General features: G+C 45.8%; 1 protein-coding gene across 1 annotated transcript; it reads left to right on the top strand.

The window, feature by feature from the left end:
- The first annotated feature begins 28,932 nt into the window (after positions 1-28,932).
- On the top strand, positions 28,933-37,060 carry LOC119403348 (uncharacterized). Its single transcript, XM_037670290.1, has 3 exons — positions 28,933-29,099; positions 33,145-33,306; positions 36,793-37,060. Exons 1-3 carry the CDS (start codon positions 28,933-28,935, stop codon positions 37,058-37,060), a joined length of 597 nt encoding a protein of 198 aa, XP_037526218.1.
- The last annotated feature ends 35,029 nt before the right edge of the window (positions 37,061-72,089 follow it).

Genomic DNA, 72,089 nt, shown 5'->3' with positions numbered 1-72,089 from the left:
AACATGAACTCTGGTATACGGGTATGTGCCACACGTGACTGAGAGAAAGGGTTCCATGACGTACACGGCAGGTATTTTGCATTATTCATGTCACGACAAGTGAATCGTGTTCGTCATACAGTGATCCCCTGCTATGCCAATTTTGGTATATTACAAGTTATGGAGACGACCAGGAGAACGCCCAGACGTAGGCGGCTAGATAGATAGATAGATACGTAGATAGAAACGGCCAAACTGCCTGAGGTTCGCTAAGAAATGCTTCGCATTTAAAACCTAATTTTTATAGGGACATAAAAGAAACTGTGTTCAGTGCAATAAACCAAAACAAATGAGATCAGATAAAATGCGCGTTAAAGAGTGCTGATGATCAAAATTAATCCAAACGGCGCAGTTTACATTTCTGTCGTAGTAATTTCACGCGAAGCCACATCTTTTTTTCTTTACGTTATCTTGAGCGTTTGTGTTGCGTTGTTTAGATTGACGGAAGGCAGCGGACATTATTCCTATGAAAAAACGTACTTTGGTCCCCTGAAATAACCGGACCTTTGTTCCATTACTGTCGTGCAAGTAATCAATAGAAGAAATTTCGGTGCTGTACAGTTACCTTTGTGTACTGTTACTGGAATAAAAACTGTTAAACGTCTCCGTAGCGCTAAAGCGCTGTCAGCCACGTAGCTTTCCTCGATAAATCTAACTGTCCTACATTTCATGGAGAACTGAATAAGAAATGTGAATGAATATTTGAGCAAGCAGTGCGCAAAGTGCTATATTTCAACTCATCGTGCAGGAATACGGGCTTTCTTTTTGTTGAGGGGCATCGAAATGAACAAGATGTAAATAGTTAATTCAGTCGCGCTATAATACAGCAGTGCGTAGTAGGTGGAACACAAGCTAAACATGTACAAATAAAAGAACAAGAAAACGTCACCCATTGCGAAAACGCCGACTGCCGCCGAAGGCGAGTAACCTGTTCGTTGGCAGAATGCGCTTCTCTCACAAGTAATTGTAACGTTCGGCGCGCTTCGTGCATTAATTCGGGAACGAAGAGCGCACATATTACCACAAAGCTGCAGTCAACGCATATTGTTTGCCGCAAATCGCGTCACATCGCTCACAACGAAGCGCTGTTGTGCACGTTTGTATACGCGCCGACAACCGCCTATCCACACTAGCGCGGCGACGGTGCTGCCACCTGTAGCCCGATCTCGCGGCGAATAGCTGCCAGATATCAATATACATTGTGCAAACTCTCTTATATCAGTTACAGTGAACATTCAGTTACTTCTATAAGGGCACGTTTTACTTTCGTATTATTCCGATTCCTATGACGGAGGGATCAACCATGTTTTTTTTTTTTTTTCACGGCCACGAAGAACTCGTCTTTCACTTGATCCGGCATCCCACGTTCGCGATATGCGCGAGTAGAGCTTAGGTAGCATATACAGTAACTCTATGCGCGAGCAAAGCGATGGGCCGTGCAGGCTCGCGCGCGATTAGTACCTGGGTGTGTCCATATAAGATCGAACACGCTGTCCTGGTCACCATTCCCGATTTTGATGAAATTTACTGTAGGTATAGGCAGTACACCCAGTACAATGGTTTTGAAGTTAGTTTTTCGGAAAAAATTTTGTTTGCCTGAAAAAAAATGTACAAATTTTGGCCACAAAAAACACTTTTCAGCCAATTTCGCGATTTCTGAATTTTGAGCGCACCTAGGGAAAAAACGGTGCGCTTCTTCGTCGCAATATTTATTCCCCTTAAAGAACAAGTGAAACACTATCTTAAGAGTCTATTATTTCCCTTGCTTGTAGAAGCACTTTTGAAGAAAAAAATCACAAACTTGGCAAATTGCACAAAATACCTGTACTTCAGGAATTTATTGTTGCAAGCAAATTAAAGTGAGAAGAATCAGCCGCTTGACAAACCCGCAGCATTCCTTTTCTCGTTCGTCCTCTGAGTGTAGTTTGGCGCGCAAACGGAGCTCATCCGCAGTCGAAGAGGCACTCATGTGTTGTGAGTGCCCGCAGCATCGAGCGGCCGCTGCTGCGGGTTTGTCAAGCGGTGGATCGCAAGACAAAGCTTGCTGAACCATGACACCTGGCTGCGCATTTGTTGGTGTGGAGCTACTGATTTGTGATTATGTCACGTACATGTATTTTGAACAAATTATATCCGAGTTTCAGCACATAACACCCACCTACATATGCAGCCACTTTGGCGTAATGTTTACAACGATGTTTACACAGCGCTCACCCATCGCACAACAGAGAATACAACACAGCAGCACTGGCAGCACAACCAGACGAGACCTTCGAAGCTTCAAACGTGCCAGCACGGCGTGCAGAAAAAAAATAGCGTACGAAAAAGCACAGGACTACGGGGTTGTCGACGACGAACGCAAGTGAAAGCAGGCGTTCTCTTATTATTTCGACGTTTCTTAACCTAATTGAGCTGTTTCTTGTTTATGTTCTTTCTTTTTTTAGTGAGCTGTACGCAGAATCGCATGCGCGAAAGATTTTGAAAGCGATTCCTGCGAAGCGTGTGACTCAGCATCGCGGCATGCTCAGTGGCTGGGACCCATGTAGAAGTTTTTGCGATTTGCGTAAAATGTAGTAATAATTTGCTCTTCAGAACCAACTGTTCCTGTTCTTTTCTGTCAATCCATCAATCCACAGAACACATTCACGACCTAAAAATAATGATAATGAAAATTATTGCTGCATGCTCGCTCAACGTTGTGGTCACTCAGTTTACGTCAATTTGGCGACTTTTCGTGCTTCATAACTCGTACGTCACAAAAGTAATGCAACATGTTTTTACAGATTAAGTTAGAACACATGCTTGGCTTTAATCGTGAAAAGTTTAAAGAAAATCGAAGATGGTGTTTTTTTTAAAATGATCTTCGAAATATTGCATTTTTAGAGATTTGTCCTCACTTGAACATTTCTAGTTAACGTTTGAAGTCACTCTCAGCAATTTCGTTCAATAAATTTGTTAACCTAACATATCGCAATGTTCTCAAAACTTTTGGAAGTCTGGCGGTTATACACGCGGAGAAAAAAAATCTTAAATTCGAGCATTATTGAACTTTGTGCCGGTTTTAAATGCGAAGCATTTCTTAGCGAACTTCTGCGACTTTGAGGCGTATCTATCTATCTATCTATCTTATCTATTCTATCTATCTATCTATCTATCTATCTATCTATCTATCTATCTATCTATCTATCTATCTATCTATCTATCTATCTATCTATCTATCTATCTATCTATCTATCTATCTATCTATCTATCTATCTATCTATCTATCTATCTATCTATCTATCTATCTATCTATCTATCTATCTATCTATCTATCTATCTATCTATCTATCTATCTATCTATCTATCTATCTATCTATCTATCTATCTATCTATCTATCTATCTATCTATCTATCTATCTATCATCTATCTATCTATCTATCTATCTATCTATCTATCTATCTATCTATCTATCTATCTATCTATCTATCTATCTATCTATCTATCTATCTATCTATCTATCTATCTATCTATCTATCTATCTATCTATCTATCTATCTATCTATCTATCTATCTATCTATCTATCTATCTATCTATCTATCTATCTATCTATCTATCTATCTATCTATCTATCTATCTAGCCGCTTACGACTTTGTGCTCTCCAGGAGAGGTCGCTTGGTTAATCGAATGTACCCCAAAATTGGTATGGCGTAACATGACTGTATGACGAACATAAATGACAAGTCATAACATCAAAAAATCTTGACACGCATGTCATGTCCAGCATGATTTACATGCCACGCTCATGGTGCGCTGGCGGCCGCTTCGCTAGCTTGATATACACCAAAATTGGTATCTTGCGACGTGACTGTGTAACGAACATAAATGACACGAGTTAACATAAAAATCCTGACACGCATGTCATGTACAGCATGACTTACGTGCCACGCTCATGGTGCGCTGACGGCCGTTTCTCTAGGTTTATATACACCAAAATTGGTATCTTGCGACGTGACTGTAACGAACATAAATAACACGAGTTAATATGAAAATCACACGCATGTCATGTACAGCATGACGTACGTGCCACGCTCATGGGGCGCTGGCGGCCGTTTTGCTAGCTTGATCTACCCCGAAGTTGGTATCGCGCGACGTTACTGTGTGACGAACATAAATAATAGGAGTTAACATGAAAACCATGACACGCATTTTCCTTAGTGACATACAAGACGATGTATGCAGCTCTTTGCTGGCTGCTTCGCATTACATCGATTCCCACAATGCGTGGGATCTGCCGGCTTTTTTTCTTCTTAAAATCACAGCATCAAAACTGCGAAGTAATAATGTTTTGTCGACGCAAACTATCCGTAGTATCTGGAGACAATTTGTCAGACCTACAGCTACATAGTTTTTTTGTAGCATACCATCGAAATCCCATTTCCGCGAAATTCGAAAGAGGCGGTTTACTTTTGCCTACCAGCGCTTTGTGCAAATAAACAAAAGAATTCTTTAAACAGCAAACGTTATGCTACTTCTCTGGCTGAGTGTCCCCTCGTCAGTCAGCAGATAATACATACTGCAACGTTTAATTTTACCTTTGGTACCTCTTGGAAGTGCCATGCTTAGTAGATCAAAATATTACGTTGTAGATGAACAGCAACTAGTGGTTTAAAGAGCTTTAGCATCGGCGAGTCACCAGATGCGTACGGGGAGATGATGTGCATATAGCGGTTGTAGGCATTCGCGCTAAGATTCACTATCAAGGGCATCCAAGGGGAGGGTGGTTGGGGGGTTCAATCCCCCCCCCCCCCCGAAAATTTTCAATTTTGCTCGCGCATATATACACGCACATATACAAACGCACGCACGAACATACATAAAGCACGGGTGAACATCCCCCCCCCCCCCCGAAAAAAATTTCTGGCTACGCCCCTGTTGACTATATGTGGCGTTTTTTTCCCTAAAATAGCCAAGCGCACTTTAACTGAAACTGAGAAAAAAACGCACTTTTCTGCTACTGCCAATATGGTCGGGCCTGCTGCGCGCTAGGGCGCGTCCCGCAGGACCTCAATAAAGTTATTTCACCTGTCATCTGCTCCAACAATTTTTTGCCAGTGTGTTCCTGTCCCCTAAATACCTCAAGTCTATATTGCGACTAAAATCTACATAACCCACTATCGCCGATATTCAAAAGTAAACTTTGCACTTGGCTCTTATAGATTAGAAAATTTCATTTGGGCTTGAATTAGCTAGTAAAAGAAGTCTAAAACGATTCGAATGTACGGTATAGCAATATTTTGCGATAAAATAAACACCGTCCTTGTGCCTCCGTCGGTGCTGTCCTCCGTCGCATGCGCGTAATGGCGATGAGTAGACCTGAAGAGCGAGTGGTCGTTCCTGGCAAAAGGCGCACTATTCTGGATTGTCGGCAGCGTTTTCTTGTTCTTGGCATCTATTGAAGGCCTAGAAAAGTGCTATAGGGTTATTCCACGTAAAATCGAACAAACGATGGCTGGTCGACCTCTCAAATTGATTTCAAAATTTCATATATTATTGCCTGATGAGTGGAAAGAAGAGATCCGCAATTTGTTTTGCCGCCAAAAATTTTTTCGAACCACAGGAAATCATGACGAAGAGGTGGAGTGGAGCGCTCATCCGCTCTGCTGTTTTGGCCAACTTTCGTTATGAATTGCACAAAATATATTAAAGTTAGGTAGCTGAAATTTATTTACCCTAATATATGCATGTTTTTGCTCCTGCTCAGGTATTTTTAGTTTTTATGTGTAGTGTATATGTTTTTATAAAAAACCTCAAAATGGCCCAATCGGCAAAATTTCCTTACTTTGAAGGTCTTTATCTCAAAAAAGCCTTGTAGCAGAGGTACAAAAATTCCGCATTACGTTCTTCGCATGTTTATCTACCAAACTGCCAAATCTTGTATTTATATAACTTTTCAGTAAAGAGATATCATCGGGCTAAGTTCAAGAAAACACCGAACAATGAAAACTTCTGACGACAATTAAAAAAAAAACCCATTTTTTAAATTTCTTAAACTTTGTCCACTTATTCTCCTCCACATCGACTTTCGCAATCATTAAAAACATGTTGCATAATGTCGTTGCACTAATAGTTACGGCCCCTCCAATGAGACCCTTAGGCAAGGATGGGCAATTCCGACTTCTTGCCCAGCAAGTGTATAAAATGCAGGCAGGATTGAATTTCTTTTTATTGAAAGGTCAGCAGGTACCTAAAAAGGTGTCGCCGGCACTGAAGACGTTAATTTTGAAATTATTTGGTCACTGCAGCGGCCACGAGCGCGGAGCTACCGAGTAGGCGCGCGCGCACCCGAGATGCTCGTTGTAAGAGACGGCGCAGTGAGAGCTCGTTTTCGCGTCCTCAGACCGATTGAGTTCGAAACAGCAGCACCTCTCGGGTGTCTTGAACGCACGTGCACCGGTAGTCGCAGTGATCTGGTTAATTGCGTCGCTTTCTTTTTCAGGGGCATAAGAATGTCATCGTTAAAATGTGCGTTCCGTGAAGATCTTTCATTGCAGTGGTAGCAAAAGCACGCGTAGCACAAGTAGTCCGTCTCACTGACAGTCACTGATCTTTCGGGCGTTAAACGTTCCTTCAAAGCATTTATGTCTAGGTCGGTAACTCTCCGAAATTTTGGCTTCTTTGCAATATTTAAAGGAGTACTGACACGATTTTGAGACATCGCAAAAGGGACATTTTTTGCTTCGTTGGTATGCAGTGTCCACGCTCTCCACACACTGGAGTCGGAGAACACCTATAAAATAATTTTATTTGACTTTGAAGTTTTCGTCGCTGAGCATTTGCAAGCCAGCCACACTGCAAGGACATTATCCCGACAAGTCAAGACAGTTCCTCCGAGTTCGCGAATTCTGCGTCCTGCATGCAGCCTAAATCGTAGAAATCACTGTCAGGGTCACTGGACGACAATTCACTCATCGTTGTCTGTTGCACCACGAGCAGATGACGGATTTCCCGCTAGTACGTCGCGAATTTCTGTATCTCCGTGACGTCACACTGCTATGAAACGACACTGAGAAGCCACCCCCTCGATGTCGAAACCGAAAGTGTCTTTTTAAGGTGGCGCTAATTAAAATATATAGGATGCATTCCCAGGCACCACAATAGTCGTTTTAGGTTTCTCGGCACCAGTATTTTTATTTAGAGCAACAATCCGAATTTTTTAAAAATTCGTGTCAGTACTCCTTTAAGCTTCTTGTGCTTCGAAAGGTAGTCTCTACAATAGACTCATTCAGAGTATACTTTCTCGTCATGAGACGCACAGGAGGAGTAGAGTAAGAGCAAAGCACAAGAACTATCCGCGCCGAATGAAGTGTGAACAGCGCACCGAACGCGCGGCCAGTTCACGCCGTCTGCTGCCGACATCTAATATAGACAAGCGCATCCGGTTACCGATAGTTTTGCTTTTCTTTCCTTTGACAATCCATATTTTTCTTTGCCATTGGAGCGCCACGTTCATGCTTTCCACTGATCGCAATTGGCGCAGCCCAGTTTCTGTGGCAGCAGCGTGCGTGAAGCGAGCGCTCATAGCTCCCTGATAGAGTTTTCATCTTGCTTCCATCTCCGCCGTGTTATCAGCGCCTAGCTAAGATGCGAACAGAGGGCGGATAGAATAGCGAAGCTCCAGTGCACGTGCGTTCAAGTCACCCTAGAGGTGTTACTGTTTCGAACTCAATCGGTCTGAGGACGCGAGAACGAGCTCTCACTGCGCCGTCTCTGACAACGAGCATCTCGGGTGCGCGCGCGCCTACTCGGTAGCTCCGCGCTCGTGGCCGCTGCAGTGACCAAATAATTTCAAAATTAACGTCTTCAGTGCAGGCGACACCTTTTTAGGCACTTGCTGACCTTTTAATAAAAAGAAATTCAATCCTGCCTGCATTTTATACACTTGCTAGGCAAGAAGTCGGAATTGCCTATACTTGCCTAAGAGTCTCATTGGAGGGCCGTAACTATTAGTGCAACGACATTATGCAACATGTTTTTAATGATTGTGAAAGCTGATGTAGAGGAGAATAAGTGGACAAAGTTTAAGAAATTTAAGAAATGGGTTTTTTTTTTAATTGTCGTCAGAAGTTTTCATTGTTCGGTGTTTTCTTGAACTTAGCCCGATGATATCTCTTTACTGAAAAGTTATATAAATACAAGATTTGGCAGTTTGGTAGATAAACATGCGAAGAACGTAATGCGGAATTTTTGTACCTCTGCTACAAGGCTTTTTTGAGATAAAGACCTTCAAAGTAAGGAAAATTTTGCCGATTGGGCCATTTTTGAGGTTTTTTATAAAAACATATACACTACACATAAAAACTAAAAATACCTGAGCAGGAGCAAAAACATGCATATATTAGGGTAAATAAATTTCAGCTACCTAACTTTAATATATTTTGTGCAATTCATAACGAAAGTTGGCCAAAACAGCAGAGCGGATGAGCGCTCCACTCCACCTCTTCGTCATTATTGATTTCCTGTGGTTCGAAAAAATTTTTGTGGCAAAACAAATTGCGGATCTCTTCTTTCCACTCATCAGGCAATAATATATAAAATTTTGAAATAAATTTGAGAGGTCGACCAGCCATCGTTTGTTCGATCTTACGTGGAATCACCCTATAGCTCTTCTTCTGAGCTCGTTTTATGCCGTACCGCTTTGGATCACTTCTTCTTCAAAGAATGGATAGGTGCCCAATGTCTTGATTTCATGTCTTTTATTTCTAATATACCGTCTTAGAGCAAAAGAAGGACATAACACTGTAGCGCTAAACTCGAAAATAAACACCAAGAGGCAAAAAGAAGTAGGAAAGTCGACCTCTTTTATATTCGAGTTCTGACCTACAACATCATGTACTTCAGTAAGTGCCAACTCGCCCTAGAAAAACTGATTGTGGAACATAAACACGATAGCAAAGCAACAAAGACACAAATTAAACATATTAGATGACACTATGTTGGTTACTGTGGTAACGATTGTTGACGCAGCGCTGGTTTAATGAATGTGGCTCAGTTTGATTGAAACAGTTCCACCATTTGCTCATTTTTTATTAGAAACTGCCTTTTCGAGTTCACGTTACAATCAGCAATTATCCCATTTTGATTCCAACTGCTTTAGAAGTTAAAGATACTTAGGCGCGCTTTACGCTCCCGCGAAATTTAGCACAGTTTCAGTTTCTGCATTTGGCTCTTTTAGAGAGAGAGGTAATAAAACGAGAGAAAGGCAGGGAGGTTAACCAGAATTGTAGCATCCGGTTTGCTACCCTACACTAAGGGGAGGGGGAAAGGGAAAGAAAGATGGAAAGGACAGCGGAGAGAAGAGCAGGCGCGCGGTAAAAAAAAAGAAATAAAAACAACGCCGCATATATAGCTTGAGGAGCTGTAGATATGTAATTTTTGTTACATTGATATCAACGCGTATAGCCTGCACAGCCACCCGACTTGCCGTTGTCTTGATAGGAAGCTTGTATATGGATTTTTTCCGGAACAGTTTGAAGCACTGGCATGGATCTTTGGTAGAATACTTGAATGCCACGCAGAATGCCTGGGTTCGATTCCGGCTCGAGTGGTAATTTGTATTCTTTGCTTCGGACCTTCGGGATATTTAACCCATGGACAACATCGCCGACCCTCGCTCCACATTTTCGTTTACACGTGCTCCGCCACACTATCGGGTTACCAAAGTCTGATCACCTGTGGCGCGTACTCGCATACCATGGGCAGCGGTTTACGGGTATGTGCCGTGCGTGAATGGTGGAAAGGATTCCACGACGTACGCGACAGGGAACATCCGTTATTCATGTCATGACCTGCAAATCGTGTTCGTCAATTTTAGATAGATAGATAGATAGATAGATAGATAGATAGATAGATAGATAGATAGATAGATAGATAGATAGATAGATAGATAGATAGATAGATAGATAGATAGATAGATAGACAAACAGACAGACAGACAGACAGACAAACGATCAAAGTGCCTTTGGTTCGCTAAGAAATGCTTCGCATTTAAAATCTACCCACTACTGGGCCATTCCCCTGTATTGGTTATGAGCCATCATACTGAGGTCAAGAAGATGATTTCACTCCCGTCTTCGAAGTTTAGCTCATGGCTATTGTCATGGCGCTGCGAAAACTCCCGTCGGGCGAACACAGTGCGCCCATACTAACAGATTCCCTTTCTGTATGCACAACTCTTACAGCTTCACATAACTCACGAGCCCTAGAGACGTCATGCTCGTAAGTTCCGCCTCAGATTAAGTACCTAAAATTATTGTGGATTCCTCGTCACTGTGGGCTAAAATTAAATGAAATGGCCGATTCCTTAGCGTGAGCACCGCTGGATGGCCCAATACTTAACGTATACTTCCAGTAGTAGAACACATAGCAGCAACCAGAATATAGGAAACTAGCAATTCGCACAGATAGGATGGAATCAATAACAACGTGGACAGAATATAAGCACCTAAAATTCCCATGGAAGTCTCAATGGAGTCAATCTCGACAATCAGAAATTACGATCACCAGATTTCGATGCCGTGTCCCCCCAAAACCTATATTTACACACGGCTGGTTTGACAATATCGCCCCTCTGTCAATTCTGCCAAGAGATAGAAAATATTGAACGTCGTTTTTTGTCATGTCGTAGATATTGAATTATTAGAAACAGACTTCTCATTAATCCGCTTTCAAAGATAGGCTGAAACTTAACTGCAGAAAATAAGCTTCGGTGCCTCCGGGTTAGGATATTGCCACAGGGATGCTTTTAATACTGTGTGTAATTTCATCCAAGCTACTAGACGTACACCGTTTTAATCGTGACTTCGACAACTATTCGTAAAGTACATAAAACTGTGGTAAAATCTTACAGATTTATTCGAAATTTTTCTGATCAGATTCATATACCGCAGTCTGGTCTACTGAAATCGCATAGTAATTGCTGTTTTTATTTGATATATATTACCTAATATTTCCTTTTAATTGACTTTTTATGATTCATTGTTCACATTACCTTGTAAATTTTAAACTACGATTTCTTGGTCAATCCCCCAGAGTGGGTATGTGCCATAGTGTCGAAGGAAAAACAAACAAACATACCTTGCGCGTTACAAAAGCCGAGCAGAAGAAGAAGAGCTCTCCTAGAAGGCGGTCACGCGAAACGTTGTCTCCGACAAGAATGAATCCCTCTCTCTCGGATTCGGGAACGCCGTCTCACCCGGCGAGCAGAGACAGTCCCAAGGGAGCACACGCGACCATGGGTGTGCAGCGAGATCCAGTGCTCTCCGCTACTGCGGCCTTTTCGAGCAGCGATTCGAGCGAGAGCGAGTCATCGCCCGACGCGGCACCGGCAGCACCGGTTGTCCGAGAGACCTCGGCGGCCCCGGCTGAGACACACGAAGTCGTCGTGGCACCTTCTTCCGCAAGGCCGACGGGTCTCCTGGTACCGGAAGTCCCTGTCGAAGAACCCGGAGAGAATGAGACACCCCAGGACGACCGGTACTGTATCGCGATCTGGGTGACTGGCGCTGCCCTGACGTTTCCTCTCGTGGTTGCCGTGTGGCTTTTGCTGGTCCCGTTCATGGTCCACACCAACATGACCATCGCGCCCATGCAACCAGATCCCACGGTGGCCCTAGTCCGAACCACTGCCATAGATCCGTGGAAGAACACGCCGCCCAAGTGTCTCGTACCTGCCGCGCTACCATCAGTGGAGCCGCCGCTGAGTGTTGGCCCGCCGTACGCTCCGAACACGACGGACCTTTTCCCGAGGCCCATCTTCTGCCTCTTCAACAACACTCGCGTCAACCCGAACTCCTCCTACCACAATCCACGGTGGCACTACGTGTTCGAAGCGCTGCCTTTCGACTTGTGCACCAACGTAGTCTACTGGTCGGTGGGCATCGAAAACGGGGATCTGACGAGTCGGCTGCCCGCGTTCGACGTTCAGTACGGATTGTACAAGTTGAGGAACGTCACAAACGCTCTCAACTACCCCGACACCAAGATCCTGCTGACGCTGGGAGGTTACGCCCAGGACGCGCCGCACTTCTCGAGGTTGGGTCGGGACAAGGACGTCTTGGACGATTTGATAAAGAACGTGATGAGCGCCGCGGTGAGGTACGGCCTCAACGGTGTCACCGTGCACTGGACCGAGCCGAGCGCCGATTGTAGAGGGCCCGAAGACAGGCGCGTGCTGGAGATGCTGCTGCGCAGACTCCGCGCGTCGATGGACTCCCGCCTGCCCGGCAGCCTGGTCACGGTAATACTGGAGCCGGGAGTTGCCAACGAGCGTTTCGCCCATGATGCGGCCGACGCCGTGGACCACTTCTTCCTCGCGACGCAGCACGTCCTTCCCACCGACCACACCAACCTGAGAGTGTTCTGCGAGAGCGTCACGCTAGGAATGCACGACGCGCTCCGGCGACTCGCCGACGCCGTCGTACCGCCGAAGCTACGTAGATCTCAGCTATGCTTAACCGACAGCGTCCTTCCCTTCCTCCTCAAGGGCAGCCTCGACGTGCGCTTGAGGTTCACGGTCTCGCCGAATACCGATGTCGCTCGCGTGCCCGTCTACTGGGGATGCAATAGGGCCGGCGTGTGCAGGAATGACGCTCTCGGATACTCCTGCTTTATGCACGTCATACCGAACGTCACGACTGGTGCCTTTGACGATTGGGTTTTCATGACGAGCCAAGTGAACGAGCTTCAGCGACGTCTCAGCTGGACCAAAATCGGCCTGCCCCATGTTCCGGCGGCGCCGGACGATCCTCCGCACGCCTGCGTCCTGCTCTTGGACTTTGACGGAGACAACTTCGTGGACCAGTGCCACAGTAGCTTTTCCCGCTACGCTTTCGCGAACCACTTTTACTTCGGCAGTCTCGGACATCCCTTGTTCAATGGATCCTTGTTAGACGCGTTTGCCAGGTGTTGATGACAGCGGTATATACTCGTTAGGTGGTGCGAATAAACGATGTTATAGATCACGAAGTCAATGAAAAGTTGCTCATCGTTTGCTGAGGGGCAGCGCGACCCGTACTGAGGACTGAGAGACACGTACACAAACAAGCGCTGACTGACAACTAATTTATTTCATCACACATGCAGTAAATAAGTACACACAAAAAAATGATCACGTGGCGCGTGTCTGTCGTGATAGGGATTCATTTGATTACATGTTTCAAAAACTGCACTTCTTTATTATGCAGAGCAACCGAAGTTTGGCTGACGCATGCGCTCTGATTTTATATGTATGTGGTATGCTTCCACAATTTCGCGAAAGGTTTGGTTAAAATTTCTGTATATTACCCGTGTTTCATAAAGCATTGGCTCACAATGGCACGTTCTACAATGTATAGCTAAGTTCGTGCTGGCGTGATTTTTGACGGCTGTGTGGTGCTCCCTGAGACGAACACTAATGCACCGTCCCGTCTGCCCAAAATACTTCTTTCCACATGACAGTGTGATTGCATAAACCACCCCCATCGTGCATGGCACGAACTGCATTTTGTGCTTCATAGTGCATGCATCTTTGCCCGCCGATCTAGGTTTATTTACTAGATTACACGTCTTATTCAACGAGTTGTTTGCGGAAAAGACCACCCGCACGCCGTATCGCCCTGCTGCCTTTTTTATCCCATGGGCGACCTGATGAACGTAGGGGATTACTGCAAACTTATTTTCTGTTTGATTCTGTGGCTGATGAATTACTACTTTCTTAATCTTTTTTACAAGCTGCTCGCAAACGATGGTCAACTACCAACTCGCCCAACTTGCCGTTTTGAAAAGTTGCTCCTACGTTTAGTGCAGCGACACAGAAAACGGCAGTGCACCCAGAGCCAGCCCATATTGTGCATGAAAGCAAGTGGCTGATCTCTGGTTGCTCACGATACTCCCTTCCGACAAAGTCGAGCGCGCACCTACCCACTGAACCGATTCGCATATTTAGGGTACTATATATTTACCGCTGCTGATGATTATGCGGATTTGCACGTTCTGCGAAAGTACAAGCGCTTAATACATTGTTTAAAGCTTTCTATACAAAATTGTTTTTGAAGAGGCTTCTGGAGGAGGTATTTAAGTAGAATTTACTTGCGTATAGCATATAGAGGTTATCGAGCAAGAAATGTTCTTAGTAAAAGTAGGTCTGCAGCCATCCCTACTTTCATCATCGTCATCATCATCATCATAATCAATTCCATCCTATTTAGGTCCTTTGCAGCACAGACGCCTCTACCAGTGATCTACCAGTCTGTGCTGTCCTGTACGAGCTGTTTCCACTTCATCCCTGCGAACTTCCTAACTTCGTCACTCCATATAACTCGCTGACTCTATCGGCTTGCGTTTCCCATCTCTTGGTTACAAATTCTGTTGCTCTTACTGTCCAAATTTTGTCATGCCCTACGCAATTACGTGCCCAGCCCCGGTCCATTTCTTTCGCTTGTCAGCTAGAATATACTCTACGCTTGTTCGTTCCCTGACCCCTTCTGCGTATTCCGATCTCTTAAGGTTACTCCTATCATTTAACGGTTACTCCTATCATGCTTAACCTTTTCTTTAGTTTCTTTGTTATGCTGCATCTTTGACCTGGCAGTAGCAGTGATGATATACTCTCCGCTTTAATGACAAAGGCAGATTTCTTGTTGTTTGGGAGCGCCTGCCGAATGCAGCGCAGCCCATTCTTATTCTTCAATGAACTTCCTTTCCGTGATTAGGCTGTCCTGTTAGTCATTGTGATAAGTATACACTTTCTTGCATGCACTCCAATGCATGGTGTCCAATCCTGAACTTTCTCCCTTTCGGACATGTTATCGAACGTTATCTTTGTCTTCAACATATTGAATTTAAGCTTACTCTAGTTCTTGTGTGGTTTAATACCTCGATCATTTCTGCAAACCATTGTCATCGTTAACCCTTTCCCTATCGTGAAAAAAAAGAAGAAATTGTACCAAATTTACCGGAATTTTTCTTCGCTCAATTTGTGGAGACTTTCTTTCTGAAAGAAACGGTACCATTATTTCAATTCAATGTGGTTCCTTTGTTCGCTAATGCGTAAAAATTGGGGAACGCTTAAGCTTCAGCCTTTAAGAGTTGAACACGATAGCGAACATCCTGCCCCAAGTGCCGTACTTGGACCCCACTACGTGTACTCGTGTACGGATATGAGCGCACTAAGTTGTGTGCCTGATGTAATGGGTAGCATGCCTTAAACAAGAGCAATATGCGCGGCGAAACTTTTTCCCACTACGTGGTCTTAAGGGAATACAGGCAGTAATGTGTGTTCCTTTTGTAATGGGTGGCCAGCTTTAAACCACCCACTCGTTATGCAGTTCACATGGTGTGACGCCGATGGCAATATGCGCTTGTACCCCGTTTTACTGTGATATTACATCTCGCACTGTAACACCTGTACACAGGACGCGTATGTTTGTGAAGTATTAAAGTTAATTTCAGTGCAATTCCAAGCAATGGAGTGGCTCTGTGGTAGAACCATAGGCGTGCGCAGGGGGGGGGGGGGGGCAAGGGGGCGAGAAGGGGGCGCAAAGTCAGCCCTATACATTGTAGGGGGGGGGCGAGAAGAGGGGCGCAAAGGCAGCCGCATACATTGACATAATAGGGAGGGGCGCTGCGACGAACCTTCGCCCCCCCTGAAGGGGAACCCTGCGCACGTATGGGTAGAACACCTGCTTGACTCGCAGACGGCCTGGGTTCGATTCTCACTCGAACCTAAGATTTTTTTATTATTTATTTTATACAAGATGATGATTTTTCGCTCACAACCGCCGACGCCGACACCGGCATTTCTGCGGAACGAGCTCTTTAACGCTATCGCGTTAACAACACAAACATCTCGAGGTTCAGTTTTGGTGTCAGGGGTCCACTAAGGGGTTGCTCACCCAAGAATTTTGGTTTGATGTTGATTTGATGATATATCTTGCGGGTGCCTATTACTCATAGCATGGCACATATCTTGTTGCAGCGCACGATAGACAATTAATTCAAATCTGTTTGTTAACGACAGTCTCAGTTCGGTTTGGGAGGGAATCGAGAACTACAAGTCGCCGTGTGCAATTAACGCCATCTAGCGTCTGACGCGGCACACACAGCTGTGACGCACTTCCGCGCGGCCGGCATCGTCTGCTGGCGTTCTTTCACCTGCCGCATGTGCTGCGCCGTCATCGCCGTCTGGTGGCAACGACCTTCTTGAGGCTTCCACACTTCCCGCACGTTCGCCGCAAGTACGGACTTGCGAACAGCCGTCGAATAGTGGCCTGCTGGCGCATGCGCGGCAAAAGCGCAATGATTACTATGACGTCATCATAGTAGCTGCACCGGTCGCAGTGGGCGCTTCTCGGATGCTGAGAATCAACTTCAAGTTACCTTAGATGATGTCAATGTCGCGAGGTGCGGCGCATAGCGCTGTATCGAGCACGCGAACTTCAAAATTCATAAATTACCTTCCATGCTATATAAGCTGTTGAGATTTTGTAGGCGTCATAGCATGTTCACGGGAATAGATCCTGCAGGTAGTCTCGGCCACGAAATTTGTGTCAATAGCCCTTTAAAGGCCAACTCCGGCGATTTTTGGCCATGTCAAAGTAATAGTGCTTTTATGTTCCTGAGACGCTCCTGTTACGGGCCCGATAGCAGAAATACTCAGCAAATTGGAGAATAATTTTAAATAAGCAAAAAAGCGCACACCGAAACCGAAACCCAACCGAGTGTACTGTCTACGCATGATGTAGACGCTGTTACGAACGAACCGGAAGTCGTGCAATGCATGCCGGTCACGCCGGCGCGGAGTATGAAGACTGTGACATCTGAGACGAGCAGGCGCACAGGGGAGAGGTGAGCACGCCGCGCATCAGCTGTAATGTCTGCGATGACAGTGCCGCGTGTGATAATGACAGTGTCTCGGCCAGTACAGCAGACGCTCGCTGTAGCGGTCGAAGTTAGCGGTGCCCGGCTGCGTCACTGCCGCCGCCTTCCCAATACTGACGTGTCTTTCTCAAAGATCAACTGCTTTGCTTAGCACCGTGCACGTGTACGCCTTCATCCCTATCTCCCATCGAGAGAAGGGAAGGAGGAGGAGAAGAGAGCAAGCGGGAAAAAAAGAGCGGGGATGGGAAAGAATGTACAGCAGGGGTCTCTTAAAGGGGCCGTTCAACACTTTTCTAAGTAATCGTCGAATAGCTGCATAAAAGAGCTTATTGCCTCATGAATCGGCTGCAGCCAATTTTTATATTTAGTATCCGTCAAGTACGAGTGGAGTTACAGGGATTTGTCGCACGCTTCAAGTGCTTTCTCTCCTTTCGTACCAGCGAGCGCGCTGAAAGCTACGCAGGGAGGGGGATGACAATGGGGCAAAAGTATGCGTGCCTTCGTAAGCGCGCGTCATCGCCTTCAGCACTTTCTTTTCTTTCTTCTTCCAAAGCGCGGCTTACGTTCAGTGTGATCGCGAGCGCGCGTGCGGGGACGTGGCGGCATCCCGCGGCGGCCGCAGTAACTATGCAGCTCACGATGCTAAAATCAGCCAATGACTGTGGACTACGGGTTTATGGCGCGGTCATTTGGGTTTATGTTATCATTTGTAGAGAAAATAGGGAACGATTTCTAGCTGGCTTTGAGAATTATTTGTAAACCGCAGGCCGCGTGCTGCGCTATAATGTGTGGCTCGTGTGTTTTCAGGAGGCTCGACTACCGATAAGCAGTGTTTCTTGACCATGCTGAAAAAGTGTTGCAGGGCTCCTTTAAGATAGCCTGGCGTGTGAAATCAGGTGAGTAAGCAGGAAAAAAATCCTAAATAAAATAAAGCAAGCAGGACGGGGCGTGGGGAGAGAGAAAAGTACCGGGAATGTATCGGTTTTGGTTCTCGTGGACGGAGTGGGTTGGGGGGGGGGGCTTCCGCTGAGTCATATATAGGCTGGGACCAAGAAAATTGCGCTATTATATTGTACTCACAAAGTATACATAACATGTGAGCAACAACTGAGCGTGAAATTTACCTGGTCACAACGGCTAACAATTCATTATTTTTATTTAATGCATACTGTGGACACCAAGTTCATGCAAGGTGGGTAGAATCGTTACGTCATCAAAAGTAAAAACCCTTGTAAGTTGAACGATACAGTTTGAGCACAAAAGTGGAAAAACTGCACGACACGTCTTTAAACAATGCAAGTCTAAAAAGTAAACTAGAACGCTCACAGAGATAAGTTGTTCCAATCATTCATGGTGCACGAAAAAAAGGAGTATTTGAAAAGGTTAGTTCGGGCCAATGGGGGTTTAAAGCATTCAGGTGATGTTGGCGTGTAGGCCTCGACATTACTGGACTTAGATACACTGCCGGGTCGAGTGCGAGCTTGTTAATAAGACAATTATAATAAGTAGGACTTAAGTATGACTGGTTGTCGCTGTGAAGCTGCTATATCGGATGGATTCGAGAGCGCCCTTTGAAACGGTTATTCATATTGGCTGGGATGCATTAAACTTGTGAATAAGGTACGACTTTAAGTATATTGTCACTCTCTCGAGGACCCGAGGTTTAACTGAAGTATATAAAGTTTGAGTTCGTCAAAGTTGTGACCTTCCACATTGAAATGCTGTCACTGCTTTAAGTAAGTTCTTCGCTCTGTCTGCACCAGGATGGCCTTTCATTGTAACGTTGATTGGTTGTTCTGTTTCGCAATTTATCGCAAGAATCACCCTGAAGCCTTTAAAGGAGTACTGACACAAATTCTAGAAGTTTTCGTGTTGGTTCTTCTAAAAAAGGTACTGGTGTCAAAACACTAAAAAATGTGTCGTAGTTGCTCAGAACGTATGAAACATATTTTTCAAACCGCTTCCTTAAAAAAACACTTTCGGTTTCAATACCGAAGTTTGGTGTCACAGTGACGTGTAAGCACAGTATGACTTAGGTCTCGTTCTTGCAGCACTCCGTAGTTTGCTGTAGCTGTACGGGTTGCACGTAAACATCGAAGGGTGAACTGACATCCAGCGACTCCGACAGCAATATCGGCCACATCCAGGACGCAGAGTTAACAAATCCAGCGAACTCTCTTGACTCGTCATGATAAAGTCCATTGCGGTGGGGTTGTCTTACAGATGCTGGGCGACGAAAACCTTAAAATCAAACTAAAATATGCTATATGCGTTTCCCGGCTCCGGTGTGTGGAGAGCCTTCTTGAAGATGAATATTCGGTGACGAAATAAGAAAAAGTAGTGCACCGCTTCGTGCAATCCACGTATCGAGCACAGAGGGGAAGCCCTCCGCAGGATAATAAAGGATCCTCGCTATACGAACTAGCTCAGGCTAGCAGTAAGTTTTTGCAGCTAACAGGACCTTAAAACATAGACGTTTAGGGCTTTCACCTCAAAACAATTCATGTGCATGGATACAAGATAAGCTGATGGCTTGGGCAGATTGCGACAAGGGCAATCTGCCCAAGTCATCAGCTCATGCATGACCAAGCGACTGTGTGACGTCATCATGTGATGCCATTAGACGTCATGATGACGTAACAAAGTTTGTTGATACGCGACGTCATGATGACGTCATAGGGTGATGCCACAACATGATCACTTTTTGCATCACTCGTGCGGACGCCGACTTCACTTTTTTGTGTTTGATGAGTCATCTAAGGCTTTTGTCTTAAAACTGGGAAAACAATTCCTATGCCCTCCCAAATCCATCGCGCGCTCCGTTGCCGTTGACGTGGTGAAAGCCGGTTTCGCAGCATCAGCCTTTTTTATTACATTTGTGTTCGTCATTGACGGGCTCCAAGATCGTCAAGTGCCGCTCCATCGCCATTTTTCACTCCCTGCGCTTGCTTATTTATTTATTTTATTTTCGAGATGCTGTTAACCTTTTGCAAGGTTTTTACAGGAGTGGGAGCAAAAGAAAACAAAAAGAAACACAAAAAAATTTACATCAGCAGCCAAAATAAAATTTGGCTGGACCAGCTTTGCTGAACAAGTGCAAATTAAGAAAGAGACTACATACACGAAATAAAATGGTAATGGACGCATTCATAATATTATACAAGCGTAAAAAAATCTTGACGCTTTCACGTCAGCTCTCTCTAGATTGATATTCCAGGTAGAGGTAGAGTTAGTGTATATGCTATCTTTAGGCAGCATATACAGCTACCTGTAGGTAATGTATGCTACCGGCACGTAGCGTATACAGTATACTTATAATTCCACGTAGAATTACTGTGTACGCTGCCTTAAAGGGACACTAAAGAGAAATAATGAATTGGTTTAGATTGATAAAGTCTGCTCGGAGAACTCTTGTGTAGTTTATTTCACCACCATAGGTTTATTATTAGAGGAGAAAACCAAGTTCAAAGTTTCATTTTTCAATTTCGCTCCGAATTTTGTCATTCGTGACGTAAAAGACTTTAAAGAGCATTTAACGTATTTTGACGCCACTGGCTCGACGAAATTTCCAGAAACTCGTTATGTGAAGTCTCTGGCCCTCTCAGAGGACAATGTACTTCGATTTAACCGATAGGAACTACGTAGGCCCAGCAGGCGCCGTCAAAAATATGTGACGTCACGGCAAATGGCGCGGGAATTCCAAGGTGGCGTCGCCACCTGTATTTTCTTTTTGCGCGTTTTCTCGCTTATTAAGCGTCTTCGCGCAGGAAAGCGTGGTGTTTTTGGTATCGTGGAAGACTACTTTACTAATGCGAGAAAAATCGCTTTGCTCTTTAGTGTCCCTTTAAGGTAGCATATACAGTAACTATAGTTCCATGGAACACGAAGCGACACCCAGAGTGTTAAAGCCAAACGCATACTCAAATTATGAAGGCACACACGATAGATGGAGCAAGCAGTACACACGCTGGTCAGAGGGAACGCGTGTTGAAAATTAATGGCGCAGATATCCTCCGTGCGTGAACTGTCTAGAGTTGATCTCGTACCACGCTCATCGGGGATCAATGCCGTATTCAATAGTTGACAAAGACACGCCGAAGTATGCACTACTGTGAGTTCAGAACGTTCGTTAACAACGCCAGCGACATTAGAAAACCAGAAAAGGACATTACGATTTACCAGAAAAACTTGCACCACTATAACTACAACTATGACTATAAAACGTAAAGCACTGTAGATATCCTGAAATACAGAGAGGCTCAAGCACCATTTATTTATTTATTTATTTTTGGAAACTGAGAGGTCATCAAGATTATGTGTTCGAGATATAGTATCAGCAAATCTGGCCATGCGCGCATGATTGCTGAAGAAAGTTTTGTTTTTATCCTCAGAGTTCCATATATATACTTGAAGAGACGAAAGAAGAGGAATTTTAAGGGCTCCTTTTTTTCTTTTCGCTAGAAACAACATTAATTAGAACTAATAGACAGAAAATCCAAGGAAAGTATAGGGGATGTTATTTGTAGTAATTATGATGTAAATCTCAAGAAAGCAAAGTGGACGAAAAGATAACTTGCCGCCGGTCCCTGCCGGCGGCAAGTTGTCTTGAAATTTACATCATAACTGCTACTAATAACTTCCTCTATACATTCCTTGGCTGTCTTGTCTGTTAGTTCTAATAAATATGTTATACTTGAAGAGACGTTGCACATGGTAAATAAAAATAATAAAACACAGGACGGCAGGGGGGGGGGGCACTGGGGGGCGCCCCCCCTCTGAAGACTGGTGCAACCCATTTAGGTTTGCAACAGTTTGCACATGGTATAATTCAATGCCATAAAGCCGCAGCTAAGTGTTTATTATCAGTCTTTAGATTTGAATACCGGGATAATTTTTTTTTTCATTTGTCAGTCATGAATAAGGCGAGTTGTTACTATTGCATTCAAAACTGAAAGTTTAGGAAGGAAGCCTTTTGGTGATTTACGAAATGATGCATCGTTGGAAGGATTGTTATGTAATGCAACTATATTCGAGACTTGCTTCTTGCTTAGTGCGGAAGACTCAAGCATGCCGGATTCAGATAACGGTCACCATACTTCCACATACATACATACATACATACATACATACATACATACATACATACATACATACATACATACATACATACATACATACATACATACATACATACATACATACATACATACATACATACATACATACATACATACATACATACATACATACATACATACATACATACATAAAGTGGTACATTTGGTGTGAGCGAGCGGAAGTACTGGGCGACATTATTTAAAATTTAGTGTGCTTACCTTACTTTTGTACTAATTGTTTTTACGTGCCACGGTGGTCTATTGGTTATGGTGCCTGAGTGCTGATCCGAAGGACACGTGATCGAATTCCCGTTGCGGTGGCCGCATTTCGATGGAGGCGAAATGCTAGAGACCTGTGTACTTAGATTTAGGTAACCACAGGTGGTTGAAAGTTTCGGAGACCTCTACTACGGCGTGTTTCAAAGCCATATGGTAGTTTTGGGACGTAAAACATCAACATGTTTTACTATTGTACTAACATTACGAATTTTAATAGGGCGCGGCACCCATACTTTAATTAAAAATACCTGAGAATGCAAGGATGTCATCGCTCAATTCCAATCCAACGATTGAGGCGTCTTCCAAGGTTCTTGTGTATTGCTTTAACGGATCACGAAGAAGCGCACCGGCAATTCCGAATCCCAGAGGTGGTAGTCGCTTCCAAACAAATGGAGACAAACGTCGACACTTTTCATTTTTAGTCCTGTCGGTTTTTATCTCGGCGCTGCAACAAATCACGGCAGAACTTCCACTCTGGAACCCGGAAGAGGCGGCCATCCATCGACGTGCTTCTCTTCGGATGGGACGTGCTCCCCCTGGATTTCGTTCTTTACCTTTGTCTTTGATTACGCTAGGAGAAGTTCGACTGTTTATTCATTTCCCTTTACTATATTTTTTGTTAGAAACGCAGGGAAGTGTTCCCGTCTAAAAATGCGCGGCAACACAAGAAGAAAAATTTATTTTGAACACCGAATGTCCGTCGTGATTTCCTGCATGAATTGCCCTGCCCGTACGTTCCTTGCAGTATTTTGCTTAAAAAACTTGAGTAGGAGAAGGATGTTTTCGGTTGCCGGCGGATCTAGCCTTGTCGGAAAACTAGTCTTCTATTTGAATTCCCGTTTCCATGCCGCAACGAGGGGTTACTTTGGCCAAATGAGAGAAACGATACGTATACATCGAACAGGAATAAATGGATACTGTAGGGACATTTTGCCAACAGTTGGTACACAACGTGCTCTTCACAAGAGGACGACTTTACAATACTAATTAGAATAAATAAATGCAGCATCCGATTTTCCTGAAATAGATTGGGCATGCGGACCACAGATACGTGCCTTCGTGTACTTTGGCCAAATGAGAGAAACGATAAATATACATCGAGCAAGAATAAATGGATACTGTAGGGACATTTTACCAACAGTTGGTGCACAACGTGCTCTTTACAAGAAGACGACTTTACAATGATAGTTACAATAAATACATGCAGCATCCGATATTCTAGAAATAGATTGGGCATGCGGACTACAGGTGCGCGCCTTCGTAGAGCGTCGCATCATAGTACACTATCAATTAACCTGCTGTTTTACAGCCAAAGCTCTTATGAGATCATAACAACTGCCGATTTCGGTGACTAGTTTCGGCAACCAGCGCCGCAGCCGGTGTCCGTAACCGCTATCGCACACTGTGAGATAAAGATATCCAGGATCGAGCGGGATTTGAACCCAGGCTCTCTGCTTGGCGGTAGAGTATTCTACCTCAGAGCCACGCTTGTGCTTGAATCTTCTTCGCAGAAAGGCCCTATACATGTGTCATGTCGGGCAAGAAATCACGTTAACAGATGCAATAGCGTGGTAGAAGAGTAAAATATAAAAGGCGTGACACAACCCGAATATCGTATACGAGTGTGCAGTTTGAAGCTTCCCACCAATTACAAAGGGCTCAACCATAATTATTCATCGTGATCGGCCACAGCATCAACAAAGTGCACATGATACGTTGTAGATTTGTAGCCCGTGCCTCGCTTCCTAGCAGAATGATGAATGGCATAGTGGATACCTGCCTATATCGCAAAAATTAGGATGATTTATGGGGTACGTGGTGCCTTTCAACTGTACTTGTAGTAGTCGACCCAAGAGAGTTTAGAACGGGCTCTAGAAAGGGCAGCTCCTCTAGGTTTCGCAGTGACTGTGCTGCGCATCCTGCGCAGGAGGCGTTTTTCTATATATTTTTAAATTTTGTATTACTCATACTGTACGCGGAGGCTGACAGTGACTCCCACAGGTTGTTCATAAAAAAATAATTTCAGCTGAAAAAACTAAACACGCTTTCGGTAAAGCAAGTTATGTATTTCTGTTTGAATATTCTGTGCCAGAGGTGATATTGAAGTCTCTGGAACAACACTCGGGTATTACGAGCGCGGAGGAAAAATGGCACTTGCCGCATTTCCTTTCATCAGCGCATTAATAATCACTAACAAGTTAGCTGAGATGACGGTGCGCACATCTCACTTCTGAAACGAAAATCCAAAAGCAAGCAACACATAAACGAACATTCAAAATGCATAGGGATACTGTGTATGGGTGGCGCGCATATAGTTCTCTCATTGGGCTTGCCTCGCCGAACAGCTTTGAACGTATTCTCGAGAAATTTTAGATTTGCAATGCAAATGTTGAACAATGCGATCTGGCCTATCGACTTGGTCTAAATCAGAATTCCTAAGAAGCTTGGCTCGCATTACAAGTCCGGTGTTTGGCGGTGCGCGCATGCAGGGAGTGGAAATTTTTATTCGTTTAGAGGTCCTTTTGTGAGACACTCGCGTTCCTGGGTCCGGTATCGAAGTTACCATTGCTTGTCTCGAAATAAGACGTTATAGCGTCGGAACTGGAACTCGAATACTGCCGCAGAGAGCGTGAAGAATTGTGCTTTTTTTTAACGCTAACGTCTGGCGATCGCAAGTTTATTAGCGCTTTTCAAAAAAAGGGACACCGACTTCCAGCGATGTTATGGAAGGATAATGCTTCTTTCTTAATCATTTATTTAATATTCTCGAAAGAAGGAACCAGAATCCTAGACAGCGACCATCCATGGATGTGTGAACACATGAGTAGATATGTAGAGTAGCGACAGGTTGTATAGGTCATGTGTATTAACGGTGCTGGTGCGATACGGCTGTCCTGAGACGCCTGGAAGGCGAAGGCTATCTCCCTTTTATTCTCAGTCGATTGTATTGGTACCCATCTTCCGCCCGAAAGCGTTCCGCACCCGACGTGGTTTTGCACTGCCTCTGGGATCGAAGTAATTGGCAGCTCTCCACAGCTCAGATGGTTTTGCAGTGCCTCCGTGATCGGCCCAGCTTTGACAAGGCGACGATGTCATGTGATGGCGTCATAGTGACGTCACAAATTTTGGTGACCTGTGACCTCATGAAGACGTCATACGATGACGTCATCACATGCTGATCTTGTGCATCAAGGCGGTGATGCTGGCTAGTCGGTTTGAGTCACTTCTAATCATATTCGTAACGCAAGAAACCAGACGCAGACACAAGTAAGGGGAACATGTGTTTGTGTTCCTTACTTGCACCTGCGTCTGGTTTTTCGCGCTACGAATATGATTACTTATGCATCACTCGTGTGGACACCGCCCACGGTCACTTTTCGCGTTTTATGAAGCATCTAAGGCTTTGGCCTTAATATTATTACTTTTTGAACGTTCGAGGTATTCGGAGTGTGTAAAACGAGTAAAAAAGGTTGGTGCAGCCAATGCTCTTAGAAACCTGAAAGCACTGAGTAAAGTTAGCCCGTCCTGCAAAGTTTGATGTTGTGTGCCTGCAAGAATGAAATTTCTTTTCTCTTTCCGACGGGCTGCCTTTAAACGAAAGTTTTATCTGGATAGTTATTTTTCTTTCGCTACATGTCGAGGTACAAAATTAGGCGTTATACTTAATCAGTCCTCACTGAGATATCATCAAGTTCCTTACGACGGGGGGGGGGGGGGGGGCATGGTGGATTTAGACTTCAACTTTTCGTTAGACTAGGAATACTGTGCGTGTATGGGCGAGCGTAGGACACATAATTTCATATCATTGAGGAGAAAGCCTCAAGTGTCTATGCTTTTTTTATAGCCCTCGATGTTTGTCTTCTCCATGGTCGTCATGCCGTTCTAACTGATGACGTTAACTGTGTGTTAGATACACGAAACGATGTGCGAGGTGGCGGCTGGAATCGGCTTGCTTGGAATTCACGTGGTCGTGCGTCGCCTAGTTCTGAAAGTTGCGTTATTGGATGCGCACGATAGAGGTTTTTGGCTTGTCCGGTATTCCGGTATACACAAAGATGTTTATGGAACACAGGGTGTCTAGACGACAGCACCGACAGCCTCTGACGCTTCGTGCAACCACAATTGCAGACACGTTTGTTTGTTTTTGCCTATAGTGTCCTCGAGGAAAACAAGTTTCACATGGCAAATCATTCGGTATTAGGTCGCTGCCGAGGATTTACACCAGCAGAGAAGCAGAGTGTACTAGGCTACTCCAGTAACATTTATTTCCTTGCCTGGTTCATCTCGGCCGTGCCAGATGGCACCCCTATCCGGCCTTTCACGTTTACTCCTACGGTATATCTAGTATAACGCTGACGCAAAAAGGATTCCGGACAATCTAAAACTCTCTAAAGCCGTCCAAGGGAACATCTCAGTTTGGACATGGCGACGCGGACTGTCCTCAAGCAGGTTCTGCCGTGCTCATGCTACGCGTGCATGAGTTCCGCTTTTAGCTTTTTTAACGTTTGAAACAGTGCATTGATGTAAAAGGAGGCCATCTGCCTGGTGTAGCTTTCAAAAAATAACAATCTAATCAGAAATTACTATATATTGCATACTTGGTCGTACTTCCTGTTATTTTTCTTATGTTTTCCTCCTTCCTCATATAATATACGAGTAGTTGAACAATATCAGTTGGCTCGGCTTAACCCTGTATTTACGCTGCTACCGCTATTAGGGGCGAAGCTCCTTAAGGCGGCACCCGTTCGTCCCTCGTAGTCGTAGTCGTAGTGCGTAACCAGTCTTATGCTTTGACCTCCAAGGTGGTGCCGGTGGGAGATTTTTCCTGTGCGTTGTTGAACAATAAAAAATTCGCAGCGTTAGCTAAAAGCCGACTTCTTCTGTCTCTCATTCCCATTAGCAGCCATTCTTTACCTCCAAGGTAGTGCCTGGTGAGATTTCTCCTGTGCGTGATTAAACAATAAAAATTTTCTTCAAAACGCCGTTGATTGATGAAATAAACCAACGAAAGACGCCAGATGTTTTGTAAAAGCAAAACGAAAGAACGCCAGATGTTTCTAAAGCAAAACGAAAAGACGCCAGCTGCTTAACGAAAGACGCCAGATGTTTTCTAAAGCAATGGTTTTCTAAACAATGAAAATTCACACCGTACATGTAAAATTAAAGTGAGCTGCAAGTCGTCATAACTCATCGAACCTTTAGTATAAACGCGCCCGATCTCACGTCGGTGATGATGTACTGGGCAGAATTCATTCACGGTTTGCCGATGAACCTCCGCAGCTTCGCGCACTCATCATCATTCACTCCGTGGATATGCTGTAATTTTTTCTATATCATAGAGGACGCACTAGCGAAAGGTGTGTGCACGTACATCATATTTACGTTGCACGGCGATATATTTTCTATGAGATATATTTTGTGCATTATAGGTTTTGTACAAAATGTATTTAGATATACTAAGATATCTTTTTGTATATTTACGCATTGTCGATGGAAATACCAGGTCGCCAACAGAGGCGACACGGATTTGTAGCAGGTATATTTTATGGGAAAACGCGCTCGCCCTGACCAGGACGATGTCCTCTGCTGTTACCTGCTCCGCATCTCCTGCATCGCTGAGCAGGCGCTGCCGTTTCGGCGCGTTGCAGCTACGAAAAGAGCGCTCAGTCACGCGGATCTCAAAGGGGTACTGACACAAAATTTCGCGGCCGAGATAGCCTGCGGGATCGATTCCCGTGAACATTCGTATATCATATCCAAAATATCAAAAGCGAATATAGCTTGGAAGGTAGGGTATTGTAAATGAATTTTGAAGTTTGTGTGAGCGATCGACACCCTCGCTCTACACCCTCAAAGGTAACCCTCGGTGACCCCCTACTTCCCTCACGTGACCACGCTGCAACAAGTTATGATGACGTCATAGCCGCCATTTTTTTTTTGCCGCGTTCGCTCCAGCAGCCTACTTCGGCGGCTGCTCACGAACCGTGCGGAAATGCGTCACAGTTGCGTGTGCTGTAGTGATCGAGCGCTGCACCCGGATGTTTGTCGTTTTTGAAACCGAAACTGACTCTGGTCGGTGATGAGGAGCCTGTGATTAATTATCTGTCGCGCGCTGCAGCAAACGATGTGCCGTGTTATGACTAGCAGGCCTCCAGCAACACAATGCAGCAGCAAAAAAAAAAAAAAAAAAAAAAACGCTTCGCCAAAATTTTTGTGTCAGTACCCCTTTGAAACGCATCGCGCAGCATGAAACCCGCGAATACACGTGCAGAGCGCGTGCAGCGTGCGTGCAAAGCAACGGGAACTCAAGTCGGCGTGAAGGGGAGAGGGGAGAGGCGTACACTTGCGTTACGAGTTCTTTCGCCACGTTCAGCGGCAGCGCCGCCACACCAGCGCTGGCACGCCGGCTCACGTTTCTCCACCGACGCCAGCGCTTGCCACTCCCCTAGTGGAGAAAGCGAGCTGAATCGATGTGTAGAGGCGCGACCGGTTCGCACTCCGCGCTTCCCGACCGCGCTCTCGTTGCACGCAACGGCTTTTTGTTTTCCATGTGCAGCTGGCGAAGCTTGCGTTGCTCGTGAAACGTGTCTTGTTTGCGATGGCGCCTCTGCGGAAGACTGGTAGTTACTGCTGCGTTGTTGACTGCCATAACAGCACTGTGAACACGAAGGGCTTGATTCCGACAGTGAAATTCTATCGATTCCCGAAAAGATGGCACGAAAGAGACAGGCGGCAGGCGTGGATTACTGCAGTGCGTCGAAGAAAGTAAGTGAACTCCTGTTGCATGCATTAGCAGTTGTCTGAGATCACGCGTGTAAAGAGAATCAGTATATGAACGATGCATCAAACATAATCGTTGTTGATTCCTGCGTCACTACTGCACTGAGCAATCGAGTTACTGGGAGATGCACGTTCGCGTCTTGGTCGCACCGGCATTGCCCTCAGAAATTAGCATAATGTCTGCAACTTCCGCATTTTGTCCACTGTTAATAAAGTTACGAGTTGATACATTCACGCTACTGCCGTTTTCTTTTATACTGTAATGGACGTAATAGTTAAAGGTTCACTCAAGAGAAAAACGTTTTCTGCTGTGGTCGGTTGCAATATTCTAAAAGACAGGAACAAACTCAAGCTAACAGCACCATAATATTGCCAGACGCGCTCATTTCTTTCTATGTTTTGCGTTACCGCCCCCTTACACGTGTTACTACTGCCTTGCGCAAGCCGCACCAGAATGTCTGGGAACGCTCCAGATTGTAGTAGATCATTCTGTTAAGATTACGTACATGATGCGAAGAGTCTAGATTATTCCAGAGCTTGCGCGACCACCAGTGATAAGAGTGGAAAGTTCGATGCGTGATGTGCAAAAGACGGCGCGTCCCAGCCATGAGCAGTTTTATCGACGGCCGACGCCCAATTCGCCGCTACAAGTGTACAGCGTGTATTGCTGTAGTTTGAGTTTTCATTTCCCGGCCACAAGTTTAGCCAAATAAGGAGTTTCATCTTGAACACACCGGCTGTTGTCTTCGTCGACGTCACGACCACGTGGCAATGTGCTTACTTCGACATTTCACTATTCGTGAACGCAGAGTAGAGTTGTTGAAGTATGTCTTTATATTTTATTATTGTCATAAAATTGCTCATTTCAAAAGAAACAGTTATTGACATCATCAGGTCAAATGCCATTAAATTTAGAAGTGTGGCAGCTTGGCCAAAAGAAATGCCGGCCATGCAGGCCAGGCTCACATCACAACCACCACCACAACCACCACCACCGCCAAAAACGCTTTTCTCGTGTTAGTAAATTCCTATTTCACGATACCAAAAGGACTACGCTTTCTGCGAGAAGACGTTCTTTAAGCGAGCAAACGCACAAAAAAGAAAATGCAGGTGGCGACGCCACCTTGAAGTTCCCGCACCAGTCGCCGTGACGTCACATATTTTGTCGGCGTCTACTAGGGCCTACGTAGTTCCCAATCGGTAAAAACGAAATACATTGTCTTTTGAGGTAGCCAGCGACTTAACATACGAAGTTTCGGGGATCTTTATTGAGCCAACAAGGAAAAAATAACGAAGAAACCCTTTGAATTAAGGACGGGCTTTTTCAGTGCTCGTTTCTTTGTTTGACACAACCTTAATGAAAACGAGCAGATAATGAAACCAACGAAGGCACGGGGGACGTGGATTCTACTGTTTTAAAGACGATAGTTTTTCTTGGGGTATTTAACGCAGAAATTATGGTCTTTCTGTCTGTTTTTCCCTTTGTCTGTCTGTCACCTGATTCAGCCGCGCGGCCAAAGTTGAACCACTTGCCGAAAGCCATCTTGAACTGGTGGATAGGTTCATACTTGTGTACATTGTTGATCAAAAAGCAAACATTACGCATATCTGAGGCGCAACATCACTACGTAAGTATGAGGTGGTGTGTTCCTTTACTAGTAAATACATAGATACGTAATTCTAAATACCCTAGTTTCTCAAAGGAGTACTGGCACCTTTTTTCGAAGGCGAGTTTACTCTGCCATACAAATCTCCTGTATGCAGAGACGGCTCTGAGCAAATGTGAAGCTCAGCAAATGCTGATAAGATATTTTAATTTGATATTAAAGTCAATTTTTCTACGGCGCACCCACTGACATCGACACTAGCTTGACGTCAGGCTACAGTACAAATTCTGGTGACTTCATGCAGCAGTCTGGCTAGTTGTGATGATGTTAGGTACCAAAACTTCCAAGATGGCCGCTTGTGCGTCATCAAAACTTCCAAAATGGCCGCTTGTGCGTCACCAACCACAGTCACCAACGGTGACCAACGGAGCCACGGTGTGGAGCGGCCATTGAAACGTCACTATATATTGTGCGACCACGTGACGAGAAGCTCATACCGTGTTGTGACGTCAAGGTACAGTAGGAACCCAAACTAACTTTTGAAAACATACTGTAATTACGTTTTCAGGGCGCACTCGCGCTTAGCACTACCTTTTCTAGGCTCTTGAGGGCTTGACCTTTTGACGCAAAAAAATGACAACTGAAGATATTCGTGTCAGTACCCCTTTAAGCTGCGCTGAAAATGCGGCTGCGCTGAAAATGACACGCTATGCACGCCGACGAACGCCCTCTGCCACGGAGGAAGGAAAGAACTTTTCTTCCTCCGTGCCCTCTTCACAAACTCACGTTTCCCGACGTTTTGCCAGATGGCGTCCATATCTTACGCAGCGTATCCTCTATCGACTTTCGACGACATTTGCAGCGAAGCACGCAGATAAGCGGTCAATTTTTTATGTGCACTGTAGTAATTCTTATATAGGCGGCAAGAAAATAAAGTGGAGGAAAAGACAACTTGCCGCCAGCAGGCACCGAACCTGCAACCTGCGGTTTTTGTCTCCGAAAGCAACCTTCGAAAGCAATCGTCAACGCCACCTGTCGTCTTTGATGCATCTCTCTGTGTCAACTGGAGTCCGCCGAAGAGAGGCGACATTGCTTTATCGCTTATGGCTAGGGATTGCATTTACGAAATCCTATTCATTTCGCATTGGAATGGCCGACAACGCTCTTTACGTTGCCTGTCATTGAGATGAGACGCTACACTACATCATGTGCGACTGTCCGGTATATAATGTTCAGAGACAGTCACTGGCATCCGTTCTACACCTTGACAGTAGACAAATGTCTATTGAAACTATTCTTGCATGTCGTCAACAGAAGACATCGCACTTGAAGGCGACGAAAGCACTGCTGACGTTTTTAACACAAACGGACTTGGACTAGCGGCTGTGACAGTAATGTCGCGTACCACGCAAGAGTGATCGGCTGTGGCTGAGTGTGTGTGTGCTGTGTCATGTGCTATCTTTCTCTCTCTCTTTCGTCTCCATCTTTAAATCTCCCCGCCCTGTTCCCATGTGTAGGGTAGCAAACCGGTTTTCCTAAACTGGTTAACCTTACTGCCTTTTCTTCTCTACTATTTCTTCTTGCCTTTTCGTTCACTTTACTTTCTTCAGCTGTATATCACATTTAGTACAACAAACTTGAAAGAGTAGAATTAACGACCCCTATATCTTTCTTGGCTTCATTTTCTGCTGGTTTCCACTGGGGTTGTGTCGAAGAAAGAAACGAGCCCTGAAAATTCCCTTCCTTCATTCATTCATAGCGAGGGTCTCGTTTGGGCAAACTTGATGCATTCAGGCAGTACGCGAGGGCTTATTGGCCAGCTGTCCGCTCGTTAAAGGTTCACGTGCTACGACGCCACCTGGCAAAAAGAAACAGCGTTCCACACGCAGTCATGGCTATACAAGTGGTGCTGAGTGATACTCCCGGGTTTGCGTGCACATAAATACCCGATAAGTGGACGGGGCGACGACCGCCGCTGTAGCTCAATTCGTAAGAGCATCGGGCGCGTAATTTGAAGGTTGCTGGTTCGGTTCATGCCGGCGTCAAGCTGTCTTTTCGTCCACATTACTTTCTTCATATATATATATATCACAATTGATACAATACACTTAAAACAGTACACTGAACGACCCATAGACCTTCCTTGGCTTCATTATGTGCTGGTTTTCGTTCAAGAAACCCTTTGAAATTCGTGACGTCACCATCGGTAATTTCAGCGGGAAATTTAAAAGAAACTTTTTGCATGGGTTTTCTTATTAGTAAAAAATATCTATGATAATGAAAATAACGACGCTAGAGTTTTCAAAGTATAATTTATCAGTCGAAACTTATCTATTGTTTGATTACTTTAGTGTCTCTTGAAAGTAGTGTACGCATGTCATATTTGTGCTGTGTGTTGATATATTTCGTGTATATTTGCGCAGTGCCGATGGAAGCGCGTGGTACCCAGCAGATTCGGCGCTGATTTGCAGCAGACACTTTGTGGGTAACTGCAAAAATGACTCTAGTAAGCATCCGTCGTACCTGCCGACGATTTTTCCGGCGGTGTACAACAAGCGGCCACCTGACGCAGAAGCGACACACAGGTATGGTGACCTTGCAGTGAGGACGTTTAAAAGTATTATGCAAAGAGTGATCATTTCTGCTTCCACGCTCAGCGAGAATTGGTTCCGTCGCCCTCTCCGTATAGCTAAGTAAATCAATGATATACGGCAGTTTATCACAACAAACAGTTTAACAACTTCGCGTTTTAAGGCTAAGATCGAATCCCTAGTGGGAACAAACGAATTGCTCTTCTTTGCACACTTTTTATTCAAGTAAAAGTGATTCCAGCAACAGACCAAGAAAAATGTGTCCGCAATAAATATTCGTACGCAGGGTGTCACTGCCGGATTCTTTCACAGAATGTGTCTGTACACACTACATGACCACAGTAACTACCACGCTTTTCTAACGACGCCTTTTCTCATCCTCCATGGTTAGAGTTCGCTTTCGTGTCTAATGATTGTTTTGTTTCGTGAAGGCAACGGCCTTACCAAGGAGGTTTAAATAAAACTTGCTGGAGTGGAGGCCGCCTATACTTACCAATGGGCCGCAGTGAAGCCGCGGCGGCCATCTCGCCATAGGCAAGAAACGGGAGCCAAAGCGCGTCCGCCGCGCTGATCGCGTCTCTCCGCCGTGGTTTTAACGGTTATGGCGAGCATTAAGGGAGAAGTTTTCAAGAATAAGAAGTCAAATGGCCGATAAGAATGCAGTCAGTTTTATTCTGATTCTTTTGGCATTTTCCTTGCAAGCACACCGATGAAGGGTCTGTATCATTGGTTTTTAAAAATAATCATCCTCGTAAGAGCACACCTCACTTCTCGGCACTCATTTTGCTGTTTATTTTATTCGTCATGTGACGGAGTCTTACGCATATGTGTAGTTCGGCCACTTTCTTTGAGCGGTATATAAATGTGGGTGTCCAAAGCTCCACACTCAAGGATATGCTCATTGAGAAGGATATGCTCCTCAAGGCTTGAAAGCCATTTATGTTCTCAAGACAAGCTCATAACCTCTAAAACCAATAGTTTTGAGTTTGCATGGACGTTTTTCAAATATGGGCATTCAGCTTGCAGTCGACACTGTTTCATTAGATAGCTTTCCGATACTATTTCGTTGGATAGGCTCTCTGTTATCCTGTCAATGAATCAATTAAAAACGCCCAAGTGGCATCCTATGTCATAAGTTTAAGCCAACGAGCAGTCTGTCATCATGCATTGCAGTCCTAAAGTCCTCATATCTAACCACTTAGTCGCCCAGAATCACAACATGTTTCCTTATTTGGCATCAACAATCAAAGTACAGTAGAGTTTTTGTGCTGCATTGGGCTAGCTTTTTCGAGACATTGACTCATCTGTGAAGGCAGCATTTCCTTTGATGGCATTCTGTGTACCGTTCTCGTAAGTGCGCCCTGCTACAGTGCTCGATTAAACTTCGAATGTACATACTCATAAGCTGATGGGGAAAAGAAATGCAGCGTTAACGCAAACGCCCGCAGCTCGGATGGATATGTGCCTTTCTGGTCTTTACGTGCCCTGTGAAGGGGTTGCTGTATGTATGGGGGAAGATCGCAGTGAACACCCCCCTGTCCTACTCAGACATGAGCTTTTGGTCTTTGATCTCGTTTATTATCGCTTGAGCATGGAACCTCGCTCTCTTTGATCAGCCTGCAATTTTTCTGCTGCAAAATTTTCATCTTGAACTGTTTATCTTCCCTTAGGAAACATGAATCGTTTCTTCGTAATGCTGCCGTGTAGGTGATGCAACTGTCACATCTTCAACTTTTTTCAGTTTGAACACATATAACGGCCGGAGTACCCCGGGGCCTCGGTTAGGTCGCTTTATTTGCAGCTGGAACGAGCATTGCACAGTTTAGACGTACTGGTTTTACTCGCCGCACTGCATAAAGCAAATATAAATAACAAAAGAAAAGGCACGAATGTAAGAAAAAACAGGTCCTTGTGTACTGCCCAAATGACGTTACTTAACCGCGTAGTTGTGAGCTACCATAACACCACAGGGCAACCGATAACGAAATCTAGGGAGTCGCCTATTTATATAATTTCAACGAATAGCAAACGGTGCGTCCTTTTCCTATTTGCGCTCCGCACCAGTGGTATCAACAAGCACAAAAATGTGTGTCACTAAGGTAGGCAAGTGTTTCACAGATGCGTCAAGCACAGTCGGACAACTCCCGGGTCGCAGGTTAGTCCGGTCGAAACAATTGGGCGAGAAGTGCCTCTAGCACATGTGATCGCCGTCTTTTGTCTTCTAGACTTCCCGTCAAACAGCCAGCCCCGACGTGCTTAGAACATTGTGCTCCTTAAGAAACCGGCTAGGAAAAAAAATGACCGTCATTGTGATATTAGAGACAGATTGCGAGCTGTCAACATATGTTCCGGCATATAGAGAAGTTTTGATCAAGCTCGAAATGTTCTGCTTACAACTGAAACTTCATCCCAGAGTACCTTTTCGCTCGATTTATATAGCCGTACGCAACGCACGATGTACCCAACAACGTCCGGACGCCACCACGCCAGAGAACACCTGGGACATCTATGCGGCCGCTGCAGAATGCGTCGCGGAAGGCGCGCCTTCTGCCTATGGCAATATGGCGGTGCGTGGCTTCAGCTGAGGGGCGCCTCCTCCACTCCAGCAAATTTTATTTTAACCTCCTTGGGCCTTACCTAGGGATTACGGGACACTCTTAAGGGTGTAATTATCTGTAGACTTCATGTACCTTCTCTAAGTGGATGTCGTACCACAATTTTTAGATGCGAAGAATCTTTTAGCGGAGCTCAAACCGGTGGTGGTGTGCAGCGGGACCACCCTTACTGCGCATGCGCAAACCTTCTCCACATACCTCCTCTCACTTCCCCTCTCTTCTCCCCCTCTACCCTTCTTCACTCCCACTCTGAAACGCGGGCTCGACATGCCGAAACGCTGCTTCGCATCGCCCCTCTCCTGCGCAACGCCGCGATGAGCGCCAGCGCATGCGCGTCCGCTCCCCCTCTGTCTTCTCTCCTACGCTCCCCCCCCCCCCCCCCCCGTCGCACGCCTGACGACCGCGTTCCCCGCTCGCCCTGTGAGAATTAACGGCAAGGCTAGAGGGAAGACAGGACGCGCGTAGCGTTCCTCTTCGCGTTCCACGACGCGAGGTTGGTAGCATGCTCAACGAAAGCCAACGGAACGCGATCGTGCAAGTGCTCCGGCTTCGCATCGCTTCATGGTACCATTTAGCGGTAGATGGTGTAACTTTTTTCCACAGTGCCGAAGAAAAACAAGACATAAAAGCAGCTTCTTGTAAACGCGTAGCCGGGTATTTTCTCGAGGATAAAATGCTTGCTTTGCACGTAACCACGAACCTCCCCCCGGCCGCTTTTCTTGTCTGCATGGTCTATATGCTATAATATTGTCTGCATGCTATACATGGTAAAAGTTGATTACCATAATTTTTAAAGAACAGATATCATATGAACCTTGTAGTGCATGGCTTGATGTAATCACTGGCACATCCTTGTTTTTTACAGGTGCAAACTGCATGCTTGGACGGCAGCTTGTTCAGCGCAAAATTCCGTGGAGCAGGCGGTTCCCCAGAGTATTCAAGTTGACCCAGCAATGCAAGATCAAGATACCCCTGTTTGCCTGAGCTTCCACGGCACTCTTTCAAACGATGCGGAAATACTAGGGCTGCCTCTCGCTACAATCAGAAATGACGACCCTCAACCTTCGGCAGCACTCTGTGAAACAATACGACCGGCTTTTTCAGCTACACAGGCTGATGCTGTAAGCGTGTGATTTTCAGATGTGGAATCCGTGTTCATTTTTAGCCGTGATTTCACTCGGAATGGCAAATAGATCGTTGCATTACTTTTATTGCGGCCTGCGCTCATTTTTTAAAAACCCTACAGGCCTGCCAAACAGAACCAGGATGCCAAGGAAATCTCATCGTCCTCCTGTCAGCAACAAATGGGTCCCAGGCATCCACCCAAGTTTCTCACACTGAACAGTGCGGCAAGGTACAGTAATCGCTGCACCTTTCTTGCACTCATCTAACTTTTACAATGGTCCTGGCTTTCCCCATAATGGTCGTAGCAGTGATTTATAGGTAGGTCTCGTATACGTACTATAAAGCATGCGTTCCCAGCAATGAAAAAAAAAATCAAATCGCTATCATAGTAAATAAAGACTACCATTTCGGCGCCTGATGCAAGCTCGTATTTCATAACACTGAGCATAGTGCAGTGCTTTCATATGGTATGTCACATCTCTGTACTTCTTGTAATCGTTTGTTTGAATTTCTACATGTGCTGACACGCGTCATTTATCGCCAGTGCGACAAAGTTTTCACCCACGGGAGAGGAGTATTTGAAATGATTTCTTTTGGTTCTTTAGGTCACCGGGACTGATGAAAACTGGAAGAGGAAACGTGAATTGTTTGGGTTTAAGACACCGAAGCAAACCTGGACTTAAAGACCCAAACTGAGGCTAAGAAATTGACATCACTCAGATGTCAATTAACCTCTTAGAAAGGAAGACTAGGTTTCTGGATGGCACTTAGGTTTGACGTGAAATATGCCGGTCTTGCTCTTATTATGCATACCTCATTTCAAGATGTTTCTTCCATATACATACATTGTATCACGTGGTTCCTTTCCTTTCGGTGTATATGTTGTTGTGTTTACTAAAAAAATCAGATGATATAAGCGCTCGTGTCGCCAGTTCTTTCCTATGTCTTCGTGTGTGCGCGCTTTTTGAAGATGATGTTTAGCGAGATACTTTCGAAGCCACCCTAAAGGCCTTTAGTTGCTCGATACTGTGCCACAGCCCAGCTACTGAAGCACCAGCACGACTAGCGAGAAAAAGTCGAAACCAGGTGGCCAGAGAATTGTTGGAGGCTTTTTGCATAAATAAGAAGGGTGCCCAATGTGTTAGTGTGCCTTCCTTGAACTTATATCGCAACGAATTGCACTTTTTAGACAAGTTTTGATAACTCAAATTAGGTTGTCATTCTGTTACTGTGATTGTCAATGTGACTCGCGCATGCGCGTGAAGCTACCTGGAATGCAATGTTCTTTCCAATAAAACAGTTGTTAGTTTGGCACCAGTCCTGTCATTTCTTGTTCTTGTTCCTTTGTGCCTCCAAATTTTTGTCAGACCATGCACCAACTAGCCCAAGAACGCGTTTTAGTCGACTAGCGAGGACAAGCTTTTTCTTTTTTTGACCAAGCTTAAGCTTTGGGTAAGTGTCAATGCTTTAGCTGCGATTGTTTGGAGTGGAGGCGTCGACTTCATCAAGTGCATCTATGAAAACGCTAGGCATACTTAGCGCGGCGTTGAAGGACTGGAAATTTGTGAAAGCTAAGGGTTTCACAAAGTAGTGCATGCCACAGCCATTCAAGGAGCATTATCGAGACAGCACATTTCTTATCGACTGCACAAAAGTTAGAGCTGAAATGTCACCAAAGCCTGACTGCCAGAGCATACACTACTCTTATTACAAAGGTAGCAATACATTCAATGTCCTTGTTGTTTTAATCCCAAATGGAATGATCGCCTTCATGAAATGGGTATATGGTGGTCGACAAACTGATTACTTTATTAACCAGGACTCTGGTTTTCTGGTAATTGTACAAGAAGGCTGTGTTATATTGAGCGATAACGTTTTTCCACGCATCAGAACAAATGTGGAGGTGGTGTAATTTTGATGCCTCTCTTCGATTCAGGAGGCGGTCGACCTTCCTAAGGAGACATGGATACAACATATAAAATTGCAATCCAGTAGTGATGCAGAACTATCGGTAAATTGACTATCGATAGTATCGATAGTTCTTTTGAAACTATCGATAGTGTAAACAAACTATCGATAGTGCTACTATCGACAAACTATCGATAGTGCAATCGGTAGTACCATCGTTAATATTACTATAGCGATATTACTGCCACGCGTGTTTATTGCTTTGTTTTGACGTATTCAGGTTTCACCCACAAAGACTGTTAGCAACGTTTGACGCAGACCGCGCCGTAATGTTTGAGAAGCTTCACAATTGTTTGAGATCATTCTGTTAAGATTACGCGCCGGACGCGAATAGTCAAAGTTATTCGAGAGCTTACGCGAGCACCAGCGATAATGCGGGACGGTTTGATGACTGATGTATAAAGGACGACGCGCTCCAACGATGATCAAATTACTCAACGGCTGACGACTGCTCCCGGCGCTATCAGTGCGTACCATGTATCGCTTGTATTTTGAGTTTTGATTTTCTGGGCACAATTTCGCCGAAATAAAGAGCTCCGTATTTCCCAGTCTTGCTGCAGCATTCTTCACCGTCACAACCACGTGACAATACTATCGATAGCGGTGTGAACAATGATGCGGTTGCTGGCCGGCCATATTGTCAAAATATTTGCGATAGCCTACTACCATTCGCTTAATTTATGACCAATTTTTGGCCGAGAAATTATTTCCGCAGTGAAAATGGCGGACTATATCCATCAATAAATTCGTATCCAAAAGCAGCAAGTTACAGCTTACAATTAACTTCTTGATATTTTGTTATTTTGAAATCATAAAATGCAATATCAATTTGAAGCCGCGCAGCCCCACCACATGTAAAGGCTTCCATTCCGCTACAGCTGAAAAGTGTCACTTTATGATAATGTGTCAGCAAAGCACTGGTGAATTCTGGTGAAAAACACAATCATGTCAACTTTCTTGCCCTTGAGCCTGCTCCTCCGGCTCCACTATGTACCACGCGCGCGGAGAACCCAGTTTATACTGCAGTGAGTCGGCAATGTTGTTCTTATACTATCGATAGTACCATCGAATTTCTTACTATCGGTAGCCCTATGGATAGTATTTTTGACTATCGATAGCTCGATAGTGACTCAGCTATCGTTAGTATCGATAGTGCCATCAATAGTTCTGCATCACTAGTGTACAGTCGAACGGTTTATTGGCAGACTGAAAGCATGCATGTTCTTTGGCAACACATTTCGCTTTAACATTGCTGCTGTTTATACATAAAATGTTCTTGGTCATTATACAGTCACAGATGATTAGAAAAAAGTTACGAGTTCATTGCCTGTGGCGCTTTGCAAGTGAGTTTTGGGCGCAAATTCTTCTGTGCGAACATAATTCTTGAGGAGAACTTAGAACACATAAATCAATATTTCCAGTGTTATTTTGTCTTGCACAAATGCCAGTGGAGTGCGCAGTTACTAATGTGGCTACATAATGTGACATCATGATTCCCCGGCACATATCTCCGCAAAAGAAAAGCAAGGATCGCCTTCGTATGTAAGTAAATACCTAACCATTACTATTTCTCCTTATAGCATGTTTGTCGCACTTTCTTGAAGTAACAAATTGGCTATTATTTCCCTTATCCTGGAAAGTTTGCTATAGGAGGTTGTTGCTAGAATTTATCGCTTTCAATTCATGACTATAATTTCATGACATTTTTTTCGTATATTTTCGAGTTGCACACGTTTTCATTTTACACAAAGTGGCGTATATTTTCACGCATTTAGACGGTGTGTCGTCTTTAGTTTCACTGTGTGCCTTTTATTTTTGTATTCTGGCGTTTTGCCCTAGCTTTTCTACAACTTTGTGAATTACACTTGAATTCTGTAATTCGAATCTCAAATCCTCTTTTAACTATTAAAACATTGCCTTGATAATTTCATAGCTACATAAGGTTCCATGGAATGCAATAAGACTCGCTACTAATGTTAACATGTACAGAAAAAAAGAGTGAATAACAGCTTGAACAGTCACTTGGTACATCATTTCTAAACTTGTCGTTACATAGTCTTAACAGTCATAGTCAACGAAATCATAGCGTACCGCTATTTAACTGGCGAGTGTGCGAGAAAAGCGAAGTATTTTACGCTGCCGGGGTTCTCACGTGCTATGCATGAAAGCTTGCGCAAATAATGTCTTAATCACAAGGAGAAAAGCATAATTCTTTTTGAAGAGATGTATTCGAATATTTGCATATCGAATTGGTATGGCCTGCGAACGGGCATTAGACGTTCTACGCTCTTGCTGCAAGAAGCGTTATTATCTCAAAAGCTGCGACATTTCCCTTGCAAATTTTCCTAAAGCATGAAGGAAATTTCCCAACGCCAATCTTAATATGAAAAGAATAAATTATTATGTTGGCCTGTTCCTACGGTTACAAGTCCTCGTAGGCTGAATAAATGCAGCGAGCTTATGCTATTATGCCTGCGGAATCCTTGATCTATTTCACATTATTTTTATAACAGACGCGCTCTTCAGGTAAGAAGTACTTCTTTTCGTCAAGCATGTGAATCAAAGAAACAAGAAAAATATTTTACAACAGTCATAAGAAGATCCCTGCCCATGGCTCCGATTTTGCGAATTCCCAATCTAGCGAAAAAACATTGCCCGGCAGGTAGCCATACAGTTGAATCTTGTCCTCAACTGGAAATAACGAAGCTATCATGGAAATAAACACGACTTAGCGAAGATTTTCCAAAATAAATGAGCAAAAATTACAGTGATCTCTTTCTAATTTCGATACAGTCGAGTTTTTCTTCCAGCACGTGCTGTAACACCATCGCATTAAAACTCCTGGTCACCTTAGTCACGACCCTAGTTTTATTTTGACCAGCGTGCGCGTCGCGTCCCTGCCCGGCAGCACGTACTTAACAGTGGGCGGTGCTTTTACGTACAGAATGGCGCTGGTGGTGGTTTGTTGCCCCTGTAAATGCTCCCACGGAAGAAGGATGGTTCCTTTCGTTATTTAATGGCTTATGCGATAGATGCCACTGATTGTCTCCTCGCAATTTGCTTACACTGCCTGCTCGCACAATCGCTGCATTCGTTCTCCCCGTGTTCGCATCTTGGCAGCTTGTCATATCTTCACGTGACAGTCTACCTTGCCTGCACCGCCCTACGATGGAGGCTTCATGTCCGGGTTGCCCTCGCGGATTTTTACACGCGCAGGCGTGTGTTAGTGGCAAGTAAAATACCGCGGTATATCTATAGCTTTCGGCTCTCGCTACGTTACAATTTTAGATATCGAGAGTGCGAAAAATTTCTTTCTCGATTTTACAAACTCCCCGATTTAACGAAGCAGTTCCCGTGCGTTGATAAGGTTTTCAATTGTATTTGATTGCTATATAACTATACATCTATTCAGGCGACCCCGTCAGGTTCTCTTCATCGAGATATAACTTTCTTGCCGGAATATACGAATGTTACGGTGATGCGGGAAGCATCTGTTCAGTGCTTTTACATCACTGTATGGCAGATCAAATTGTATATCTGTATAACTATAAAATATATATATGAGCCATCACTATATGGCTCATGAAATTGGCACCATTTCGCAGCATCATTGTTTTCTTCGTAAAGCCTCTTCCTTAATCACTTCGTAATAAGAATAACCATTCCTCTAGTAATCCATGTAGCGCTGAATTCCCATACATCGAAGGCTATTACAGCTACCTCATTCGACAACATTGTCGTCGTACCGCTAACTCCGAAACCATTTCCGGATTGAAAATTTTCGTCGAATTCGCGCACATATATTATTTCTGGGGCTTAAGGTATAGTAGAGTCCATGTACACTCGGAAAGTCGGTTAGGAGATGAGCTATGGTCAATTTAGGGTCATTACTCTGGGCTTTATTATTCAGGGATAATGGCACGCTGGCCGAGTACACAAAGGCATCCCCTGTATTATCAGAAACCATAATGGCCGCGGAATACGAGGCCCACATAATGGAAGGCGTAATGGACGCTCCTAGGTGTTGCTAACGGGGCAATAAATTCTGGCCACTGTAACCCACGGGAAGAATTCCTGTAGGCGTGGCCCGTAATTTGCCTCCCGCTATAGAGTGCGAGCTAGAGTAGTGGTGTACTTCGCGATTCACCCATCCATGGTAAACCTTCGTCACGATGGGGAGCGTGCAGTGTTAGGCGAGGTGCCGAAACCGTTAATGCATGGTTTTAACTATAACGACAAGACGCATAATAAGGAAACATCAAGCTTCAACAAATGGTTAGCCTGAACACTGTTTCGGCTATCCGGTCATCACAGCGCAAATAACCGGCCACGTTACCTTACCGGCTAAGGTTTCGCGCTGCTAAGCTCCATGACGTGGGTTTCAATTCGCGGACATCGCGGCCGCATTTGTTGAGTGCGAAAGGCAGAAACACTCGTCCACTTGTAGTTGGGTGCACGTTGAAAAACCCCTGACGGTCGAGTTTATTCAGGAGGTTCCCACACCAGTGTGCTTCGTTATGACATCATGTTTTTGACACCCGAAACCCTGAGATTTTATTAGGGTTGAATGGGCCGAATAATACTGTAAATTCCTAGGGTAACCACTGTTTATGCTGCTTGGCTGCTTATCCGAAGGTAGCGGGATCCTTCGACAGACTTTCACCAGCGTACGTCTGACAATCCTAGAATACAGTATTGTCGGCTATAACATTCGGAACACAGTAGCCATGCCCTGTGGGAAGAGGTTCGCTCGCGTCATAGTTACCCCCAAAATATAGGAGTAACTTCAGCATTGGTGTATATTTTTGGACAAAGGTGACCGAGTCAGCATTATTTTTAGTATTTTTCTTCAACCTTTCTGTTTGAGCATCCGAAAAAAACAGCCATGTCTACCATCTTTGAAATTAAAAGGCAAAAATACCAGCTTACGCTGATGACCTAGCCCTGTACTGTACTGATCACAAGCCATAGTGGTCTAGTGGTTGAGGTGCTTAACTTCTGACCCGAAGGTCGCGGGGTCAAATCCCGGCAGCAGTGGCCCTATTTCGATGGAGGCAAAATGCTGGAGGCCCTTTTGCTTTTATTTAGGTTGTAGCGAAGCGTTGGAAGTCTGTAATGGGTCATCCTCTCGAGCGCTTTCTAGTGGGTCGTCCCCTTCGGATCTTCTCTGACAGCACGCTCCTCGCGCTCAGAGTCCGCGCTCTGTCTTTTACTGTCGCCGTTGTGCTTCGTCGACTAGTGCCGTCAATAAAGGCCTTTATAATTTGGTGGAGGTGCGGGGTATCGATCCCCGTACCTCTCGCATTATAAGGTTCACGCTAAAGTACCCCAGGTAGTCGAAATTTCCGGAGACTTCCACTACGGCATGTCTAATAATCATAGCATAGTTTTTGTTACATGAACATTTTTGCAGAAATCGACTGCCCACGATACCGTTGAGAGACAGTGGCTTTGCAACGTGCTTGATAAATGTAACCAGACCGCACATAATTACGTAACAAGACCGCACATAATAAACAGACGACGCTCTTCATGTCGCCATTTCTAACTTCTTTTTTTATTCTCCCCCAGTCCCCCTGGCCTGAATTCTGTCGTCTTCTTCCTCAACTGCTTGAGCTTGCTTCACTCCCCCCACCCTTGTTTTCATCCCTCCTGGGATGATATTTGAAAACATTAGCTATAGACGCCGATTCGACGGTTCCATTGGGACCTATATACCAGATCGTCTTTAAATGTCCCTGCTGGCTTGCTGTCTTGACAACAGAAAATGGCCCTGTGTGATTCGCACCCGAGTTCGGCAATCCTTTTCTCACCAGTACGAAGTCTCCCACCTCTATTCCTGGGTCCATTGCATTCTGTTTTTTGTCGAAGTTCCTTTTCATCCTCTCCCGGTACTTCACTTCGCTCTCTTCAGTTCTTCTCTCTTCTGTCAGGCGGATCATCGCTTCAACTCCTAAGGTCGTGTCAGCTGGCAAATACGTTGGTTTTCCCGTAGCAGCAAACAGCGGTGTGCATCCCAGAGCTGTTGTATAGGACCGGTTATGATGCGCTACTGCAGCTTCAAGGCAGCATTTCCATCCACCTGGGAAGTCCGGATACATACTTAGGTACTGTTTGATATCTCGAATAGCTCGCTCCGCTAGCCCATTAGCTGCTGGATGATACGGCGCAGTAAACCTGAGCGTAACTCCTCGCCGCTTTGCCCATTCATTGAGTTGGTGACTCCGGAAGGCTGGTCCATTGTCTGTTACCAATACCTTCACGTTTTCAAACATCTTGCGGTTTAGAAAGGAGATCACACTGTTGGTGTCCTGCTTTCCAGCTTTTGCTGCCACCATCCTTGTGCACTCATCGACGCACAACAGGAAGGCTCGAGTTTTTTTCACACTCTCAGATTTTTTTCGAAGTTCGGCGAAGTCCATGTGAATCACCTCAAACGGTGTAGTAGAGTGCCTTGGTAATACCATCTGTTGAGTCGGCTGTTTAAACTTTACTTTGTTGATCTGGCATTCGTGACATGATTGCACATATCTTTTTGTGTCTTCTTTCATGCCGGGCCATGTGAACCGTTTGGTCAGCTTCATGTAGGTCCGCCAGAAACCATCGTGACCCCCTGAATGACAACTTGTGTGATAAAGGTCCAGAATTTTCGGAATTAGTGTAGGAGGCACTGCGATTCTTCCGGTTTGTGTGAGTTGTAAAGCCTCAGTCCCTTCCCAAAGTTTGGCTGCACTTATTGTTTGCCATTGTACATCAACAAGCCTGATGACCCCCAGCCTGGACATTGCATCGGCGTCTTTCATTGAAGCTCCCGGGCGATGGTTCACCTCAAAGTCGAACTGTTGTAGCTCGCTTACCCACCGTGCGACTTTTCCTTTGAGCTCTGCCATTTTCAAAAGGTGGGTAAGTGCCTCGTGGTCAGTGTATAACTTGAATTTTCGACTTTCCAAGTAAGAGCGGAAGTACCGAACAGCCTTTAGAACGGCCAGTGCTTCTTTCTCCGTTGTTGTGTAGTTCACTTCCGCTTTGTTAAAAGTGTAGCTGTGGTAGCCAATCACGCGGAGTTGACGATTACTTGGCTGGCGTTCATCTCGCTGGTAAAGTATTGCTCCTGTTCCGTAATGTGATGCATCCGTGTTGAGCTCGAACGGAAGATCAAAGTCTGGTAGTGTGAGGACTGGATCAGACGATATAACTCGTACCAGCTCTTTGTAGGCCGTTTCGCAGTCATCTGTCCAACAGAATGGTACATCTTTTTGCATCAGTCTTGTCAAACACCTCGTTTTAAGGGCATAATCTTGGATAAATGCCCTAAAATGACCGGCTAGCCCCAAAAACACACGCAATGAGTGGACATCAAAGGGCTTCGCCAGTTTTGCGATGCGTGCCACTGATTCCTCCTTGGTGTTTTTCGTAGCGCCGTCCAGCACTCGACCCAAAAAAGTCACCTTGGTTTTAAAAAATTCGCTCTTCTTAAAGTTGACTTTGAGGTCGGCTTCTGACAAAGCTGTGAGGACCTGTGCCACATGCTGTTGATGGAGAACTTCGCTTTTAGAATAAACGATGATATCATCCACGTAGACATTGCAAAAGCTTCCAATGAAAGGGTGTAGAACCGTATTCATCATTTTCTGGAACCAGCTAGGCGAGTTCTTCCATCCGAAAGGCAGCCGGTTGTACTCATAAATGTCGAATGGCGTTATAAAAGCGGTGTACTGCTTGGTATCCTCTTGAAGAGGTACTTGCCAGAAGCCTTTACAGAGGTCTATCCTGGAAAACCAGGAACATCCGCCTGTCTCGTCTATAATTCCATCTATTCTGGGCATAGGAAAGGGAATAAGATGCGTCTGGCTGTTAATGGCTCTGTAATCCGTGCAAAGTCGAAGGTTCCCATCCTCCTTGGGCGCTATAGTTATCGGCGATGCATATGGTGATACGGACTGACGGATAATGCCTGCATCCAGCATCTTCCCAAGCTCTTCCTTCAGCCATGCTTTCTTTTCCCTGGTGAGGTTGTATGGTTTCCTCCGTACAATCGTTGTGTCATGCAGTTTGAATGGAACTTCAAACTTTGTTGTACCTGGAGGATAGCCTCCTCTGCAGAATAATTCTGGATATATTGTAGGGATGTCATCGGATTTTGTCACAATGCGAATTTTGTCTCTCTGTCTCACTGGTTGCACATCTTGGCTCACTGACACAGTGTCATCCCAGTGAATGTTAAGCTTCAGCAATTTCATGTCTGGACGAGAGAGTAGAAAGTCATACTCGATGCCTTCTATCACCAGTGCCAGTATTTCTACAGATTGTGACTGGTATTTCAGACGTATCCTTACCCATTCGCAGTGTTCTTTTTCACGGCCGTCATAGCCCCGTACAATGACAGTTCTGCCTCTGAATATGTCCTCGGGTTTTGCTTTGCTTCTTTTCATAACTGAAACTGAAGCTCCGCTGTCTACAAGTGCTCGCATAGCTCGACCGTTCACTTCAAGTTGTATGTGCAGTAAACTCGATGACACAAGTTGGACGGTCTCATGCGTTGTATGTATGAGTTTAGAATTATTTTGCTCTCCAACGTTGCATTCATCTTTCGAGGCCCTATTCTTCTGTACGAGAGAGGCGCTTCCACTAAAGTCAGAGGTGACGCCTCTAAACTCCGACGGGTACTTTTCACCCAAGTGGCTAACGCTTGTCGTCTCTGAAATATTTTGTTTACTTTGGAAGCCTCTTTCAGCCCAGGGACGCGATAATAGCTTGAGTAGTTGGAGAAGCGCTTCGGGCGTTTTCGGACAGTGTATTAAAACCTGTCGTTGCAAATCTATAGGTAAGCCGTGAATGATAAGTGCAATAAGTGACGATGTTGACAATCCAGGTTCAGCGATGCGAAGAAGTCGCTGTTTTTCAAGAAAATACTCGAGTGGCATTCCGGACTCAAAACGGCAGAATATTGCCTCATGCCACCGCTCAAAGGGATTCCTGTTGAAAGTTGCAAGGAAACTTTCTTTCCATTTACACCAAGGTTCAGGCTCCTGTTTGCAAAATCTCCACTCGTGCCACTTTCTCGGTATCCCGTGAAGGAACTGTCGCATATTCATCACCAAGTCTTCATCAGACAGCCATCCATTGCTCCTGGCAGCTTGTTCATAGAAAGCTATCCACGCTTCTGGATTGTCGGACGCGTCGTCGAATATGTCTGGCTGGATTAGTCGCGATGATAGCTTTGCCCGCTTCGTCAAGTCTGCGGCGAGAGTCTCAATGACAACGTTTTGCTGCACAATTTTCTGCTGTTGACATGCAATGGCTCTCCGTACTGTCGTTAACTCGTCATACGGCGCTGGACAGGTCGTGAAATTCCTCTCTAGTGGTGTTAGCACCAGCTCGTTGAACCTTCTTAGAGGAATGTTGATTTTCACGAAATCTCGCTTCAAAAGTTCCTCTGAAGACAGGGAGGCTTCGGTCAAAATGAGGTTTAGAAGCTCACCTGTAGTCACATATTCGGGAAGCTCCACGGCCACGTCGTCCTCGACTTGATATTTCTTGAATACCGCAGAGTCGCTGCGGTTGTCCACAAAGAAAGTCACCCACATGATGTCTCCTGTCGTCGGCTGCGCCAAATTATGTAACCAGACCGCACATAATTACGTAACAAGACCGCACATAATAAACAGACGACGCTCTTCATGTCGCCATTTCTAACTTCTTCTTTATTCTCCCCCAGTCCCCCTGGCCTGAATTCTGTCGTCTTCTTCCTCAACTGCGTGAGCTTGCTTCAATAAATTGAACGACCGACCTTTGTCAGAAGCAAGAGCAGTCGTGCGCCATCGACCGGACTAAACGTCACAGAAAACTGTCCAAGCGTTACCGCGCTTTCTGCTTTCCACCTGTCTATCAGAACGACTTTGACTGGAACGCCCTGCCTGTGTGTGCATGTGTGAATTTTTTTTTTTCGTTTTCGTTTATCTCTCCCTGTCTTCTTTCCGACGCCTATTTCTCCGCCCCTGCGCAGGGTATAATAAACCGGTTACTAGGAACAGATTTACCTTCCTGCCTTTCCTTTTCATCTATTTCTCTTGCTCTGTCTACCCGAATGTGCAAGCGTTGTAGATAAACCCTATATTGTTACGCGTGCGCGCATTATTACTTATCCTCTCGTTGCATCTTCCTTAGTAAAGTATATTCTCCCTTCTTCATCTGTGTAGGGTAGCAAACCAGGTGCAATCTGGTTACCTCCAAGCCGTTCTTCCCTACTCTGAGCGTTTCAACTTTCTTTTTCTTAGGACGAACATATTGTAACTTAGGATGAGTAGGCGGAGTGACAACGATAGCAGACTAACGACGGGGTAGCAACTAGAATGGTACACGAGTAGACGCCACGAATCCGGCTTCGTGCTGGTGATTGCTGTCACAGGAAATGTTGGTGTCCACACTTCTTGATTTCAGCGCGGCGCACACGTGGTAGGCAGTGCCGCTTAGTAAACAAAACGCCAGAGAAAGCGGTAGTAGATAACGAAAGAGAAAGTGCAGAACTGATTGGTTACGTTGTCAGCTACGTACATCAGTTTTTGCCGTCGAAGTGCTGGGAATCTGGCTCCTTCTGTTTTTGTACTGGCTGTACGAAAACGGTGAACGCTCAGTGGTGTTTTATACAAAAAAAATATTTTGTTAGCCTATTTAGTCTTAAGACCAGCTGCAGCATCTTTACCTCACGTTTTTCTATTGCCTTAATTCTTTTTCTTGGTGGCTACTACCTTGGTTATACTAGAAGAGAAGAATGTCAGCAAACGGGGAATAAAAAAGAAAAAAAAAAGAATTGGTACAGCTCTGTTAGCACCAACAACTCTCCTGCTCTAGCAGCAGCGTTGTTAGAATGAGCAAACGACATACTTGTTACGACTTACAACTCTCTGTCAGTCCTAGCAACTCTGTTTTTAACAGCCCTCACAGGGCCAAGGGCTACTCCTCCGGACACAAACCCAGAAAACGACGGCGAAAGCGGCAAACTATAGTCGAATGCAACTTTAGAAGTCCGCGGCATTTTCTCCTCAAAGGCGGATGCACACGAGCCTGCACCAATGAGCGCGCTCCGGAGTGACGTCATGAGCCGGACTGCCGCTGACCCCCGCCGTCGGAGAAGCTTGCCGAGTACATGAGCGGCACTATTTCTTTAGTCACAGAGGCGATCGGCTGTCACGCTTCGGCTGTCTGGGCGGGGCCTCTCCGGACTTCTTGAGTTGTATCCGACTGTAAAAGAAAGTGTCACGTGATTCCGCCAGCCTCAGCAAGCACACCTCCCGTGACGTCCTTCGACTAGTGCACGGTGCCTCCTGGATAGGATTGGAGCCCCGCAGTGCCCGCAGCAAACGCAACAAAAACGAGCCGACCAATAGCAGCGCTTGCATACCACGTGACAAGCGCCTATTTCGCCCATAAACTTTTTATTGAGTATAGGTTTCGAGACTATCACGTGACGCTGCGACGTTTACACGCACAGAAATACCCAGTAAAGTTGACGTGAGAGCGACCGCCACCATTGCTCAATTGGTAGAGCATAGGACGCGTCATCCGAAGGTTGGTATGGTCCCTGCCGGCAGGAAAGTTGCTTTTTAGTCCAATTTAATTAATTTACATTGATGTAACAATTAGTACAATGCAGTAAAAGAGTACACATAATGACCCATATACTTTTAGTGGCTTCAGCGTCTGTTGGTTTCATTCCGTTGTGCCTATCAATGAACAGTTCGTCATTCTAAGCTTATTTCCTGTTTCGCCCATGTGTCCGTTTGAGAAAAAAAATAATGGCTATAATGGAATGTACCATAGTGCAAATCAAATATTTCGGGCGACTTCACCTCATACTGCATTACCTATGCGCTGCTCCCAGCCGCAGCTTTCGAATTCACAACAGCAGGCCCTTCACAAAACTCTCACGATGTTCCAATTCCGAGCTGTTTCGAGTTTCACAGTGTGCGAAGCCCGACGCACGTTTAATTATGGACTCGCCGCGCCTTGGCGGGCCTCTTGCATTCTCTAGCGTTTCAGGTGCGCGGTTTCCCGCACTATACCGCCCTAATTGCTCGCCGTAAACGAAGTGCCGTCGACATTTGTGGCGTAGGAAACATCACGTAGTTTTATCATATTGTTCCGGTCAGCTCGGCTAATTGAGGTGAAGAATGGGGACAAGAAAGATAGGAGCAGGCTTTGTGGTGTGCAGCCGCGATTGCTGAAACGCGATTAGGGAATCGGCAGGCCCGTCGGGAATTGCAGCACGTACTTTGTCAGTAGGGATTCGAGGGCCTCTTCCATTCTGTAGCGTTTCAGGTACACGGTTTCCGGCACTACGCCGCCCTAATTGCTGGAGGCAAACGAAGTGCCGTCGACATTTAGGTTGTAGGAAACAGCGCGTAATATGATCAGATTGTTCCGATCGGCTCGGCTAATTGAGATGAAGTAATGGGGCAATAAAAGATAGGAGGAGGCCTTATGGTGCGCAAAGCTGATTGGTGGAATGTGATTAGGGAATCAGCTGGCCCGTAGGGAATTGGGGCTCTTACTTTGTCAGGAGGGCCCCGAGGCAACCGCTGGCCGTTTAAGAGCATTGAAGGGTCCCCTAAACCACCCAGAGGTCGAAATTTAGTTGTGGTGTTGCAGTTGTGCTCAAGTCTACAACGAACACGTAGCTGTGAGAATTTTTGGAAATGGTGCCGTAATAGCGGAGTTACACGCTTTTGATGATAAAAAGACGCCCTCACTCGTTTCGCTTTTTAGATGCGAAGCATCTCTTGCTTGGGGGTATGTCCCGCGGCCTGGTAGTCCGCACTCACACTACGCATGCGCAACTCTCCTCTTTCCCTCTCTCCAACAGCTGCGCGTTACTCTCTCCACTTCTCTACCAGCATCTGCTTGCGCTTCTCATTCGTTCTCGCTTCTGCTCTCGCGGCGCATGCGCTACTCTCCTTTTCTAGTCTCCTCTCCTTCAAGTGGTAGAGCGCTGCGCGCGTTCAGTCCAGCGCTTGCTTCGGTTCACTCCTCCGAAATGCGGGCTCGACATGCCGAAATTCTCTCCTGCGCAGCCGCGATGAGCACCAGCGCATGCGCGTCCTCTCCCCCTCTCTCTCCTCTCCTACGCTGCCTCCCTCTCACGCGCCTGTCGACCGCGTTCTCCGCTCGCCCTGTGAGAATTAACGGCCAGGCTAGAGGGAACACACGACGCACGTAGTGTTCCTCTTCGCGTTCCACGACGCGAGGTTGGTAGCATGCCCAACGAACGCCAACGGAACGCGATCGTGCAAGTGCTCCGGCTCCGCATCGCCTCATGGTCCCCTTTAGCGGGAGATGGTGTATTTTTCTTTCGCTCGTAGGCTCGTCTCTCCTCCTGGCCGAGCGCTCCTCCTCGCATGGCGAGAAGGAAGAGTAACAAGCGCGCTCTTCAACAAGCGGAAAAAGAGCTGTTGAAGATGAAGAGCAGATGACATGTTAACGTCACGGCGAACGCGGAGGCGATGCAGAATGCCGAAGGCATGGAGAGTATAAGGGACTGTCCTTTTTGGAAATTGTGGAGCGCCCGCAACTCGTAGCGCTGCTGCGTTCGGCATTGTTGGTCGTGACGGCATTCTGACTCGATACGCGTGTTTACGTGAGAAAAATAATCCTAGTTGGCTTAGGGGCGCTTTAGAGGGGTCATGAACCACTCCTCGGGCTTGGCGTGAAAAACACTCTGGAATGAGTGGGACCCTTCCCAGAAATATATAGCCGAAAGAATTTTTCGAAAAGCTATAGAAGGACTGGAGATATAGCTATCGGAATATTTACCCTCTCAACTCCCTCTCAACTCGCTTCATTCCGGAGGGGAGGACAGCGCCGTTCGAGGAGCCCCGCCCAGTGCCTTACGTCACCTCGCTTCAATGTTGCGTGGTTTTCTTTCCGCGTAACTTGGCGTAGTTGACGGCTGCTGCTGGAAACTAATAGTTCCGGTCGGCTGCTTCTCGCGGCGCGGCGCGGTCTATCGCGTCTGAGTTGTAAGCGCTGACGCGATCTATTTGCATTGATACCTTCGTTACTTCGCTTATGTCGCATTGATATCGATACTTCGCATTGGTACTGTCGTTACTTCGCTTATGTCGCAATGATATTGATACTTCCCATTGGTACTGTCGTTACTTCGCTCCGTGACTTCGCTTATGTCGTTTTTCCATCAAATCAAAATTAAACTGAAAGGAAAAGCCGGCGAGCCTTCGATGCAGCCGATTGGCACGGCATGTACACTCAGTGTACGCTTTTAGATAACGAACTGTCCAAGGCGGCCTGCCTCAACGCACGGAATAAAATCCCGTGCGGAGAAAACGCGACGCAAAAGCAAAAAAACATGGATGATCCTTCTGTCATAGGAATCGGTATAATACGAAAGTGAAACGTGTCTTCACAGACGTAGTTGAGCGCTTTCGCCTCAAGGGCGATGGAATGGATGCTACAGCAACAAACTGTAATGTCACGCGAAGAACGGCAAGCAGCTCGAAACTTGCAACGCGCTGCTCAAGCAGAAAGGACGCACGGAACGTACACAGGATGAGAGCGAAATAACTGTCGCATTTGTAACGTATTTCTGCGTGAGCACCGCGCTCCTTTCGCAAAAGCAGCCGCTGCTGTGGGCCAAGGACCTTCGTGCTCTCAACGCGAGACGTACAAATCACCGCGATTACGAGATAGGCGCCCGCACAAGCGACCACGCCCTGGAGACGCGGTCGCTCGTCGCAGCGGCGACGACCTTTCGAGAGCGCGCTTCTACGCTCTTCGAGCCCGTCGCGCCATCTCGCCAGTGATAACGAAAACACTGTAACACAGATCTCTGAGTACAGGCGACCACGCCCTGTAGACGCGGGCGCTCGTAGCAACAGCGACGACCTTTCAAGCGCGCTCTTCTACGCTTTCCTAGAGTCACTGTATAGCATATACAGTAACTCTACGCTTTCCGAGCCCGTCGCGCCATCTCGCTAGTGATAACGAAAACACACTGTAATACACATATCTGAGTACAACCACCCGCAAATGGTGTATATAAATAGCTCGCCGTTAGCATTGCGAAGAAGGTGCCGTCCGTGGCCGAATCGTTTCGCGCTGCACGCTGCGGAACGAGCGGGCGTGTGTTCGATGCCCGGTGACGGAACTTTTTTTTCTTTGCCCACTGTTAGTCTTTATATTTTACAACATCATATCCGTGACGGAAATATGTCAGCGGAGCCGTGGTGGACCCCGGCATAAAACACTTTCGTGTTAAAAAACAAAAAATCACAGCATATCCACGGAGTGAATGATGATGAGTGGGCGAAGCTGCGGAGGTTCATCGGTAAACCGTGAATCTTCCGTGAATTCTGCCCAGTACATCATCACCGACGTGAGATCGGGCACGTTTATACTAAAGGTTCGATGAGAGTTATGACGACTTGCAGCTCACTTTAATTTTACATGTACGCTGTGAATTTTCATTGTTTAGAAAACCATTGCTTTAGAAAACATCTGGCGTCTTTCGTTAAACAGCTGGCGTCTTTTCGTTTTGCTTTAGAAACATCTGGCGTCTTTTCGTTTTGCTTTTAGAAAACATCTGGCGTCTTTCGTTGGTTTATTTCATCAATCAACGGCGTTTTGAACAAAATTTTTATTGTTTAATCACGCACAGGAGAAATCTCACCAGGCACTACCTTGGAGGTAAACAATGGCTGCTAATGGGAATGAGAGACAGAAGAAGTCGGCTTTTAGCTAACACTTACACTTCTACTTCTACTAACGTTTCCTACTGGAACATGCCAATGGCTGCTAATGGGGAATGAGAGACAGAAGAATTCGGCTTTTAGTTAAGGCGCACGCTGCGAATTTTTTATTGTTCAACAACGCACAGGAGAAATCTCCCACCGCACCACCTTGGAGGTCAAGATCTGGTACTAGCGTTACGACTGGTTACGCACTACGAGGGACGAACGGGTGCCGCTTTAAGGAGCTTCGCCCCTAAAAAACGCGATTGTTTTTGAGCGGCCGCTGTGAACGGGAGGAAACGAGATAAAATGCCCTTCGACCTTCGGACGGCTGCAGCCCGCCAGACCGTGGGCGAGAGTGAGGAAATCAGACAATCAGACGCGTCGGAATACAAGCGAGGTTTGAAAAAGCGTCACGACGTATGCGCGCGCGAAGGGCGAAAGAAAGCAAAAAAGAAAGAAACGCGAGAAGAGAGTCGTTTTAGGCTGGCCCCAGCAGCGTGCGGGATGCCCAAGCAAAGCCGTCGCGGGATTACCTTGGCCTTGTGAACGCCGCTTCTGAACTGCCCAGCTGTGTCGGCCGTGCGCGCGCGTTTTGTGCCTGCTCTTTGCCGCTGGACGTGAAATACGTCGTTGACGACAGTGCAATATGATTTACTGCGGGTCTTACTGCGGGTGGAATATGGTGTGACACTGTTCCGGCGACTCAAGCGAGCCTGCCGCTGTGTATATTAATAAGCAGATGATGGGCACGCTGCGTTCGCGGTACCGTCGGGAACACAATGGTAAGTAATACTAATGTTTTCTCTGTTCGCGCGTCCTTATCGTCGCTCGGGCAGCTGAAGGTATTCTCCTGTACATTGCGTCGAGTGAAAAGTGCAACGAAAAATCGAAAAAGAAGAAAGAACAGTCATTAAGCTCACATAGGGACGATGTGTAATGCGTGTTTAGAAACTCCTGTGAATATAGCACATGCTTCGCACGGCCAGCTAATCGATGCGCGAGTGCGCCTTGAAAAAAAGATGTTTGTGCAGCATAATTTCCTTCCTTGCGATAAAGCATAAATGAAGCAGAGTGCTTTCAAGGAGTATACACGAAAGCAAAAAAAAAAAAAAAAAGCCGCTATTATCACGCTGTTTTGTGATGAAATGTGCATTGAGTCCAACTTTGTTTTCTGTTTATGCTGTTTTCATGCTTGATTTGCTTGTTTTGATCATCCTCCGTCTCGATGTCAATTTGTGCGGGTTGACATGTGGCATGTGGAAGAGAAATAGGTGACAGGCAGTTAGGCAACAAGTCATCACTGTGTTCTAACGCAGGTTGGGTGATATTTAATTAATCGTAGCATAATTGAAGGTGCCTGTTGTACAACTGAACTTCAACATAATGTGCAGGTGGACGAGGGAGTGCACATATGACCGAGGTTTTCCAGTTTTGTCTCTATTTGCTATAAACCTCTTGTTTCTGTGTTATGTCTGTGACATTCTGAATTGTGAACAAGCCAACTTGTCTACTGCTGTGAATGTAGTATACTAGCAATTCAAGCGAACCATTATTTTCTGGAGAACAGCTATTTCATTGAGGAGCACTGTAATACATATTTTTTAAAGACAATAGTCTTTCTTGGGGAACTTAAACGCAGAAATTTTGGTCTGTCTTTCTGTCTGTCTGTCTTTCTGTTTGTCGGCACGTCCCTCGATTCAGCCACTCGGCCAAAGTTGAACCACTTGCCCAAAGGCCAGCCGTCTTGAACTGGTACGACTGTTCATACTTGTGAACGTTGTCGATCAAAAAGTAAATATCATGCATATCTGAGGTGCAACATCACTAGGTAAGTATTAGGTGGCGTGTTCCTTTAATAGAAACTGCATACATACGTAATTTTAAGGACCCTAGTTTCTTAAGCTGCGCTGAAAATGCATAAGAATGGAAGCTTGAGCGAGTTGGTACGCGTTCATCTTTGTTGAAACAGCGCTCACTAGACGACGACGAAGTAAAAGAAGGCACAGGACAGGCGCTGCCTGTCCTGTGCCTTCTTTTACTTCGTCGTCGTCTAGTGAGCGCTGTTTCAACAAAGCTGAAAATGCGACTGCGCTGAAATTTGCCTTCCTCCGTGCCCTTCGCACGAGCTCATTGTTGTGTTTTCGGTTTCGGTTCTGTATTGCCCTGTACGAATGCCATGGGTTGGTGTTGAAAAACTTTAGTTTGAGAAGGCCAAGAAGGTGAAAAAAAAATATTTAAAAAATGAAAAAGCAGCGTTGTGGGCGGCCTTCAGGCTGCCGGTTGTGGGCGCCGCTCTGGCGTTCCTGTTTAACCCGGCGACGTGTAAATAAAAGAGTCTGTGGAGAGTACTCGTTGAGTGCGGACGTTTCTCTGCTTCAGCGCTTCGCGCCAAACTGCGTTTTCGGGCTGGCTGGCGTCCCCGCCGGTCGCGTTGGTCACCGCCGGTCTTCGCCTGCTGCTGCGCCGGGACTACCAGCACGCAACACAGCACTCATGTTTCCCGACGTATTGCCAGATGGCGTCCATATCTCACACAGCGCCTCTTCTATCGTCTTTACACGACATTTGCAGCGAAGCACGCAGATACGCAGCCAATTTTTTAATTCGTTCTGCGTCATCTGTGCACGGTGAATGCCAAGTAAACATGGACGTTCACAAGGGTGACGTGCAAGTGCATTAACTTTTTTATTTGGCAGGAGACATGTCACTGGTAAATTTGTGGAAATTGTGCTTGACCAACGTTAGTAGATTTGCTTGACATCGGAGCACGCTTTTGGCATTCGCTTTAACGCGGTGGTGTGATGCTTAACAATAACGGTTAACTAGTAAGATAGTAGGCAGTCTACGAGTATGAAAGCAACTAAATTCAAAATATCAGTTATAGAGAACCACTGTATGCCACGCTAAAGCGCGAATTGCAAATAAGTGCTTATTGTGGAAATAGATTATCGTTCAGCTGCTCAGAAGGCGCTGTTGCCCCTGCGTGCAGCTCGCGACAGTAGGCGCGCTTTAAGTGCACCTAATGTAGGCGCATTACAATATCCTTGTAACTGTGGCTGGCATCTGCGTGTGTAACTTTTATATTGTCACGTGGTCGTGACGTCGACGAAGACAACAGTCAGCACGTCCGAGATGAAACTGTTTATTTGGCCGAACTTGTGGCCGAGAAACTGAGAACTAGAACTACAGCAATACACGCTGTACAATGGTAGCGGCGAACAGGGCGTCGTCCGTCTATCAACTGACAAGCGGTCAAGCGCGTCGGCTTGTATACAGGCGCTATGGAACTTTCCAGCAATATCGCTGGTGGCGGCGTTATCTCTCGACAAAGCTGGAACATTCGCGTGTGGCGCGCAATCTTAACAAAACGATCTACTAAAATCGTGAAGCTTCTCGAACACTGCTTCACGGCCAGCGTCGAGCGTTGATAACCGTTCTTGCTGATCAAACTCGAACACATCAAAATAAAAGAAGAAGCGGGCGTGGCATTGCCCCCCTCTGAAAAAGCATCGTCCCGATGCTTGCAACAGGGGTGCTATTCTGGACATTGTCAAATTCCGCCATGTTGTTAAATTCCGCCATGTTGATGATTTGATTGGTCACGCGAAGTTGTTCGCATTGTGGCGCTGCAATGACGTTACGACACAGGAATCCGCGATGACGTAACGTGCCAAAAAATAGTAAATTTTTTCCGAAGCAACGCTTCGCCGTACTCTGTCATGTAGAAATAAAGGTTTGGGTGAAACAACGAAACCGAAATATGGTACTGAGCTGTGCCTACGGTCAACTTGCGGTTTATCGAAACTACTGCTCGCTTGACGAAGAGCCGCCATGTCTGCAACACGATTGGACATTGCACTGATGGCGCCCATTGCGTCACAGGATCTCACTTTTTGTAGCGTCAAATTGACGTTGCGTGACGTTGCATCCTGCCAATATTTGCAGCTTAAAATGTGAGAACGATGAAGTGCCCAAAATTGGCCGCCATATTGTTGTAAATTGAGTTGCTTGTTCGATGTGCAGCCTCACATACGTATGTGTAGCATGTCATTCCGTGAGTTACTTTACAAGCATGTTTTCGGTTAGTAATATTATAAAGTGTTGTACATGAAGCTTGCTTGTTAAAATAAAAGGTTATTGTTTAATTTGGCTTGTTCGAATTTGCGGTTCTCGCCGCAAGAGAACGCTAGATAAGCGAAGAAAAATGGCGCTGCCCTTTGTTGTGTAGTGGCTGGAGCTGCAGGAAGCATCGCGAGTACCGCGATGATTTTGTGATGACCGATCAATTATTTCAACTGTGGTGCCGGCTGACGAAGGACACTGTGCGATGGCTGTGCGAGGAGCTTCGCCAGGACCTGGAGAGGCGGCGTACGGACACGAGAACTGCCCCGACCGTTGTTGTTGTTTTTGTTGAGCTACAAGTGCTTTGCGCCCTTCGCTTGTTCGCCACCGGCAGTTACCACGACGCGATCTCGAACAACGAGGACGTGGCGACGAGCTAGTCCAGTGTGGGTCTCACGATTCATGCTGTCATGGAAGCGATCGTCGAGCGCCTCGGCAATGAGTGGATCGCCCTCCCTGCCAAAAGGAAGGCTTTGTCCACACAGATGCAAGATTTGAAGGCTGCGTTGAGGTGGTCGACGACACGTTCGTGTCCATAAGTACGCCGTATGAAAAGGACGATGGCAACAAGGCTGCTTACTTTTGCCGCAAGAACTTTTACGCCCTGAGCGTCATGGTGGTGAGAACAAATTTCATCTTATTCAATCTCGCGCATGCTGTTAGTAGAATGCAAAGGAGGAACGTGAAAGACAGCTTTTCGCCACTCTCCAGTATTTTAACGACATTTGCCGTGGCTCCAACTGCAGTGATAGAAAAGAACGCAGTAGTCGCGGTAAACGGAGTTTCCGTCACTATTTAGTTTTGGCAGGGGTGACGTGACACCATAAAAAGTTCATCGAGCTTCATATTTGATCGTGGCAGCTTTTAAGAAAAATAATGCTTGAAAGGAAATCAAACGTGCTGATTGCGCTCTAATTTCATAAAAGTGATATGCAGACATGCAGTAACTGCTACATATAAAAATGAAAGATACAGCTGTCGAAGCTGCGCTCCGAAAGCAACTCGAGAGAAATAAGTGCGTTGGACCACACAGTTACAGTTGTTCTGCATGTAGCTGGTTGTATTGCTGTTGCCGACTTCCTTCCAATGCAAACAACACTCTGCAGGTATGTGACCAATCCTGCCGATGACTGCCCTCGCACTCGGGGCCCGTGCACGACGCCTTTATGTGGAACCGTGAGCCAGGACTGGGCAGTGGACGCCGTGGCCAGGTTGGTGAATAGCTGCTTGGTATGCAAGCGTGAGAATGCTTGTGTGGTGTCTTAGTGTAGCAAAAACATTATTCATGGTAATTTTATTACACGCTGCATGGTTCTTAACTACTCAAGTCTCTTTGTCCAAATTTCTTCCCCGTAGGTTATTACTGGCAGCTACCTTGGTCGAACACTATCTACTTTAGTGGCACTCGTGTTCCCTTGAATGAAAATTCTCTCATGCACACATTTGAGAAAACAAGTCATACTGAGACCCGAGGCGGCACACAATAATCCGACTTGCTCTCAGTGTATAATTGCAACTTGTCTTTCTATGGTCATGGGAAAGACTACTAGTGCAATAGAAAGGTCAAGCATGAAATAAACTTTCATGAAGAGATTGTATGATCCTTTATTATAAAGTGGTGAAATAATAAATAGTAAGCATGCGATGATACAGAAAATGCTACACTCTGAGGCTATGTTAAAAAAAGAATACATCAAATACAACTGCCATAGATGTTGTACATTCATAAATACAATTATGTGTAGAAAGGACAACTTGTATAAAAAATACAAATAAGCAAGCATTGCCATGTGCTATATAGCAATAAAATAAGTCAACTGACAACTCAAAGGTATTTCAGTCATGGTTCATAAAAAGCACCAAAAAACAACTCAAACGGTTGCAAAAGAAACCTGATGTCACGTTTCATTGACGGCCTAAGCACAAAAAAAAAAAAAAAACTAAGGGAGACCAAGCCTTGAGTGCGCTGACCGTGTGCAGCCGCACATCAGTCCCATGCAATCAAAAGAAAGCACAACACCCTTACCACCAAAGAAGATGCGCCTTCTGTCACTCGCCCCTTCTTCTCTATGAAAGAAGTTAAGGGCTGCAGTTCAGTAGCTTCGTTGTCATTCCTCCTGACGAAGGAATTGAGTTGATAAAGCCATTTTTTCGTTGGAGCATTTCAAAAGCCGTAATTATGTAACCTAACCAGACAAGCAATTCTGTGAATATGTCTAGCTGTAAAAAAAAAAGGAAAGCAGTGCATATCAGTGACACGATGTCTTCGAATAAGTTAAAAGAAGTGAGAAAGGAATAGTACATATTCATGTATACATTCATATTATGCTAATTGGAACACTGTCCTCCACAGGCGATAGTGCATACTCGCTTCAACCTTGGCTGCTTAACCCCATCCCTGGAGCACATCCTGCAGAATCCTCTGCTGCCCGATTCCACCGCACCCACTCTTCACTGCGGTGCGTCGTATAACTGTGCACTGGAGTCCTCAAGGCCCACTTTCGGTGCTTGCAGAGGTACAGAACACTGTACTATGACCCACTCTTCACGTAGAAGATCATCGCAGTTTGTGTCATGCTTCACAACCTCTGTGTTTGGCAGCAGCTGCCTGAGCAAGACGACATCCCTTGCACTGAAGAACTCGAATGAGAAGATGCGGACCTTTACAACAACAATAGCGACGATACGGCTGCAGTAGACATGTACCAGGCGGGTAGGCAAAGGCAGGATCACGCTCTGTAGTGGTTCACAGCTGGGCACGACTCTATGTAATGGGGTTTACATTCCTGCGAGATGTGCACAGAAATGTGAAACACAAGAAGCTCTTGCTGTTTCTCATGACAAAGTAGCCACTTGCATTGTATTCGATCCTATACCTATCCCCTGTACTTGTGTTCTTGCAGGAATTGTATTCTGACAAAAGCTTCATTGTGTTCGTTCATTGAGAACATGCTAATTGTACCAAGCAGTTAGGCAAAAGCATGCTCAGCTTCTGCCGCAAATCATAGCAGGACTACTTTGTTGAGACCATAGTGACTCTGTAAACAGCCTGTGTTATTTTGCAGCAGCGCATGCAACATTGAATGCCATTCCAGAGCATTGTTTTCAGCACTTTATTCACAATGCGAACCCATGTGATGACTGTGCGAGTCTGGCAGGTGTGTACAAAAGCTCTATTCATGTAGTAGCCACTCGTACATGCAAGAGCACAAGTTTGCTGTGGTTAGTAATCTATGTAAACGCTTATAGGCACAAAACGAACCAGTACCGAAAGGGGCAACGTGGGCACAGCACTGTGTAGCTACTTTCGGTCCTGGTTTCTCTGGTGGACTATAAAAGTTTACATGCAAGAGTAATACATGATATTTCAGAATGTATTGTGAGTCAATTGATCTTCTTCTGTCAATTCATCATTGTGAGTCAATTCATAATCCTTGCAATAATAAAAGCAGTCAAGTTGTCTCATTGCTTACATCATTGTCTTATCATTCACTGCTGCCAACAACAACAAAGGATGCCTCTATATTGTACCAGCCAGTTTTGAAACCAGCACATCTGCATAAAAGACATCTCTTTGAATGCAGTTTGTGCTCTTCTTAGTGTTGCCAGTCCAATGTAACATCAACTGCATGAAATACTACAATTCCTCTTCTTTATCTGTGGCCATTATGCACTTCTTATCTGTATGTTGTAAGCAACGTGGAAGTACCTTCCACAGTTAACACCTTCGGAGGTGCATCACTTCTGTGGATTGAGATTCGCCTAGACTTTATCTTTCTGATTCAACTGATCGCGCGTAACGTGAGGTCCTGAAACTTAACTCTTATTGCTTCTGCTTATGTATATTTACATGATTGTAACTTTTACTTACAGTAGTCCTTACGCATCCTCAGCAAAACATATAGCACCATCTTAATGATCACGACAGTTCAGGAAGATACTTCGCGCATCGGAGACGTTATAAATAACTCAGCTGGCTGTTGGGCTAGTTGGCACATTACTTAAGATAAACTAGACGCGGAACAGCCACCGCAACAAAAAAGACAGAAGGAACAGAAGGGGCATTATTAATACTTGCAATGCTGTGCAGCTCCTTATCTCTATACTATCGGCAGCGCTTCTGGACGCCGCGGGCCCTGGGAACGAAGGGCCACCGCAGCCCAAGACGGGGTCGACGCGCATACTTGTAACGATGCGGGCGTCGTCCACCGAAACGTGCGTCACCAAATCGAACGGCCCTCCGCCTGTTCTCCTGCAATAAGCATGTGCATAGCTGAAACGTCAACACCACCCGAGTGAAACGCAAGCTTACCTGACTGCACCGTCATTCCGCGCCTCGAGCTCGAGCTGCCGCCACTCCGGCGGCGGCCTGCTGCTGGGGCCCAGGCGGTAAAGGCGCTCTGTCATCGTCTGTCACGGCTCCCATCGTACCTCCGGTAGTAAGTCGCAAACCACCCTCCCCATACGGGGATGATCGGTAAAAAAATGCAACATCGCGGCCCACTGTTCGCGATCTGCCGACATAACCACAGAACACCTACACAAAAACAACCAGCGAAATAACAATGTCGGCAATGTCGACGCTGGCTTGGCTGGCTCGCTTATTGGCTAAAAAAGTTACTATGGCTTTGTCGCTCACCTCCAAATATGGCGCTAAATTGCAGACGTTATCGTCTGCTTCACAACTTTAAAACTAAACGCTTAACTTTTCTTTCATTTTTTTGTTGTTGCATTAACAATTTCAGATACAAAATTCTATTTAATTGCACGTTTCTTTGCATATTATGTCCCCTTCACGTCACGTTTCGCAAGCATTTCATGCGTTTGCGTCATCATTGTGTACACGTCACGCCTACGTCAAATTTGACAGAAAATGGCGGAAGTCCAGAATAGCACCCCAGAACATGCAAAGGAAAAGAACAAGTGCATACACAAATAAATTACAATAACAAAGGAAAAAGTAGAGTTCCCAGGTTTGCTAACGCGCAAAAAACGGCTTAAGGCGCACGACATGGACGACTTCAGGTCGTGCGCGGCGTCGCTGGGAGTTCGTAAAGCCGTCCGGGACGACCTCGTAGTCAAGAGCGCCGTGACGTCGAAGCACCTTGTATGGGCCGAAGTATCGCCGAAGAAGTTTTTCACTGAGCCCACGTCGGCGTATCGGCGTCCAGACCCACACACGGTCACCGGCTTGGTACTCCATGTGGCGTCGTCGAAGATTATAGCGACGGCTGTCGACCCTCTGCTGGTTCTTGATGCGCAGACGGGCGAGCTGTCGAGCTTCTTCGGCGCGTTGCAAATAGGCGGCAACGTCGAGATCGTCTTCTCCGGTGGCGGTTGGTAGTATTGCGTCGAGCGTCGTTGCCGGGCTCCTTCCGTAGACCAGCTAGTACGGCGTCATTTGCGTCGTTTCTTGCATGGCCGTATTGTATGCGAAGGTCACATACGGAAGGATGGCATCCCACGTCTTGTGTTCGACGTCGACATACTTGGCCAGCATGTCGGCGATGGTCTTCAGCCGCTCGGCGAGGCCATTGGTCTGTGGGTGGTACGCTGTGGTCCGGCGGTGGCTTGTTTGGCTGTATCTCAGTATTGCCTGAGTTAGGTCAGCAGTAAACGCCGTACCTCTGTCGGTGACGAGGGCCTCTCGGGCGCCATGACGCAGGAGGATGTTCTCAACGAAGAACTTCGCTACCTCGGCGGCACTGCCTCTGGGTAGGGCCCTTGTCTCGGCGTAGCGGGTGAGGTAGTCGGTAGCTACGACGATCCATTTGTTTCCGGTATTGGACGTCGGGAACGGCCCCAGTAAGTCCATCCCAATTTGCTGGAACGGCCGTCGAGGTGGCTCGATAGGCTGCAGAAGTCCGGCTGGCCTAGTCGGCGGTGTCTTGCGTCGCTGACAGTCCCGGCAAATCTTGACGTAGGGAGTTACGTCGGCGACAAGGCGCGGCCAGTACTATTTTTCCTGTATTCTTGCGAGCGTGCGAGAAACACCCAGGTGTCCAGACGTCGGGTCGTCATGCAGAGCCTGGAGGACCTCTGGTCGCAATGTCGAGGGCACTACGAGAAGGGAATCGGCTCGAAGCGGCGAGAAGTTCTTCTTAAGGAGAACACCGTTTCGCAAGAAAAACGACGTCAGTCCTCGCGTGAATACCTTGGGAACAACGGTGGTCCTGCCCTCGAGGTATTCCACAAGGCCCCTGAGTTCTGGGTCCGCTCGCTGTCGTTCGGCGAAGCCTTCGGCACTTATGGTTCCCAAGAAGCAGTCATCCTCCATGTCGTCCTGCGGCGGTGGTTCGACGGGGGCGCGGGACAGGCAGTCAGCGTCGGAGTGTTTCCTTCCGGACTTATTGATATGCACCAAAATTGTTATTGCGCGATGTGACTGTATGAAGAACATGAATAACAGCTGGTAACATGAAAACTATGACATGCATGCCATGTATGTCGTGACTTACATGCCACGCTCATGGTGCATTCGCGGCCCTTTCGATAGCTTGATATACACCAAAACGGGTATTGCGCGATGTGACTGTATCATGAACATTAATGACAGGTGGTAACATGAAAAACCATAATATTCATGTCATGTATGGCATGATTTACATGCTCTACTCATGGTGCACTCGCGGTCACTTTGCTCCTTTGATATACACCAAAATTAGTATTGCGCGATGTGACTGTATGACGAACATAAATGAGAGGTCTTAACATGCGAATGATGTTATGCATGTCATGTACGGCATGATTTACATGCCACTGTCATGGTGCGCTTCCGGCCGTTTTGTTAACGTGATATGTACCAAAATTGGTATGGCATGACACGAGTGCGTGATGAACATAAACGACAGGTCATGCATTTATATACCAGAATATGCGTTTCATTGCATGGTGTACAGTAGATTGTGCATGCATGCGTGCATGGCAAACATGCGATATATGGTGGACTAGATGCCATGGCATGAATGATTTCATTTGGCTCAAAGACAAACAAGGCGATCTATGCAGCTCTTTGCTGGCTGTTTCGCATTGCATCGATTCCCACAGTGCGTGGGATCTGCCGAATTTTTTTTCTTTATAGCGACGGTCGTCTTACGTGGCATAGACATGGACGGGCAGTTTTTGCGTAGGGTCTGCATGGAAATGCTTACGCAGTCGAAACCTCTCTCTGGAATTAGAAGTAAAGCAGGCACGAATGATGTAATATGCACGCATCAGGAAAACTTATACTCTGCGAAAAGTTCGATGCGAAACACAGGTCTCGTTGATCGCGGGATACGGCTGCCGTGGGGCATTTACAGATGCTGGCGAATGCTAGGGAGAAGGAGATAGACAGCGTGCTGATGCTCCCCGAATACTAAGTTCAAGGGACAGCTGCAACTTACAATGACACTCTACAAACACGCATCAATTAGACAAATCTTCGTTCTGGGTGGAGTTTTCATTCATTCATTCATTCATTCATTCATTCATTCATGCCTGCATGTGTTGCTATGATTATCAGTGCTACTTTTTGTTGATCCTGTCCCTTGCTTGCTGAGGACTTCGTAGCAGACATTTAAACGGGTCTATTTGAATTATTTTTGCCCAGTGTAGCCGATTGATTAAAGAATAAAAGGGAAGCGTAATTTCTCTTTTGTTTTATTATTTTCTTATGTTCGTTACCAGTAAAGCTACTTGGTAGGCAGGTGCACTCTAAAATGCGACCAGTTCTAGTTGGGAGGCTTTTCAGGATGACTTAACCTAGGTGTGCCCGTGTATGTTCGGCTCCATCGAGAGTTCCGTGTGAGTTTGACGTGAGGCATCAGCAGTCCCATAGCCCTAGGTCTGCCAAGATATTAGTGTAAATCGTAGAACATTTTTTTCAAACAGGTAAATGCTAGCGGACAACTTTTCTTGGGAATGAAACGCTTGCTACAAGGTCAAATTGCATGAACGCGATAGCTGATGAACGTAGTCCATAACTGCGTCCGTATTTTCTATGTGTTAAAGAAAAACGCGTTCACTTTCTAGTTGAAGCTTTTAGGGGCGAAGCTCCTTATAGCGGCACCCGTTCGTCCCTCGTAGCGTAGTATGTAACCAGTCTTACGCTTTGACCTGCAAGGTGGTGCCGGTGGGAGTTTTTTCCTGTGCGTTGTTGAACAATAAAAAATTCGCAGCGTTAGCTAAAAGCCGACTTCTTCTGTCTCTCATTCCCATTAGCAGCCATTCCTTACCTCCAAGGTAGTGCCTGGTGAGATTTCTCCTGTGCGTGATTAAACAATAAAAATTTCGTTCAATACGCCGTTGATTGATGAAATAAACCAACAAAAGACGCCAGATGTTTTGTAAAAGCAAAACGAAAGAACGCCAGATGTTTCTAAAGCAAAACGAAAAGACGCCAGCTGCTTAACGAAAGACGCCAGATGTTTTCTAAGCAATGGTTTTCTAAACAATGAAAATTCACAGCGTACATGTAAAATTAAAGTGCGCTGCAAGTCGTCATAACTCATCGAACCTTTAGTATAAACGCGCCCGATCTCACGTCGGTGATGATGTACTGGGCAGAATTCACCGAAGATTCGCGGTTTACCGATGAACCTCCGCAGCTTCGCCCACTCATCATCATTCACTCCGTGGATATGCTGTGATTTTTTTGAGACAGGACGCAGTACACACCAGTGAGATACTTATATTCGCTTGACTTCATACCTTGTAATTTCGCGTTTTTTTTTGCACGCGTGAGAGTGTCGCGTGTTTTGTATGCCCTAAACACTAAATGGCGTCTGCGTCTTCAGGTGAGCGTCTTTCTCCATTTATTTCAGTCTACCCGCCTCAGAAACTTGCGATGAACTTTACCCAGAGATGACCGTTTATGCAAACAAAGAAAACAGTACAAAGCAGAAAACTGGGCGAGTTGGTATGTATTCATCGTCACTGGAGAGCGCGCAGTGACGACGGACACAAAGAGAGAAGAACACGACACAGGCGCTCGTGTGTCGTGTACTTTTCTTTTGTCTCCGTCGTCAGCTCTCTCCAGCGAGGATTAAAATGGTACGGAACGCTTATGCCACGCAGTCATAACTTTCCACAGCTGTACGAAACGCGCACCGTACCGGCCTACTTCGTGTAGGAATACGCGTGCAGATGCACCACCCTCGTACCTTTCGATTCGTTGTACAAAAAAGTTGTCCGCGAGTATAGACACGTAGAATGCCTCCCTTTTCACTGCAGTGCTGTCGGCGCATTGCAACGTGGAATAGATGCGCTTTCATTCATTCATGCACGATGTCTATTGCGCTTCCTGCACATTATAAAAGGCATCTTTTGCCGACACATATAAAGAAAAAAACACAAAGAGTTCCATACGCATTCGCCTAAGACAACTCGATGTGCGAAAGACATCGTTTTGTTCTTCGCAGTCGATGTATTGATCCTCCCCCGCGTCCCTTCGAAAGGTTTCTGCACCTCAACTTGTTTTACACTGTCTACGTGATCAGACCACCTTCGACCAAGCGACGATCACATATGACTACGTTGTTATGCGACGTCCAGATGACGTCGCAAGTTTTGGCGGTCTATGATGTTGCATCGACGTGATGTGGTGACGTCACCACGAGATGACGATTTTTTTCATCACTCGTGATGAAGCCGACGCCGCGGGACCACGGTCGACGCCCACAGTCAATTTTCGCTGTTTGATGAAGAAGCAAACACTTCGGCCTTAAGCATATTGTGCTAACTTGAAGCCGCCTACAAACCAACCTGTGGCGCCATCTCAAGTGTTGGCCATATGCATGAGCGCACATGTAGCAGCAGTTGCCAACTGATGCGAGTGTCGTTTGTAGCGCGAACACCGAGTGACCCGTTATTTTGTTCTTTGAGAATACAATCTGCGAAAGATAAAGCCGTGTAAAGGGTAGATGCAGCTGAGGTTCATGATGCATATGGTATGTTAGCATATGTTTAGTTAGAAATGTTTCAAACACAGTCGATTAAGGGTCTAAAATTATTTTAAAAAATACGTGCGAAAAATTTTTTATCCGCGGTGCCCGACGTTAAAAGAAAGAAAGAAAGAAAGGAAGAAAGAAAGAAAGAGAAAAGTGATATGTGGCTCATACCTTTGTTCGATGTGCGGGTATGACTGTACGAAACAAAGTGTTTTTGTTTCACTAACCTACTATGGATTGATAGAATTATCTACATTCATAATAGTACACAAGAGAGAAATCTGACCCTAGTGTCTATGGGAGCTGCAACGAGCATGGGAATGATTGGTAGTACATGGATTTGCCCAAGCTTCGTTCTTTCGGCTGAGTGTATCCTGCAGCCGTTTTGTCGCAAGACAAATTTCAGCAATACTTCAGCAGTCCCTCTTCACGGCCTTGAAATCTTTGGGCTCACCAATTCAAATAACGCCGCGAGGTTCATAACAAGCCGTTCTGTTATCCGAAGCAAAAGCCAAAATACAACAATAAACAAAGCCACAGGTGCGTTCGAAGCAGCAATTGCCTAGATTAGGCAAATCCATGAGCTACCCATCATACGCGCGGTGTACGGCTGAAGGATCGCAGCGTCACAGTTCCCTCTAGTAAATATTGCAGTCAACTCTATGGATACAACGACGTTACATACGCTGGAAATCTTTTCACGGCGTGTTCACTCGCTAAGCCTGGCTGCGCGACGTCATGCATGAGCACTGTGGCGGTAGAGAGGGAAAGCTCTTCACTCGGACGGCGGCGGCATTATTTCGGATTCGGCAAAGCAGTATACACTAGAGTGTTACTATAGCGCTTTCGCATCGTGCACTCGGAGCAGCATCACAGTCGACGTTCTTCTTCAGCATTCTAGTACGATTTCAGAACTTTCGCGCCACACCTGTCACTATCTGTGAATCGATTAATAGGAAAGGTTTACTTCATTAAGGTGAATGAATGAAAGGGCAGACAACTATGACGTTTAATTGCCTCGCGGCACACTGCATTGATTAGTCGACTAATCATTTTTGATATCACTATCCCTAGTTGATGGTCCGTTCTTTCTGTAATTAGTAATTACGCATGAAAACGACGAATGCTTACTAAACATCCTAATTACACGAAATGTAAGCCTTGACGTGCGATATTCAGATCATCAGATGCATAGATTTTCAGAAACTTTGAGCTACTTGCTGATATTGACAATAGTGGTCGATAGTTTGCATAGGTGTTCCACCTCCCACTAGCTTCTTTTTTTAGGGGCGAAGCTCCTTAAAGCGGCACCCGTTCGTCCCTCGTAGTAGTGCGTAAACAGTCGTAACGCTAGTACCAGATCTTGACCTCCAAGGTGGTGCCGGTGGGAGATTTTTCCTGTGCGTTGTTGAACAATAAAAAAATTCGCAGCGGGCGCGTTAACTAAAAGCCGAATTCTTCTGTCTCTCATTACCCATTAGCAGCCATTGGCATGTTCCAGTAGGAAACGTTAGTAGAAGTAGAAGGGTAAGTGTTAGCTAAAAGCCGACTTCTTCTGTCTCTCATTCCCATTAGGAGCCAATGTTTACCTCCAAGGTAGTGCCTGGTGAGATTTCTCCTGTGCGTGATTAAACAATAAAAACTTTGTTCAAAACGCCGTTGATTGATGAAATAAACCAACGAAAGACGCCAGATGTTTTCTAAAAGCAAAACGAAAGAACGCCAGATGTTTCTAAAGCAAAACGAAAGACGGCAGCTGCTTAACGAAAGACGCCAGATGTTTTCTAAAGCAATGGTTTTCTAAACAATGAAAATTCACAGCGTACATGTAAAATAAAAGTGAGCTGCAAGTCGTCATAACGCATCGAACCTTTAGTATAAACGCGGCCGATCTCACGTCGGTGATGATGTACTGGGCAGAATTCACGGAAGATTCACGGTTTACCGATGAACCTCCCTAGCTTCGCCCACTCATCATCATTCACTCCGTGGATATGCTGTGATTTTTTTTTTCTTTTTTATGTGCTCGCCACGGTGGTCTGGTTAAGGTGGTCAACTGCTGACCCGTCGGTCGCGGGATCGTATCCCGGCCGCGGTCGAATGGCAAAACAACACGGCAATGCCCGCGGAGACGCGATCTCCGTTTCTGTATATGTTACAGCGAGCAGCACATTCATTCATTATTGGTAATGATGATGCAGCGAGACGCCTGACACCAGGTATCATTTTTTAAACTAACTGTTAGTATATATTTGAAGTGAGGTATTGCATATGGCTTTCTTCACGCTACACCAGATCACTTGAGCTTATCGTTTCCGGAGAATTGAGAAATAAACAGATTCTACAAAGGGATGGACAGGGACTGTGCCAATAAAACAAAATTGCAGTGGCTTAGCTCGGCTATGCCAGGATATACGTAGCGTTAGCAAAGGTTCAGCTGATTATTCTTAGCTTTCCAGATTGTCTAGGATTAGCTTGATTGTCATGCTTCGTGCTGCTCCAATGACGTACACACGGTATACGTATTATGTAGCACATACATATTTATTTTTGCTCAACTTCAGGTGTCTTCTCTATTGCCGCAAATACGCCTCGGTGGTCAGTGAAGTAACACGCTGCCGTCTCTATGGCCCCAACGCAGTAACCGCTAATTGTCAGGCAACTACCTAGGGATCCGATGAGATAAGCTTCTCGGCTCTTCTGCGCCGTCGAGCAGCATTTGCGCTCGCCTTCTCCATGGCGTTACCCACCTGCAAACGCCAGTCAGAGGCGCAATCAAGCGGCCCCAGCGCAGTGTCAGACGGCGACTGCACAGTGAAGGCGAATAGCTGTGTCTACGACGTCACTCCTCTCAAATGCGGCGCAGATCAACAGCGGCGAGCCGCGCCCGGCGGTGTCTGAGAGCGCGTGCGATGCCAGCTCCGGTGACCCAGCTGTGTGACATCACTGATCCTCGCGCATGCGCAGCTCGACACATGACGCTCCACGCGAAATCGGCTCCGGCTAGGCAAGTGTAGCTAACGCTACAAAAGACTGTGAAGGCCATTTGGGGCGTTTGAAGGATCGCATGTTGCGTTCAAGGCTCCTGTGACCACTGTCACTTGCTGGTGCATATAATGAGGTTAAAATCCTTGGTTCAAACTCTGCAACGCCAATAAATGTGTGTTAATATTATACATTTATTTCTTTAGAGCGACGGTTGCTTACGTGACATAGGGATGGACGGGCAGTTTTCGCGTTGGGTCTGCATGGAAATGCTTGCGCAATCGAAA

The sequence above is a fragment of the Rhipicephalus sanguineus genome, chromosome 8, assembly GCF_013339695.2.
Source record: "Rhipicephalus sanguineus isolate Rsan-2018 chromosome 8, BIME_Rsan_1.4, whole genome shotgun sequence".
NCBI lineage: Eukaryota > Metazoa > Arthropoda > Arachnida > Ixodida > Ixodidae > Rhipicephalus > Rhipicephalus sanguineus.
This window is presented reverse-complemented; position numbering and strand designations above follow the sequence as displayed.

Coding starts and splice junctions, on each gene's coding strand:
- LOC119403348 (XM_037670290.1), top strand. CDS start 28,933: ATGGCGCCTCTGCGGAAGACTGGTAGTTACTGCTGCGTTGTTGACTGC. Junction 29,100..33,144: donor ACTGCAGTGCGTCGAAGAAA/GTAAGTGAACTC, acceptor ATATTTGCGCAG/TGCCGATGGAAGCGCGTGGT. Junction 33,307..36,792: donor GACGCAGAAGCGACACACAG/GTATGGTGACCT, acceptor TGTTTTTTACAG/GTGCAAACTGCATGCTTGGA.